Source organism: Fundulus heteroclitus, unplaced genomic scaffold (genome assembly GCF_011125445.2).
Source record: "Fundulus heteroclitus isolate FHET01 unplaced genomic scaffold, MU-UCD_Fhet_4.1 scaffold_55, whole genome shotgun sequence".
In the NCBI taxonomy this organism is placed as follows: Eukaryota; Metazoa; Chordata; class Actinopteri; order Cyprinodontiformes; family Fundulidae; genus Fundulus; species Fundulus heteroclitus.
Genome location: NW_023396978.1, coordinates 942,495 through 1,011,925, shown reverse-complemented (window position 1 = coordinate 1,011,925; position 69,431 = coordinate 942,495). Strand labels below are relative to the sequence as shown.

At 40.8% G+C, this 69,431-nt stretch overlaps 6 protein-coding genes across 10 annotated transcripts in view; 2 read left to right on the top strand and 4 right to left on the bottom strand.

The window, feature by feature from the left end:
- Positions 1-11,435: 11,435 nt before the first annotated feature.
- pcare1 (photoreceptor cilium actin regulator 1) lies at positions 11,436-17,239 on the bottom strand. The gene is made up of 2 exons (XM_012861602.3): positions 13,589-17,239; positions 11,436-12,169 (listed from the first exon to the last, which is right to left on the bottom strand). Exons 1-2 carry the CDS (start codon positions 16,891-16,893, stop codon positions 12,046-12,048), a joined length of 3,429 nt encoding a protein of 1,142 aa, XP_012717056.2. The 5' UTR covers positions 16,894-17,239; the 3' UTR covers positions 11,436-12,045.
- Positions 17,240-18,837: 1,598 nt separating this feature from the next.
- LOC105925578 lies at positions 18,838-20,553 on the bottom strand. Its single transcript, XM_012861506.3, has 4 exons — positions 20,417-20,553; positions 20,304-20,353; positions 18,979-19,819; positions 18,838-18,896 (listed from the first exon to the last, which is right to left on the bottom strand). Exons 1-3 carry the CDS (start codon positions 20,437-20,439, stop codon positions 18,996-18,998), a joined length of 897 nt encoding a protein of 298 aa, XP_012716960.2. The 5' UTR covers positions 20,440-20,553; the 3' UTR covers positions 18,838-18,896; positions 18,979-18,995.
- Positions 20,554-21,292: 739 nt separating this feature from the next.
- On the top strand, positions 21,293-27,503 carry spdya (speedy/RINGO cell cycle regulator family member A). Of its 4 annotated transcripts, none has more exons than XM_012861607.3 (7): positions 21,293-21,461; positions 23,342-23,591; positions 23,689-23,747; positions 23,825-23,910; positions 23,995-24,166; positions 25,849-26,179; positions 27,037-27,503. In XM_012861607.3, exons 2-7 carry the CDS (start codon positions 23,381-23,383, stop codon positions 27,096-27,098), a joined length of 921 nt encoding a protein of 306 aa, XP_012717061.2. In that variant the 5' UTR covers positions 21,293-21,461; positions 23,342-23,380; the 3' UTR covers positions 27,099-27,503. The 4 variants fall into 4 exon arrangements, with proteins under 4 accessions (XP_012717061.2, XP_021171597.2, XP_021171596.2 ...); XM_021315922.2 differs by having other exon boundaries at positions 21,294-21,461; positions 23,338-23,591; XM_021315921.2 differs by lacking the exon at positions 21,293-21,461 and adding an exon at positions 21,484-21,624 and having other exon boundaries at positions 23,338-23,591.
- Positions 27,504-28,324: 821 nt separating this feature from the next.
- On the bottom strand, positions 28,325-33,168 carry trmt61b (tRNA methyltransferase 61B). 2 transcript variants are annotated; one of them, XM_036132842.1, is made up of 7 exons: positions 32,311-33,168; positions 32,112-32,214; positions 31,302-31,492; positions 31,115-31,206; positions 28,684-28,886; positions 28,541-28,612; positions 28,325-28,455 (listed from the first exon to the last, which is right to left on the bottom strand). In XM_036132842.1, the coding sequence occupies exons 1-7, from the start codon at positions 33,067-33,069 to the stop codon at positions 28,421-28,423; spliced, it is 1,455 nt and encodes a 484-aa protein (XP_035988735.1). In that variant the 5' UTR covers positions 33,070-33,168; the 3' UTR covers positions 28,325-28,420. The 2 variants fall into 2 exon arrangements, with proteins under 2 accessions (XP_035988735.1, XP_021171593.2); XM_021315918.2 differs by having other exon boundaries at positions 28,541-28,615; positions 32,311-33,166.
- Positions 33,169-34,678: 1,510 nt separating this feature from the next.
- Positions 34,679-52,261, top strand: wdr43 (WD repeat domain 43). Its single transcript, XM_012861573.3, has 18 exons — positions 34,679-34,920; positions 36,626-36,760; positions 37,114-37,235; positions 40,333-40,453; positions 40,566-40,684; positions 43,199-43,301; positions 43,407-43,471; positions 43,778-43,937; positions 44,342-44,428; positions 44,535-44,663; positions 44,762-44,911; positions 45,052-45,138; positions 45,245-45,276; positions 45,387-45,450; positions 45,534-45,647; positions 47,943-48,012; positions 51,384-51,442; positions 51,530-52,261. The coding sequence occupies exons 1-18, from the start codon at positions 34,714-34,716 to the stop codon at positions 51,662-51,664; spliced, it is 1,959 nt and encodes a 652-aa protein (XP_012717027.2). The 5' UTR covers positions 34,679-34,713; the 3' UTR covers positions 51,665-52,261.
- A 14,708-nt stretch (positions 52,262-66,969) lies between these two features.
- The window catches only part of LOC105925645 (excitatory amino acid transporter 3), a 9,027-nt gene continuing 6,565 nt past the window's right edge, over positions 66,970-69,431 (bottom strand). Inside the window, exons 10-13 of the mRNA XM_012861606.3 lie at positions 69,314-69,431; positions 69,058-69,192; positions 68,646-68,759; positions 66,970-67,101 (exon numbers count right to left, since the gene is read on the bottom strand). The exon at positions 69,314-69,431 is cut by the window's right edge and continues 77 nt beyond it. Coding sequence (XP_012717060.2) covers positions 67,065-67,101; positions 68,646-68,759; positions 69,058-69,192; positions 69,314-69,431 — 404 coding nt within the window. The 3' untranslated portion in view covers positions 66,970-67,064. The remainder of the gene's footprint in view (positions 67,102-68,645; positions 68,760-69,057; positions 69,193-69,313) is intronic.

Genomic DNA, 69,431 nt, shown 5'->3' with positions numbered 1-69,431 from the left:
CTACATTACTTGAGAGAGTTGTGAGATATGTTCACATCCTTTTTGGTATATGTAGATTTTTGCCACTATAAAACAATCTCTATATGCTACATTTTAATGATTTGCAAAGTGACACTGCAATGTTTCACACTTGCTGGTTAAATCCTAATGAGTCTTGCAGATGGAGAAACCATGTAACCAGCTTTAGCTGCAAGCTTTCAATAAATGTTCTGCAGATATTGCAATGACATACAATGACATCCCTATTTTAAAGTAACAAGCTATGGATGCATCATTATTTGTCAACCAGCTACATGTTTACTGTTTATCACTTTTTAGATTTTAACAATGCATCTATGTTAACATGGAGAGGGCCCTAATAGGATTTAATTGGAAGCATCTGGATTCTACAAACCTTTGTATTGCTTGGTTAGCTCCTGTTAGCCACCTTAACAACATTAATGTTCGAAACGAGGGTTGCTTCTACTCCTTGAAGAATGCACATCTCGTGTCAACTGATTTTTTGCATTTTTAAACTATATTTCTATATTGTTTAGCGGGATGCCAATGTCATCTGTTTAATGTCTTTTAACAAAATCCTGCTCAAGGAGCTATAAGGCTGAGCACAAACTTCTTCCAACATAGGCTAATTTCATTTGTTTCTATCCCTAATCTTAATTCATATCTCATTTTCAGTGGTAAGATTTAGGAAGTCTGAATGGGCCAGTAAATTGAGCTTTATTTCTTTTGTTTTAGCTTCTTCTTCACCATTAGAAACCAGTACAGTGCCCTCATTATGGCTGATGAAGCCTTGAATCGTCCTGGTATCACTTCTTAACAAGGAAACCAACATATTCATTCACTGCCCCGTCGAACCTGCAGGAACTATTATAATAAATTCATAATAAACCTATTAAATTTCTTTCAAGCGCCCATAATTATTCCCAGCTTTATAAATAATAAACTTAACCTTGGCTGGGTCCTTCATCAGTAGAGAAATTCATATCACCTGAAAATTAAGAAAGCTTGGAAGCATTGAATTTTTTTTTACGTATGTGCCTTTTGACGTATACCTTTAATCCAGCTGTTAATTATTCCTTAATTGATTAGATGAATTGTGAAGAATGTCCCTGAAACAGATGTCGCTCTTTTTTTTTATCATGAGTAAACTCTTCATTTTCTAGGATTTCAGGGATGAAGGTGGGATTTTTCAGAGGACTGTGTGATCATTACAGAACAAGAGGAACAGGGATGAGCTGGATTTTAATCTTTGCCCTCTTAATAGGCTTTGGGCACCAAAATGTTTAAAAGATGTCTTTAAAGATAGCTTTGTCCAGGGTGCCGAATAGGTAGGTAGTTGGTTGTAGTGACACATAGTAATTTGCTGAGGGTTTCCAAAGATAGTATCGTGGGAGATTTTCTCAACCTGAGTAATTACAGGTGAATAGCAGGATACGGGAAGTGAATGTTAAACAGCTTCCAAAGCTCTTTTTGTTTTTCTTGTTTTTTTTTAACAACAGATTAAATTGTTCAGCTGGAAAAGTGATTGGTTTCCATCAAGATATAAGTTATGGAAACGGTCTGTCAATACATATGAAAAATATGCTAATGTTCCATATTTTTTTTAAATAAAAATCTGTATTTTTCACTATTACGACCAAACCCAAACAATATATCTGTTGTTCATTCTTCTTCCCACTCAGTAATATTTGATGTGTAATTCAATAAAGTCCACACACTGATCCACAGGGGAAAGTTTAGCTGGCAAACAAGCATATCACAGAATGGCCTCATATTTTTACAATTCCATCTTGATGTTTTCTTTCATTTTATTTTTTCCTCCTCCCTCTCTTCTTTACAGATCCCCACAGATCTGCAATCACCACTAAGTGAAGTGGGCTTTTCCCACTGTTTTCCACTTGCATATGGATCCGAGTCGTGGCCTTTATTCCAAGCATGTACGGTGCCTCGTGGGAAATGGCAACGTTGCCAAATTGATGGATGGAAAAATAAAGAGAGATGAAAAACAATTCCACAGAGAGCAGTTTAGCTGCTGTGTGGAAGCGCCAAAGCTACAAGGTACAGTGCAGGAAGTCAATTTTAATTAAAAGTTTCTGTCAAGTCAGGGGACTTGTTTGCAGGGTGGAGAGGGCAGACCACTGGCCATTATACAACAGCTAAATATTCAGGTACATAAAACAGTGAGGTACACGTGATCAATTTTCTCTGACAGACTGATTTGGAATTCGGATAAATGTTGTCTTCTAACTGATTATTAAAATCCTTCACTACATGTTAACATGACTAAAAATCAAATATTGTCATGTTTCCATTTAGGCACGTTTTTCCAAAGCAGCAAAGTAATTTTACATTAAATTCTAAGTTCCTTGTTAAACAGGAAGTAAGAGCTATGTTTTGTACCAAATAGATCCGGAAATGAAGTTAATATATTACCTTAGGTTCTGGAGCAGGGCCACGCCTCCACCACACCTCTAATTATCCAGCAGTCTACTCATACCCAGTTCACCCATCCTTCACAATCCATCACATTCTTTCAACTCCACCATTGCTTAGTCTCATCTGGACTTTACCTCATCTCCCTCCCCCCTCTTCATCCAATCACATTGCTTTCCCTACTTTAGTGTTCATCTCTATCTGTCCCTCATTATTCCAGGTACATCTTGGAGCATGTGTGTGTGTGTGTGTGTGTGTGTGTGTGTGTGTGTGTGTGTGTGTGTGTGTGTGTGTGTGTGTGTGTGTGTGTGTGTGTGTGTGGAGGGGCACATGAACTCAACATGTATTAGCAGCAATTAATGTTTAATGATGCATACAACCTGACTTTGATCAATGTTACATTAAACAAATCAATTGGCATAAACCAACACACCAGAAAATCTATTTTATATAAGCTAAATGCAATCTAATTTTTATACATAAAATTTGAAATAAAGGCTCACTCATATTGTTCATTTATTGAACAGAAAAGATTCACATCAATCATTCAATGAGCCAGCAAGGACAACCAACAATAGATTAATATTTGCTTTTAGTTTCCATTTTCCTATGTTTTATTTGTTTAGATTTTCCTACATTTTATTCCAACAGTTTTTTTTACCTGCTATTATTCTGTTTTTATTTTCCAATGTTTTAATCATGTAAAGCACTTTGCATTGTGCTTGTACTAAAATGTGCTATACAAATAAATTTCTTGTGAACTTCCATTAATAAACCTTTAAACCTTCTGTGGTGAGGTCTTTACTGGAGAGTGTCTGGTTAACCTTTTGTATCTATAAGTTGTTTGTGAGCATAAAGTTTATCTTATAAGAAGATTTTTTTTTTTACAACTGTTTTAATTATGTGCCTTCTGTCAGTAGAAAATGTTGGTGATGTCCTAAGCAGTTGTGGGCACAGTCATGCTAATCCAAAAACAGGTAATTGTGGGGCAGCTCTCTCCGGCCATTGTCTCTAACTGCGTCTTATGTCATTCTTCATCCTGTCAGATTAATTCGCAATATCTATCAATCAAGGTCTCAGTCTTGGCAACTTAGACACAAAAGAGCAAAATGTCTTTCACACGCAATGCAAATGGAAGCGTCAGACTGCAACGGCAACAAGACAGGAGACAATGGCGCAGCACCTTGAAAGAAAATTGGGCAATTAATTCACAAAATAATGATAATATTTTCGCAAGGCTTTCGGTGGAGGAAAAGAAACAGATAAATGAAGTTGGATCAGATTGACCAGACTTTAAAAAGCAGCAGTAAGCAAGTGACCATGGTCGGATTAGTGTTAAAGTAGTTAAATTAGTTTACTGTGTTTTAATTCCCGACCGCTAGTGCCCAAATGTTTTTATCACCAGCCGCCACTGCAGTTGAAAGATGGATGTGTCTAAAGACAATGGGATACAATAATTCTGCGAGTCTGAAGGAGTACATCTTATTTCAGAATAGATGAAAAGTTAAAAGCAATTTACATAATTAAAAAATCTGAGGGCAGCCTGGTTTATCTGGTAATCAATTTGTATATGCCTAACTTTAAATGGGTAGAAAGGTATGACATTATGTCCTCCTAGACCATTGAAATAGGCAGATGCACTATAGAGTGAGTCCAAAAATAGCTGAATAACCCAAAAATCTCTTTATAAGGGCGTTTTCAGACTAAGTAAAAACCCTGGTATGTAATGAAAAAAATCAACGAGAGCATATATCATCTTGCACGAGTACTTGCAAGACTTCAGGTGCATAACACAGAACCATAAAGTGTCACAGTTCCCTAAGGGTGCTGAAAACGCACACTTCTGTAGTGGGGCTGTTGTGGTTATTTATGACAGGAGCTGCATACTGGGCCCCAAGGTGTAGTGTGTGGGAGTGTAGCAGCAGTGTGCCTATGAAGAAGGGCCTATGTCCATCGGTGTGGCTTCGGCTTGGCTGTTAAGAGTTTGAAGCCAAACTAGGCTACAACCCCATCACAGCAGTGGCATCGAGCAAGCATGCCAGGAACATCGGGTAAATTACTGCAACCTCACATGCTCTGATAAACTCTCGCTATGGTGTGAAGGTAGAAACTTTGTGGCAACATGGTACTAATGAAGGGCGTCTTCAGAGAAGATGCAGTACTTCATTTCGGGTTGTGGAAAATAAAGAACATTGACTTAAGGCGCACTAAAAGCATAGAAGCAACTTAATTGCCCACACACTGAACAAGGATTTCCAGAACCAGGCCATGTAGTGTGAAAACACCCTAATGACTGTCAGACAACCCAATCCGCAATAGATTTCCTGTAAATTCTTCTCGTCTTTTTTCCAGACATGAGCACATCTTGTTCTTTGAGGCATGTTTCAAACCCACAAGTCAGTTAATTAGCTCCCAAGCAAGAGCCTTCCTGTGGATGCAAGTGTTAACTTTGGTGCACCTTGCTGCAACTGTGTAATCTGTCAAGTTCTCAAATCTAAGTTCACCGCTGTCATGGGAAAACTCCATCCACAGGCTGGAAGGCTGGAATGGACATCAGTCGCTTACCCACCCACCCTTCAACTGACCATTGATGTTGAACAGTCCTCTACTAGTACTGGTGTTATGCCACCAGATAAGGTCCTCTGTCACTCACATCAACCCCTGAGACTTTGTGACATTTGCTGGGATGAATAGTGCTGCAGCTGCTTACCTGACCTTTCACAAGCTCTACTTCAACAGTGTGTCAGACTGAATGCAGAGTTGCCCTCGACTACATTTCTGCCCTGACCACAATTTAGAACTCAATCAGCACTCCTGAATGAAGGGTGTGATGATGCTGTAGGTCTAAGAAATGTGTCTCAGAGGGTACCATGCACACACCTGTCACCCCAAAGAGGCTGGAGTGAAAGTGTTACAAAGGACTGCACATTTTGTATTACCTCTGCAGCCTTTTAATCTTTATATCATGTCAGATTTAAATTTTCTCGTTAAAGGAGAAAAAGGAGGAAACGATCAAATCTGGGCTCTAGGAGATAATCGCAAACCTATAAAATGTGTAATGACCCAAGGTAAGAATGGCTTTGCCAACACTGCCACCTGGTGCACAGACAATTAGTTGCACCTATTTTTCTTGCAAAATAACTTCTCTATGGCAGAGCTGAAGAACCAAGATATTTCTGTTTCTCCACAGTTGCATATTCAAGAAAAACTGCAGACATTTCATGATAGAAGAAACACGTGTTTACATAAAAAAAATTGTGGAATCAAGCCTCCTCTTAAAGTCCCACTACTTTCCTTCCTGTAGCTGGCAGACCTTGAATGCTAATGTCTTTATTAGAATGCAGTGCACACCAGCACCGTACAGGGATTCCAGCATCCATGCAGCTAGAAAAGTCCACACACACGTCCACACTTTCCGAACTAATTGCCTGGTCTGCATTTCATAAGACACACCATTTGTCTTTAAGGATGCTTGGGCTTTTGTACTCTTAGAGATGCATTCCCCATATGCTGTTTATTTGTTCTCTCCCCTCTGAATACCAATGACAAAGACTTCCTTGTCCTTTCCTTCCAAGTTTTTCCTTTTTATCTCCACCGATGCTTGTTAAGTCCATCGAGCCAGCTGATTGAAACTGTTGCTGTTAATCAACAGATTTCATCTAATCATCACTTTGACACTCGAGCAATCTGAAAATTCATGCAGTCATGCCATTGCACATCTCTGATTGTACTATCTATATGCAAATGATGTGTGAAATAGGACAACGGCTCAGTACTATAGCAGACTTTTGTTGGAGAATCTGTGCGTACTGACACACCCATGTAACAAGGCTTCTAACATAAAAATGCTCAGTGACATTTTTTTATTTACAGCCCTGAGATATGAGGTATCATATGAACAATGTGACTTAAAATAGGGAGAAATCACAAAGCAAAGTTAGAAAATAGCTTTTTTTTTCTTACAAAATTTATCTAAGCACACAGCTTTTAAATGGTTGGCACCAAAAACGTTTTAAAGTCAGTTGCTTTTGCAAAAATATAAATAAAAAATTTTAACAGCATTTTTTTTTTGTTTACAGCAGATCATAATTCTTGCAGCCTGGAAAACAAACACTATTTCAAATAATTTAATTCTCTTTAATTTATTTGGATACTACCAAGTCAGCACAAAATGTCCTCCTATGGGACGTTATATAATTGAAATCTAATCATTCAATCAATTTACCAGGATTTCATTCACTCAAAACAATGCAATTATTCCCTTAACTCAGCTGGATCTAATTCAATTAAGATGCAATTACAAAAAAAAAAAAATAATAATCGTACGTAAATAAATTTGAAAAAAAAAAAGTCACATATTGTTGAAAATACAATGTTTTCTTCAAATATCTCCCATCCTGAGAAAGCGTGAGGTAACAGTAGAAGGGAAAAACTTATTTTGTGTAGGAAGAATCTTTCACAAGCACCAAACTTAAAATGGGTATCACTGTCTTTCAACTGGCTATGCCTGAGCCCCCCGTGCATAATAATAGTAATAACAATAATAATAATAATAAATATTATTATTATTATTTTATTTTTTTAAGTATATTTTTGGCTACAGGTGACGGGAAATTTGCTAACAGTTTGCAGATGTTTAATTCTAAAGGTCTCAGCATCAATAATAATATAGAGACTTGAGGATCCAAGTCTCTACATTGCCCGTTGGATTCTGTCAGTGTCTCGAAGTCCAAGGCCATGGTTCTCTGCCAGAAAAAAGTCTGGAGTCAGTCTTAGCCTCGGGTAGAGGAGTAGTTAGGGGTCTTGTTCGCAAGTGATGGCAAGATGGGTGAGAGATGGATAGCTGGTCTGGGGCCTCATCTGCAGAAAGGCAGGTTCCTCCCTGGTCTGCTGTGTTGAAAGAAGAGCCGAGCCAAAACATGAACTTCTAGATTCAGTATGTTTCAACTCTCAACTGTAATTATGAGACACAGCTCATGAAAGAGATCTGGATGCAACTAGCTGAAACCGGTTTAATCCATACACTGGCTGCTAAGACGAGGAGCTCCATTGCCTGGGGATGGCTGAGAGTAGAGATGTGGCTCCTCCGCTCCAAAAGGAGTTAGTTGTGGTGGTTCAGGCATTTAATCAGGAGGCCTCTTTGGTACTTCCCCTTTGAGGTTTTCTAGAAATCCCCCATGGGGGACACCCTGGTGCAGGCCCAGGACACACAGGAGGTATCGTATATTGTGTCTGACCTGCTGAGCATTTGCTAGGGAGAGGACTGTTTGGGCTTCCTTTCTAGACCGCTTATTTCCGCAACAATGTCAGATCAGATGGATATAAGTGATGTTCATCCATCCATCCATCCATCTATTGGTTATATCTGCTTATCCATGCAGAGTCCCGGGGGAGAGGTGCCTAACATCAGCTGTCATTGCGTGAGAGGTGGAGTACACCCTGGAGATGTCACAAGTCCATCACAGGGCTTATAACTACTATGGTATTAACAGTCTTTTGTTTTTTTGTTTTCACAATTTGATTTACTTCCTAGAGGCCATCTCAATGTCTTCAGATGTAAATGTCTATACTTTTCAATAATCCGTACATCAGCTCACTGTAACGTTTGTTACACCCTCTTTTACTTAAAATAATATTTTTTATTGAAACTGGTAGATACCTAGCTATTTACAGGGTAATCATTAATACTGATGTCATTTACATAGATCTCAGCACATTTGGTAACCAGCTTGAATATTTCAAAGCAAGGAAACTGCTAAAGTCATCATTCAAAGGAATATTACTAAGACATGAAAACCTGTCAGAGCCTGAAGGCCACACAGGACAAAGAACTGATTTACCATTGCAGACGGCAGATATTCGCTGAGTTCGCATAGAAAGTATGCCGTTGTTCCTTGAGTGGCATGATGGAGTGAAAAAAATATTTATTATAAATGAAACAAGAAAACTCACAAATCGGGCAAGTGAAGAAATGAACAGGAATAATACAAGGAAGAGAACGGGTAGCATAACGAAGGACATGAGAAGGAGTGAAAGGAAACTGGTAGAATAAATAGGAGAGGAGACAAAAGGGGAAGGCAGGTGAAGACAATTAGCACAGGTGAATGATATGATGGTAATTAAGCTGCAAGAGAGAGAGAGAGAGAGAGAGATGACATGACAGGAACGCGGGAAAAACAGAACCTAACATGAATACAGAATCATAATGAATGAACACTATAAATGGACAGTCAGGCTTCGCAGGAAAATAAGGCTCTAACTGGAACAAGAGTAACTAGTTCAATTGTAAAGAGCACAATTCTAAATGATGACAGAAAAGCACAGAATCAGACTAATAAACAATACTAAGTGAAAACAGACAGAATGCACGGTCCCGAGGAACCTAAAAAAAATCAAAGATCTGGGTATCGTGACACACTTTAGGAAACACATTTTTTTTAACTTCATCATGTAATAAAGCCAATTAATTTATCTGAGGTTTGAGCCATCATTTTATTTAAATTAGCTCCTGAACTATGCAATGTGTAACAGTAATTCTAGTGCGCAAACATTTAAGATTAAATTTCAATCCGTCTAATTTTTTATATATATATATATGTCTAGCCTGTAAAAGATGTGGGTGTAGAAGATTGGCTCTTCATTAATTAAGGCATTATGTTTACTTTGTCAGCAGCAGTTTATTTTAAGAGGTATCATGTTTAGAAAAGCCTGGAATTTTATCTGAATATTTTACAGGTCTGGATAAAGATGGAAAATAAAATCCAGACTTTATCTCCGTCTCTATTTTCTAAAAGTTGCATCCCTCCATCCACTTTTTTACAATCCCGTATTGGTAGGTTGTGTGTTTAATAAGCCTGATTACTGAAGAACTTTCTGTCATTTCTAGTCAAAGGTTTTATATTTAAGCTTTAAAAAACGTCTAACATTACTCTGGGAATTTGAGATTTGAAAACAAAAAAATCTAGGAAACCTCTCAGAATTCTGTTCAAATGAGCTAAACTTTTCCTAAGCTTGATTCTTAAAGCTAAAGCTATTCCGTTAGAGACCAAACTGCATGTCTCTGATGTTGGTCAGGCAGATCAAATGTGCCAGAAATCCCAACAGGCTCTGGTCACGCTCAAGCATCCCCGTTCAGCTGTTTTCTAAATCTCTGCATCTACGTTAGCCCTGTCCGGCCGGAGATCACCTTTAGGTTATGGCCATGTGACACAAGCAGCTATCAGACAGTAATATCAGGAAGCAACCATGTCCGGACCAACAGCAGGAACACGGAGGGTCTGATAAGAGGCATCTGTGGCAGCTGGCAGGTCATGTTTTTTACCTCTTCCCCACTGAACCAGAGCGTTCAGCCGCTCTGAGCCAGCCAGAGCAGTCCGGCTGTGTAAATGGGATAAAGAGGGGACTCTGTGGGTTTATTGAATTTACTTTGGTCTTGGATTTTGTGTGATGAAAGGAATCTGAGGCTAGCTCAGCAAGATGGATGAAGCTTTAGGAAAGGGTTAGTTCAGCTCACTTTTACAACAATAGTTACCATCTTTAGGGACATAACGAGTGCTGACTGTCTGCACACTGGCTTTATGCAGCTTTACGGTTCTCTGTATAGCTCTAAGGTCACTGAATGTTTATTTCTGTCTCACTTCTAGGAAACAGATTATTCATGCCTTTTTTCCTAATAGTTGGATTTAGAAGAAATTGCATGGAAACACTAAACGTATATTAAGCAGAAAGGATGAAGATTTTACTATAAACTTTAGAATAAATTTTCTGGATATGGTTTGTCCCGAATCTCCTGATTGCGCCTGACTCTGTTTCAGCCTAGTGGCCAGGTGCTACAATACAGGTGAAACACTTTCCCAGTTCTTGCCCATCTACAGTTTACTAAAAAGTATGTGCTGAAACCACACTAAAATACTTTGAGAACACATTAAAAAGATAACTAATTATGGGTATAACAATACACACAATGCATGACATTGGGAGTAAAACATCCAAATTAGAAATTTAAGGGCCGCTTTACATCCAGCTACTCATCCTCAGCATTTTTGACCTATTAGAATGTGGCACAATTGTGGCAACCTTAGAAAAACACCTTTAGTATGAAGCCAACCTGCCATGCCCTTAGTGCAATAATGCCAACTGCATTGGATACAATTTCAAGAATGGGATTTTCCCTGCTATTTTCCACATCCCTGAGATGCTCTCAACATTCTCTCTGGGAAGCACAATAAAAGCTGTTGTCTGATTGCTTCGTTTTAAGGTGAGAACTGTTTCCATTTCAAGAAGCGCGGAACATGATCAATATGATACCCACAAGGGGACAGAACTGGAGTTCTCCAATTATATGGTTTTCACAGCAGGTTCCCTCTGCTCCCCTCAGGGAAAACAGTCACGCTTTGCACTTTGCCGAAATTAAATCACACATCTATTTTTGTGCCACTTTCAGAAGACTGAGGGTGTCCTCAAGAAAATGTCGCACTTTTACTCTTTGAATGTGCATGTTTTCTGCTGGACAAAAAGGTTATCTTCAAAAGCCCTCAAATGGAAATAAACATTGTCAAGTAAATTGTGATGATCTAATTATGGTAACTACTGTAGACAAGTAGGATAAAAAACCTGAAACATTTTTAGTTAGCACTTAAAAGGTTAACCACTAATGTACAGGTAGTCAAAGTCCAAGAAAATGAGATTACACTGCATTTACCTATATTTCATCCACCCGTTTTAAACTTTCTGCTGTCCCCTGGTGGAGAAACTGCTTCACTGCAGGACGAAATACTGGATTGGGAATTTATGTACATTTATATCATTTAAAACTATCATCAAATCTGTTATTAATTAATAACATTGAAATAAAAATTCTTACCTCATCATTATGAGAGCAATTTGCATGTATGTAAATTGCTAAGTGCTTAGCTGTTCCGGGTCAAATGGGGAGACTAATGATGTTGCAACAGCATTAGTGGATTATGTACTTTTGGTCATAGAAGCAATGATGCATGTAATTGCATTTTTTATGTTTTTATTATTATCATTAATAATAGAGAAATAGTAAAAATGACTGACTGAAAAAAATACAAAAATTAGATCAGCTTCACATTGTTTTACAGCAAATTATAGCATATACAAAAAAAAAAAAAAAAACATCTCAGAAATATACCATGAAAAACTATAGGAGTTTTCAAGATGACTCCTATTTTTCAAATTATTGTAGTTCACTTTAGTCTGTGATACATTTGTGTTCTACAGCATTATATACCACATTTGTCTCAATATTGAGTGTCTAAACTAGCTACTAGAAACTAAGAGTAACTTTGGTGAGACATATGACACATGCTTATCTTTTTAATATTATTCCCTAACTAGTAAACAAGTCTTGTATTCTGTAAACATAAAAAAAAACAGAAGCATGCGGGATGAAGCACAGCAGTGCCAGTTAACAGCAACGCAACTTTGATGAGAAACCAGGCAAGTGTAGACTCTCTGGAGCTGGGTTACGTGGCATAGTGGTTGGAATTAGCTCCTCTTCTCTTACAAGTGAAATAAACAAACCAAGCTTAAATCCACTGTAAAGCCTGCTAATCTATAATCCCACAGCCTTAGTGTTGGCCCTGTTTAGCTCCTGTGTAAGGCCTGTCCAACAACACACAGGTCCGGGTGAGATGCAGACCGTGGTGTTGCTCTGAGGTCGGATTGGCTGTCCCATAATTCACGGTGCCTTGCTGGATCGTCATCTAGCCTGTAAAGGAAAAAAAAGAAAACAAGAAAATGGACTTTAGCAACAACCTTATTTTGCCCAATATGGTTCTCTAAATTTAGAGGAAATCCTGTGAAGCTGCAGAGTGCAGGAGGAAACCAACCCTTATCTAAACTCAGAGGAGAATAGGTCTCAGTTCACCTAATAATACCTTCCCCAATTGCTATAACCAATAGTCAACCCTAAAAGAGCATATTGACTAGAAATAACCATAGTGTGTAATTTAAAATATATAAATTGTAATGTTTGTCAATAGGTCAACCAACTTTTATCTTCTGTATAGTAGTTTGGAAAACTATTTTCCCTTTACATAATCATTCTATTTTTGCTTTTAGTGTCAGACTTAAAGTTTCAATATCAGACAAAGATAAACAGAGTAAATACACAATGTTGTCATCATTAGGGAATTTCATTTATAGAGGGAATAGGTTTATCCAAACCAACCTAGCCCTATGTGGAGAAAAATAAATAAAACAAAATTGCCCCTTTATAAACTTTTTTTTCTTTTGTCCCATTTCTCTTCCCACAAGCAGGCTGGATAACATGTAGTAGACTGTGTAAGATTAGAAAGCAAGACATCATCAAGGAATAGTAAAACAGAGAAGAAAAATAATAATTCTAATCTGTTACTCTAAAAAGCTTCTCAATGCCATTCTTAACACATTGGGACTCCAGCAAACCATACTGAGAGAGATTACTCACAAACGGCAAAAAAAAAAAAAACGTGGACCAGAGGTGAAACTCCCATGATTGGCCAGCCGCCCAAAATTACTCCAAGTGTGTAAAGATAACTTATCCTGGAGATTACAAAGACCCCAGATGGGTTTGATAGGTGTTTCCGCTCATTAACTAAAATCAGTATTTGATAACTGCTTTCTATATTTACTTTGGCTACAGTTTTGGCTGCTTTTCTCGCCATTTTCAATTTAATACCTGACCTTTTTGAAAAGAATGTTCTTTTGTGATTGTTAAGCCACTTAACTCTGACAAATGAATCATACAGGCATAAGAAGGCTCCTAAACTCAAGGGATGAACCACTGTTGTATCAACCAACAGAAAACTTAAAGTTTCATGTGGGTCCCATTTCTTTCTGTCAATATATTAAAAGTATTAGATGGATAGAGAAGAGGACTTTAAGTCCAACGGAGTGATTACAAAAGTCTTGGCTTAAAACCTTACAGAAAAGATGAAATGACTTTTGTGGGGTTTATTTTCCTTTGTCCTACAGACTTCACTTTCAAATACTGTTCATCTGCTCCTGGAAAACTTTTAGACCCAACAGTTTTTCCATGTGTTCTGCATTTGTCCTTTTCCTTTGGTTTTCTTAAGTAAAAAGCTCCATTTTAAAAGACTTTGAGAAAATAATTTAATAAAAGTACTTGGAACAAAATAAATCTTACCCCTTTGAACATATTGTTGGCTCACTTCCACAAGTTTCAGCAACTGAGATCCCTTGGAATCGGGGCGTCACACTTAGACTTGGCCTTCTGTCTGATTGGCTACGTCGTACATAGGGTCGCGGTCCTTGTGCAGACACAGGGAACCGCCCTCGACTTCCCCAACAACTTGAAAGAACAGAAACCCTGGTGGAGGCCCATGCATGAGGAGGTCGAGGAACTGAGCAAGGCTGTGCCTCAAACATAGATGGAGAGACTGGACAGAAGACCGAACGAGCATTGCTGAACATCCGTGCACTTGATGATTCTTCAGTGCTGTTCTCCCTTGACAACTTCTGTACCTTTGGTGAGGCTGGTGGAGATGGTGCTTTGATAGAGTAGGAGGTGCTCGAGTTCTGGTTTCCAACAGGTGGGCTGGGGAGTCTCCGTTGAAGAGATGATGGTATGGAAGCTCTCCTGTTAACAGTCGGGCTCTCTGTTGAGGGTGTCGTAGCTTCCTTTTTTGAACCGAGGGGGCTGGGGAGTCTTCTATGCAAGCTGCTTGGAGTAGAGGGGGTAGATGGCAACATTCGTCCTCTGGAGACAGGTGGAGTGGCAAGTGGTTGACTACAGGCAACTGAGGATGGAGGCACTGTAGTTGCACTACTGTTAGGTTGAGGCACTGAAATGTCGCCCTTATGCTGTGCATCAGGTGCTCCTCCGTGACCTTTGGAGGTTGCTCCCCAACTCAGCGATGATTTCTCTAAGTTCGAGTCTGAAGATCTTCGTAGGGGTAAAACCTTTCTAACTTGCTGGTGTAAAGAATCCGTTTCCATTTCCGAATGTGGTTGAGCATCGGGTTGACTGACCTTTGACAAAGCAGATGTGCCTGTAGAAATATTTGATGACTGTGGTAAGCCTCCTTTGCTTGGTAAAACTGTGACAGTCTGAACTGAGGCCCTCAGTCGTTGGGACACAGCAGCCCTTTTCAGCAAAGGTGATTTCCCAACTTTTGTGGCCCCATCTCCTGTTGCAGTTGATCCACTTTGGGCACGTTCAAAAGAAGTGTCCATAAGTACTTCCAGAGGAGGTGGAGGGAGACTGTCCAGATCTAAATAATCTGTTTTTTCCTCAGGTCTACAGCTTGTCACTCCCGTGCTAAGAACAGCTTCTACATTTCCCAAACCAGGTAAGATGGGAACACCACACCGCCTTACGCCTTTTAAAGGCCCAAGAACTTTAGGACCTTCTCTTACCTCGATACCTTGGCTGAAGGTATCAATCAGTTTTTTGACTGAATTCCTTCCCCTGTGAAAGCCAGAGGACGGTTGTGGTGATAAAGGAGGGCTTGGTGGAGGGGTGGCTTTTATAGGACACTTGGGTGTTATTTTGCCTTCCTGTTTGTCATCTTCAATATTGAGTGGCTTTTCTTTTTTATTGCTGCACCTTGAGAGGGTTGCTTGGTCTTTAGGTGGCTGGCTATTACAGTTCCTGCCTTGTGCAGGCCTTTTCTGATTCTTTGCTGGAGATTGTGCTGGCGAATTCCCTTGAACTTGTTTAAAAGTAACTGACCTTGAATTTCTTCCCACCTTACTTTCACTCATCCTTTGTAACCTTTGGTTTAAAGCCTTCTGAGTCCTTTCCAGTTCAAACAGAGTTGGATCTTCCCCTTTACTCCGCAAGGATTCCGCTGACCGGGAACGTTGCCCTCTGGCAACTGGGTTCTTTTTTATTTCACTCCTCCGAACAGCTGCTGCTGTTTGAGGCCTCCTTGAAGATTGCACCTCCTCATCTGTCCAATCCCGTCTAGAGGTCTTTAGAGTACCGGCTGCTTTTGCTGTGGCACAAGTGTTCTGCTTTTGAACAAACTGTATCCTACCACTTATAGCATTTTTCATTTTTAGAGTCATTTCTACATTTTGAGGATTTTCTATGCGTTTTGTTGGTATGCGGAGCGGAGGGGCTTCAAAACTCAAGGGTGAAGAATTAGATCGCAATCTGAATGCTACTTTTCCAACCCCAACACCTTTCTCTCCTTCCTCTTCATCATTATTGTCATCCTCACCGTCATCTAAGGAGACTGATCCTAACAATGAATCTCTTTGGTCATTAGGCATTATGGTACATGTAGAATCAAGTGAGTTAAGTGAGGTGAGGGAAACACTTGGACTTATTTGAGTCCTATATTTTTCTCTTGATGCTCCACTGATGTTCATGGAGGTGTATTCTGTAGGGCTAAGTGGAGTTCTGTTTGTGCCAGTGGACCCACAACTCTCTGGTCTATGACGTTTGTCACATCCATTAAGGGACTCATTCTCAGCTCCAATACCACTGTCCTCACTAAAAAGAGCTGAATCCTCAGCTCCAGGCATGCGCAAGGAAGCCATTTCAATTCTGGTTAAGAGCCGCATCAATCTAGCTTCTACTGCACGTTTGGTCTTCAGTTTCTCTTCTAAAAGCTCCGACACTGACGCAAAGTAGTCCACCGCCTCCTCCAAGGCAGAGTCTCCAATTCCACCAACAGTCTGGCTCACATTCCTCATCCTTTGGGTGGTGTACTGAAGCAGCTGCTGCAACAAATCTGGTTGAGATTCGGTGCTAGCAGGGCCAGACTTCCGAGTTGAAGATGAGAGATTTTTCATTTGACTTGGCCAAGCAAGATGTTCCCCATTTTCTTTCAAAACCCTCTCCCCCTCGACCACCATCTCTTCCAGTCCCTGAATTACTTCCTCATAGCGTAAAGCCATGAAGGCTACCATTGGCTGCACAGAAATCTGAGTCTGTGTGGCTTGTTCCATAAGCGCAAGAACAGAGTCATATTTGTTTATGCTGGGATTTAAAAAGGCATATGCAGCTTGATGAGCCTTTACTAAAGGTTCTGGAAAGTCCACCTTTTGATCTGTAGACATCTTGTTCTTTTCCTTGTCTTTCCTTTTGGTACCTTTAACACCTTTGGCTGCTTTCTTTTGTTTTCTGCCAAGATTCTTATCAGCCGACTCCTGCTTGTCAATATTTTTCTCCTTTCTCAGTGGCAGTGAGACATTTTCCTTTGCCATACTCTCCACTTTATCTATGTTCATTGCCTCCGTGCTCACTTCTTCAGTGACATATTTCTTTTTTTGTGGTGTCATTTGGGCCTCTTTTTGTGGTACCTGGACATGTGGAGATTCCTTGTCTTCCTTTGAGTCCCCCTTTGCAGATCCAGTGACATTACTCTTCCCTCCGTCTTCATCTAGTTTGGTTTCTTGAGGTACAGGAGGCAACATTCTCCCCTTCCTCATGGCAGCCAAGCTGCCCAAATTGGTACCTTTGGAGGGTGAGCAGCCCATTTTTAAGTCTTGAAAATACAAGATAACTTATGTTTTCCCACAGAGCAACAGCAAGAGCGTAGGATATCCAGCCACGGTCCTTATCCACATGCTGTATCTGTCATTTTCAAATGGCCGAGACTAACACAATCCCTTTCAACGGGGCAGTTGCAAAAACAAAATGCAGATGAATCCATATAAAAAAAATTGCTTCCACCTTCACAAATGGGGAAAAATAAATCCACAGAATGCCTGTCATTAAAATTTAGCTGTAGCCAACTCCGAAATGCAACCCTCTGTACCTTTCAGAGGACGAGCAGCTGAAAGGATTAGTGGGGCTTTCAGTGAACTCCTCCGCATGAACATATGCCACGTTAAACCAAATAAAACTCACCTACTTGTAAGAACATAAGCTCATTTGTGTAATAGGGGCTGGCCGAAGATGGCTTTTTATAGCCTGCTAAACAATAACGTTTTTAGCCTCTACGGTGAAACAAAACGATGGAAAATAGCTCATTGAACTAACAGCAAAAGCCATTTTCAGCTGGCATTGGAAAACATAGCTTTAGTTGTATTCTCAAAATAATTTTTGCACCTTAAACTTTGCTGTTTTGTTTTTTATAAAACATTCAACAGAATGAGAAAGTCAAGAAAGTAAATGTAGTAGAATAGTAACATGATATTTTATCTTTACATTTATATTGCGTAAAATCTAAATGTTCCAGTCAGGCTGGGATTAAAAGAAGATACTCAGATTCAGAAACAAATGAAAATGTACTAGCCATTTAATTGTGTGATTTATCCACTTTTAGTCTTAAATTAGCTTAACCTTGAAAAAGGTTTTCCATTGTACCTTGTATTGAGCTTTAAACATCCACCCACCGTTGCACACTAAATATTTAACCCTACTTTGAAGTTCGTAATCTAAAATCTTTTGCAATCAGTAATTGGAAATCTGACTAGAACTGAACGCTGCAAAAGGAATTATGGTTCTGGGGTTTTTATTGGGGGCTACTCGCCTCATAACACCTGGCCCATTGCTGGTCATACTCCAGCAACTAACCCACATACCACAAATGTAGCATAATCAGTATTGCATCACAAGTCAAGTAAGACCAACACAAAAAACATTTGCATTCAATACCTGTCTGGAGGAGAAAAGCTAGTTCAGAGCCTGCAGCTGCTTCAGCTCTCCACCTTGGAAACACAAGGCCAATGTTAAACCTCATCTAACAACTTCTTTGCTAAAGACCTTTTGTGGTAATAATGGGTCCCGACTGTCTGCAGGTGAACGCCATGGAGGCATTTTATGTGGAGGAAGACGGTTGTTCACATGCACGCATAGCCAGCATTGTAAACAACAGACTGGAGAACACAGCGATGGTGTGTGACGTCATACCATATTCCAGCTAAAAGAAACTTGGTAAAATTATATTTTTTGCTTGATGTTCCTTTAAATAACTGCACATGACCATCCGTCCTGCTCTTTCATTCCTTGGGAATTGTGTAAGATTCTCCCAAATACCCTTGTCTCATTTCCTTCTGGAAGTTAACTGGATACATAAAAGCTAGAAGTGCACATGTGCAGCCAGCAAGAGGAAACAAGCACACGCATTGGCATTATGTGAGTGAGTCAATGATTAACAGGTAGGACAACCAATAGGTATGATGATCCCTGGAATTCAAATAATTAAAAAAAAAAAAAATCCACTCCCTTTAATCTAAAAAGTATAGTCTTAATATTACACGTCAAGTTATCCTTCAAAATTTTGCCCTCACCAGTTTCACAAATCCTTTGGTTTTGAGCCAAGTGAGAGTCTATCATGCACAGATTATAAATTCCTTAAAACCAGCAGATTAAAATCTTGTAATAGCTTTAGTCATTTAACATTAAGTTCACTTTTGCAACAAAGTAGGTGCTGTAATGCATTAAAAATTGTATCAAAGATAGGATTCAAGACAAAGTTTGAAAATTTCCATTAGTTTTATTGAGAACTTCCCCACAGGCTGATGAAAAGTTCCCCCTGAAAGACAAGACAGCAAAATTAACAGGTGCCTCCTTGTCTACCAGCAGTATTAAAAAAAACACTCAAAAGGTCACCTTACCAAAGGCAGTTTGCCATCTAAAAGCCAGTTTCCGGAACAACCTGCTGCTGTGTCTCCAGTATAGGAGTGGGCTTCAAATCTTCTTTAGAGTACTGGCTGTTAGAAAGGAGGTCTTTTGTTCGATGATAGCCTGCATTTGACTGCATGAGGCGAGATATAGGGTACACAGGCGGTTTCTCACTCACTGGCACCTCAGGAGTCATCCAGGCCTTAGCAAGCGGCATTTCCCGAACCTTCATTATTATGTTTCCAATCAGAAACAATTCAGGATCCAATATTGAAGTCTGACGGGGCAAGTATCCATAAGCAGGAGGACGGCCCATACCATATGGAGGAGCTATAGGCATCCTGCGATCGTATGGACCATAAACATAGCTAAGGGGAGGAGAAGCCCCAGTAGCATAACTATAATAATGAGGAGACCCAGCAGTAACGTAGCCATAGGGAGGAGCTTCTGCATGCACACCATCATAACTGTAATAAGGAAATCCCATGGGCCCAGGTCCATAGGTGTACGGATGAGAGCCAGTGCCAGTATATACAGCTTCATCGAATAAAGGCGGCCTAAACCAGGGATTGGATGATTGAGGAAAACCTCCAGGAGTTGAACCTAGAGGTTGCAGGTTTGACAAGCCAGCTGACTTCTCCCCAGAGGACAAGGGAGGGCCAGCATAGGACGCCCTTGGTGAAATAACATCCTTGGCATTGGTGGAGTTGGAATCGGAAGGCTCTTCAGAAGGTTCAAGGTCTGAGGCCGACTCATTTGCAGCAGAAGAGGCTGCCAACTCGGGGTCTGGAATATCTAGTGATCCAAGACTTAATGAAGTTGTGTTACCATGGTCTGGGGAAAAAAGAAATTTGCAGGTTGTGTCAAGTCCAACAATATGCAAGCAACGACTAAATGAGTAATAGGGATTAGGTACCATGATGCCATGCCACTCAGTAGGAAGACCAACCACAGCTCCTGGCAAGTCTTCCAGGGGAGAGTAAAGTTAAATTTAAACCTTGGGACAAATCCATTGCTTTTGCAGAGGTAGACTTTGGCGCAAGATGGAAGGGTCATTTAAATTTTTTGGCTAGCGTCTTTACATAACTGGTAGGCATGCTGTGTAGTATGGCATCACAGTACACCTAGCCCGTTTCAAGTAGGAACAAAAAAAAAAAAAAAAAAAAAAAAAAAAAAAAAAAAAAAAAACTGACAGCAGAGTGAAATTAAGAGCATCCATCCAAAGCTGCATTTTTAGACATATGACCAATACTTATCACTGGTGTCATACAAAAAGATATAACGTACATGCTTTTAGTGTTTAGAGATAGTCACTCACCTGTAGGGAAACAATTCCCAAGGCAAATAAGCAGGAAGAACCATGACACCCTGTAAAACAGCTTGTTAGAACCAACCCTGAGACTCTTACTTTAAGGAATCAATGTAACAAACCTCAAGCAGACTCCCAGGACCATGTTTGCCTCTAAAGAGCAGTTCAGCTTTCAGCAACTAGCCCTCAGAAAAGACAAGAGATGGTTCTTAAACAGACGGTTCTGAACTCATTGTACTTATTGGAGACACCTGCAGCTCACTGAGCAGCTGCAGAGACAGAACTTCTTTAAGGGGCTTGGGGGAGTTAATACAAGTTAAATAACTGAAAGACAATTAAGTTTTCACTCAGTACATTTAAATGTTTCGTTTTAATACTAGTGAATGATTAAAAAAAAAGGTTTTATACATCCTTAAAGGAAATCTACTCAAGTAAAATTAAATATCAAGAATGACATTCAATATGAATATTCATCTTCACTATATGTATTCAATAAATTTTAACAATATTGACTATATTATTAATATTGTAACTCAACTCACCAAGGGAAACACATAATACAAATTAACACAGACTGGTGATATTTTAAAGCCTTTCCCCCCCTGTTCGTTAGACTTGTATTAACATGATGCCCATAAAATGATGTCCCAATAAACGATCTAAAAACCCTGTTTCATTTGAGACTTATCATGTCATTATTGCTATGCAAAAATTATCAGATCTCTCTCCCCACCCCTTTTCATCATGGTTCAAAAATGTCTTCAGAAAAATTGTCTTGTTTATGAGCTTTGACATTACGTCAGTGCAGTAGAATCTGTAGTCTTTGTAGTAGCATTTCTTCCATTTCTACTCGTAAAGACGTCGCACTAATGGCACCTGTTCATAATATCAAAGTTTGTGTCTGAATATTTCCTAGATTTCCAATTGATGAAACGGATATTTATTGGACTGCTACGATGCCACTATCGACCAGCCCACCGGCCTGATTACAACGTCATCAATTGTCTTGGTTTACCAACATGGCGGATGCGTTGACGTACTAACGTACTGAAGCGCGGCACCGCGTCAGGCAAGAAGGAGAAGAAAAACCGCGCGAGGGGGGCGTCTCGCGCCAGGGAGCAGCGCATACGGCGGACCATCGAGCTCTGCGAGAAAACATCTAATCGGGTCAGTGTCGAGTTGCTTTTTTAACCTTCGTTTTTACCGAGCTCACAGGGCGAGGATACGGGCTCCGTTTGTTACAATCATTTTTATTTTCGTTTTAACGCCGTCCTCTTGTTAGTTTGTCACCGATGCGGAAATATTTCCTGAAGATAAACCGAAAAATCGTGTAAGTGCTCGGCGATCGTTTTAGCTAGCTACGCAGTTCTTAGCCCAGCTAGAAACGCGTAGAAATGACGACTAATTTCGTAAAACCTCGACTGAGAAAATGTATTTAACTCAAGGATGTAAGTGGCCCCTGTGTCATTAAATAAAACTTGAAAAATACAGAGATAATTGAATGTAAAAAAAAAAAAAAAAAGGATTTGCTACTATAATCGTTGAGGTTGAACAGATTTTTTTAATTCTCTTAATTTAAGTATGTGGGTAAGCCTTTTCAGTTATAAGCTAGAATTCATATTAGTCAGCCATTAAAAACAGATACTTTGCTTATCGTTTAATTGTTACAGGCTAGAAAAAATTGTGTAAAGAATAGTGTCCTAAACTAAAATTTGCGAACATTACTGGATTAGCACCAGTCAATTAACTACAGCTCAGAATTGGTTATTTATTTGATTTATTTTTAATTATTTGAAGTTTATTACAAACCCGATTATGGCTAGGGACGTGCGCTTATTAAAACAAAAAGGAGGATGATCTTCATTTTCTGTTTTACAACCCCCTGGCCCTATCAAATAACTTGCTGTACCCTTTTCCTTTATTATTTGAGTATCTTTAGAAAGGAAGATTGGAATTGGTAGGTCAGACCTCATAGGAACCAAGAAAAGGTCAGATCAGTGCCTCTCTACCTTTTGTGTTTCCCTCCATACGTTTCCGAGAGGCTGAGCTCTGGTTCTCTTTACAAGTGGTCTGAAAATATGTGTCTCATTTCTGAGCACCGATTTTTCTGACCTGCTGATTTTAGTCGGTTCCGATCTCTCATTTGAAAATCTAATTAAACTGTCCACAATAAAATGTTGTGGAATAAAACCATGATTTTGCAACAACAACAACAACAAAAAAAGATAAGAAATAAATCAAAAACACCCTATAGTTGCAGCTCTGTCTCTGTATTATGGAACAGTTACAGTTAAATTAAAAACTTCTGAGTTATAAACCAGCTAAAATAAATTACAGCAAATCTCAATTACTAGCCAACAAGACAGACTATTGAGATTTCCGTGACGGAATTGGACTCTTAAAAAGAAAAAAAAAAGCAGAATCCTTTTGCTGTTGTACTTTTCCGCTTCATTTCTTCTTAAAGTCTCACTAAACGGTGGCGGTAAGGAGAAATCCTGAAACTTGTGACGTCTTTTGTTTTTTTGTTTTTTGGGAAACAAAAAAAATGCTTTTCCTTTCCTCAAATGTCCAGAAAGTAATTTTAAAACTTGAAGGAATTTGGGTTTGTTCAGTCCAACAGAAAATGAAGGAATTACTGGAGGTTTCCCTATTTAAGCATCAAAGCACATCTCCTCAACATCAGCGGATTAAAAAAAGTTTGTCGTCTCTTTTTTTATATGCGTTTAATGGAAGAAAAAATTAGTTTTGATCTCTAATCAGAATTGGATGTTTGTGTCGTGCCTCAGCTTTCTCTTAGGTGTCAGGATAAAATGCTAGTGTTTAGATTTCTTCAGCAGAAATGAATTTTAATCATCGTTGGCTGTGCTAAGGTTTCTCTTTGTTAATGACACGAAACAAAGATATTTGATGGGATTAAACTGAATCAGATGTGGCTGGTTTGCTGAGTAGGGTTGTTCCACAGATCGTAACCTATTGAGCGCTTTAAAACAATGGAGTTAAGGACCTTGTTTTTTTGTTTTCTTCACTTTTCTTCCCTCCCCAGACAGAGAGCAGTAGCCTCCCACACGTATGACACGAGCTTTGGCATGATGAAAACCCCTCCCTCTGCGTCCCTGCGGGTCAAGCGCAAAAACGTTCGGCAGCTGAGAAAAAACTTCTGCCTGAGCAGAGCCAGCGGCCTGGACCCCGAGGGCTCGCCGTCGAAGATCCGGCCCGGCCAGCGTGACGCACGCCTCACCAGGATGCCCGCCACGGTCATCCAGCGGCAGGAAATGGCTTCGTACCTACGGCTTTTTGGTGAATAAAGAAACCAAACGTCGGTCCGGTGATTTTATTTTTTTTATATACCTTTAGCTTTCGCAGTAAAGGACTCACATGATGATTTCGGTTTCAGATGACGACCTGATACAAAACTTTCTCATGATGGACTGTTGCTACAAAATGACAGACAAGGTACATCCCTTTATATTTTATAAAAAACCTTTGCTTAATTACAACCCTGCTTCATGTTTTTCCCCTTGTCTGACCAGTACCTTTTAGCCATGACCTTTGTTTACTTCAAACGGGCCCACTTCGCCATTGCTGAATACACCAGAAAGAATTTTTTCATGGCACTGTAAGTCAACTAAACTTTCTGGTCTTTGAACTGTAACATGATCTCATGATCCTGATCTCGTCGTTTGGTCTGTGTCTGCTGCAGCTATCTCGCCAACACCATGGAGGAGGATGAGGAGGAAAGCAAGTACGAAATTTTCCCCTGGGCCCTGGGCAAAAACTGGAGGAGACAGTTCCCGCGTTTCCTCAAGCAGCGAGACGAGCTGTGGGCTCGCATCTGTTACAGGGCCGCTGTCAGTAGGCGGTGCTGTGAGGAGGTGCGAACATTTATATGACAAATGAGGCTGAAAAATGGGACCAGCAATTGTGAGGGACTTTTTTAAAACAAGCAATAACTTTGAAAACAAGAATTTGGTGATCCATATCAGTGTTTCCCGCAGTAATTTGCTTATGCGAGGCGGACCGACTTGCGGAGGGAGGGGGGGTGGACGACACGTTTTCCGCGTACCGGCTCGCGGAGCGGGGGGGGTGGACGACACGTTTTCCGTGGACCGGCTTGCGGAGCGGGGGGGGGTATCCCTGGGTTTTTTCCCTGCCATTCACGCACGCGCGAAAGCAACAAAAAACCGCGTGTTAGCGTCACTTTTTTTTTTTTTTTTTTTTTTTTTTTTGGGAATGTTGGCGAGGCGGTAGCGTGAGTTTGGCGAGGCGGCCGCCTCGCCAAGATAGCGCTGCGGGAAACCCTGCATATGTGTGTCAGCTGTATAATGTTCTCCATCTTTACATTAGGAAAATCAACAATAAAGTCAGGTGTTTGTGACTTAGGGAAACAATTTGGACACCACCCCCTGTAGCTGAAACTGTAGTAAGATGCCTCTTTTTGCCATCTACCAGTCTCTAACTTCTGGGGAAACTTGGTCCTGCTTTCAGAGGTGTGATGTTAGAAATGTTTCCTCCATGTTTAGCCCCTTTCGTGTCCCTCCCCCCCCCCAAAAGCAACTCGATTCCATCGAGACCTGAACTTTGGCTCTGCCAGTCGTTGAAGAATTTACTGGTAGGTTTTGGGTCGCTGTCATGTTGCAGGAGCCATTTTTTCTTTTCTTTCTTTTTTTTTTTTTAGACAAATAGTCTCACATTTTTACCATCATATTGATACACATACAATTTATTGTGAGCTGACCAGGCGTCTCATTTGGATCGTACTGGTGTGCTCCGATGGCGCAGGGATAGGAGCATGACCCATGTGTGGAGGCCCCAGGGTCCTTTGCTGCCTGCCCCCCCCCCCTCTCAAAAAAAACTTTTCCTGTCAGCCTACTTTGTAAAATGAGTCACTAGTGCCACAAAAACCCAGAAAAAGAACATTGAAATAAATAAATAAAACCATATGGACTCACACCAACACTCAGTTTCCCTTTATAGATCACAGCTGTACCTGAACGTTTGCCTCGTGTTCTGCCCTCTACACGCCCAGATTCATAAACGAATAAATGAATGAAGTTCAAGTTGGGCCCATTCTGAAATTCTAATGTTATCCTGCCTTAAAGCATTAAGTCCAGTTGGGGAGTGTGTTCTGGTTCATTGTCCTGTTGGAACACCAACTGTGGGCAAGTTTCAACTACAACGCAGTTTAGATGAAGTTGAAGAGTTTGGAGGAAGCATTATTCCATCCACTAGCAGCGATGCAGATCCTCAGCATGATGCTGCCACCACCATACTGCAGTTATTCAGCGTGTTTCCACGTTGGAAAGCTTCAACTTAAATCAAACGCGCATCTTGTCGTCATGTAAATGCTGGTCTGATCAGGTAAATTCTGACATTAATTGGGTGTCCGGTGATTCTAGAGGCTTATTTTGACCCTGTGTAAATTTCAGAAAATCAACAATAAATTGAAGCTAGTGCACCATCTTTTTCTTTCTTTATTTTTTATTATTATTCATTGTTGCAGTCTGACATTCCGTCATGTGCGTGGCTGACTCGTCTCCCTGCCTCCGTCCCCCAGGTAATGGCCATCGTGCCCTCCCACTTCGCGTGGCAGCGGCAGCGGTCCGACCACCACAGCGGCGCCCTGCGGCAGTATAACGCGCAAGGCGCCGCCCGCTTTCCGCGCGGGCCCTCCGCCTCCCCCGTCTCCTGCGCCGTCTGCGACTGCGGCGGCAGGTTGCGTCACGTCCCCTCCGGCCGCCCGCCCGCGCAGACCACCAGCTTCCTGAACCCGTTCGCTCCTGCCTTCATGCTGGAGCTGACGCCGCCCAAAGCCTCCAGCAGGGCGGCAGAGGAGTATCAGAGCGGGGCGCAGAACTCGTGCTGCTTCTGTCCCGAAGAGCTTCCAAGTAAGGGAAGCTCGCCCTTTTCTAGTTGCATATTTCTTCTATACTATTAGGATGGTCTATGTTTACTATGTTTAAAACATACATCAGACAAATCTAAGGGAGTATGGGGCGGCCTGATCGAATATTTAAATACAGCAGATATAGACAGTCAATTGACTGTCTATATCTGCTGATGGAGAAACTACGAATAATATACCACTCTCTTAGATTACCATCTTTAGAATCTCGATGTACTACGAACTGTTACTTTATATGGGCCTGAGGTCCTGCCTTACTGTACCTTACTCTATTTATCTACCTATTGTTGAGGCCTTAGTTGTCCTACTATTGAGTGACTGGCTGTTTTTTTTTTTTTTAAGATGACTCCAGCTCCCCATTAGTTTATCTATTGGTGTTCCTTCCTTTTTATTTTATTTTATTTTTCACAGTGTGCATAAGTAGGCACAAATGTCCAAGGATGGAAGTATATAAGCATATGTATATAGGTATAAAGAAACATGTCTATCCTTTACAAATATGTGAATCAATAAAAAGGTTGGTGGGGATGGAAGGTTGGGGACAGGGTGACACTTAACACGTTTAATGTATAACTAGCCATGTTATGTGTTACTATAAGAAAATTCAATAAAACTAATGTTAAAAAAAAAAAAACTATTAGGCTGCAGTGAAGCGGGAGGCAGATGGTGATCTTAGATCAAAGGTTATTCAGACTTCAGCGCTTAGCTAAAGACAGGAGCGTGGGAGACTGCACGCTGCTGCCATCCTATATTTTTTCAAGTCATTCTTTGAAGACCAACAGTATTACGTTTTTTTCCTTGTTCTAATCTAACTTTTTTTTTTTGTCTTCTCTGTGATAGGGGAGGCGTCTTCCTGTGACTCCTCCTTTGACCCCTTCATAGACTGGATCAGCGAGATGTAAAGCACGAAAGCAAACTCAGCCGCTTCGCCTGGTCCCTCTTCGTCCCAGCCGAGCCGTTCTGTGCAATAATCCTTCGTTTATCTCGAACGTCGCCGTAAAAAGTCTGAATCTTCCAGTTGGTGTCGACCTAACGCGAGCGCTCTGAACCGCTCCTGCTCAATACAAGTAAACATGAAATCAGTTGTTGGTTTAGATGAGCGACCAGACGAATTCTGTATTAATTGTTCCTGCTACAGCTCTATTTATTTACTGCATTCATTTATTTATTTAACTTATTCATATGTGGAATGTTGATGCAAAGTTTTTGTGGGGCTTGTTAGATTGAGAGAGGGGGGGAATCTTTCCAGTTGTGACTTTTTGATGAGTCAAGGATGTCTGAGTTTGAGAATACAAAGCTGAACCTAAGTTTGTGTCGTTGTTTTTAACTTGGATCATGTGTCGGTGATGTCATGGCCTTTTTATAATGATCTGAGAAGGCGGTGTTGAGGAGGTTCCTACACGGACCAGAAACAGTGGAATTTGAGTTTAGCGTGTTAGCAGGTCTGGCTAAGTATGGAAAAAGAAAATCGGTGAAAGAACTGCACAGGTTTGGTTCCCTGTCCCATTATCAACCGGATATATATCTGGATTTATGAAAATAAGTTAACACAACTTGTTAGTTTGTTAGCTTTTAAAGCAATTTTGCACACAAATCAATATTTCCCATCAGTCCTTCCACTCCTCTGTCTGGCTGCATTTTCAATATGGCCAACCATCCCTGCATCCCTGTCTATGCCGTCACCCAGCCATCCACGTTTAAACCAGCTATACATGCTTTAGTCTAGCCACCATTTATCCATCCATTTTTTTTTTTTTTGACCGTTGATTCATTCATTTGGTCGTCCATCATCTGTTCCTGTCGTTAATTTTTCCCTCCATTATGTTTCCATCAATTTGTCCAGCTGCACAAAAAGATTAATCAGGTCATCTATTCATCATTTAAATCATCTGCCTTTCCATCCTTCCTATCTAGTTTTTGCAGGTTCTGTATATGAAGCCTGACCTCTCTGGACATTTCTAGTTAGCGTTTCTATTTTTATCTAAAACAAGGGTTTTAAAAATTAGTTGCAATCCTGCCGTTTTGTATCTGCAAAAAGTGTCATTTTGACTTGGAAAATCTGTAGGAAGCCTGTTTTTACTATATGCATTCTGAATTGAAATATTTTTGTGAACACAACAAACCCAGATGATTTGTATCAGTTTATTTTATTTCTCAGGCTCTGTGAGGTAAAAATTCAGCTCTTAAATAATCATCGGTATCCAGGGGTTTTCAGTGACCGTCGCTACTGGACAAACTTCCTCAGTTTCACCAGGAATGCTGAAAAAACAGGAGCTGATGAGTGTTCAGATCAAACACCAAAACAGAATTTGAGATGTAACCTGCGGGGGTGGGGGGGTCTAACCTGTGTGACTCATCTGTTCAGCATGAGGTCTGGCGATGTAGGGAACATCACCGAACGCTGGCCTGAAGTTGCCTTCTGAAAAAAAAAAAGAAAATTTTACATGGATAAAAGCGTTCATGTAGATGGATTTCACTTGCTCTTACCTCCATCAGCCCCATCCGACATCTCTTCTTCGCTCCTCGGATCTTCAGCCAGGTTGGGGGCTTTTCTGGTGCAGTACTGTCCGTCTTTCTGCAGGGCGGGGGCCACCACCCAGTCCCGGACTGGAACCTCGACGATGCGTTCACACAGAGCAGGGACCCCAGAACACCGGAGGCCCTCCAGCAGATCAATGACCTGTGTAATACTGTGGGTGGAGAAACTTTTAATTTAGCTCTTACTCGTATTTAAAACAACTTCAAGCTTGAGATGTTTAAGCAGAGCCTCCTGTTGGTTAATTGGTCTTAAATATGCATCTGGCATTTATTTGTCAAGCCTTCAAACTCTATAGCAACAAAATCCCTTTATTTATAAAAATAAAAAGCCAAAATTAAAATGCTAATTTAAAAAAAAAACATAAATAATTGCTTTGTAGAACCACCAGCAAGCGTTGACGTCCATTTTTCTTTCTACCATTCCTGCAGCTCATTAAGGTCATCTCAAGGTCACACCTGCAGACTTCTTGCCCGTTATGATGCCACAATTCTTCATGGTTTATTTTTATTTCTTTTTTTAGCCAGTAGGTTGTAGATTTGTTGTGGTCGGGCTCATTCTTCTGACGATCCAGTCAGAACCTGGTTTTCCTCTATAGTCCTTCGGTAAGAGGAGCTCATGATTGACTGAACCTCGAATGACTGCAAGGTGTCCAGGTCGTGTGGCTTGAAACCGACCGAATCATCATTCCTCCGCCATCGTGCTTCACAGCAGGAAGAAAGAGCTGACGCTGTTTTTTATGACTGAAGTGTCTCTGCTTTGGGATCGTATTAAAACTGTTGTTCAAGAAGTCCTTTGCTTTCATGGAGATGCAACATTGGGAACAGGGGTTGCACCGCCATGCTCTGCCCCATGGCAGCAAACTCTGGCTCTTAGAGAGGCGATCACATGATGACCATCAGTTCATCAATAGCTTTAAAGCTAGGGTCGCCGATTTTTCCGGAAGTTTGAATAACGCAGCAGCTGGCTGCTTCTATACCGAGGAGACCCTGTAGCAGCAGCAACAGCACGCCAAGTTTCTCTACAAGTTTTTTTTCCCATTTTTGGCTTCATCTTTGTTTACTGACTGTGTGCAATCTGTTGGGGACCTTTTTTGTTTTTTTTTGGTTCACTTAGGGTTATATTTAAATACTTAGAACCTCGTGAAGACCTTGTACATTTTCATCTCATCCTGATAAGTAAAAATCCTGGAACTGAGAGCATTTCCATATTAATATTACATTTTGTTTTTCGCCGTAGCGAAGCGGCCTGTTTTATAATGGATGCTTGTTTGAGAGCCGTTTCCGTCACAGCTAGTGGCACCACTTTTGTTGTTGACGCTCTCGGCACCTACTGGCTCTGTGTTCATGCTTCATTCCTGACTAGATGCAGTGGAAAAAGTACTCATACAATGTACTTAAGTAAAAGTACAAATACACAGACAAAAATTTACTCAAGTAAAAGTCAAAGTACCACATTATTATTTTACTTAAGTAAAAGTAAGAAAGTACAAGCTTTTAAAACTACTTAAGTATTAAAAGTAAAAGTACTTGCCAACCATAATACCTAACGGCTTATATAATGTCATTAAGTGTACCTATCGTATTTAGTTTTAATAAATCAGTAATGTACCATTTTAATGAGCAATGCTGCAGATAAAGCATGTTTTTATTGTGTTTACCCCCTGTGACAGTTTAGATTTAGATATTTTATTCTATGCATCAGAATTCCAGGGATCGATATCGATAGCGTTTAGCAACTTAACTTACCTCAATATGTTTTTTCAAATTTGATGGTGAATTTTTGAAAGATAGAATTTCATGCTTTCGGGGAAGGCAAAGGCGGCATTGGAATCTCCAGGAAGCGTTTTTTGACCCAAAGAAATCTTTTAAATAAGGCCATGGGTGGGGCAGGTCTTCTGGAGGATGACTATCCTTGGACTCCATTCTGGGAGTTGATTCTGCAGGTCCTGCGTACTGTGCTGCTCTTCTTGAGGGAGGGCCTAATGGTTATTTCCCGCTTTGGATAGGTTCAGCGGACTGATTCTGCTCTCGCCATTGGATACTTTCAAACTAACGAACAAATCAAAAACCGAAATGCGTCTTGGATGTAACGAGTAACGAAACGCTGTATAGAAATGTAGTGAAGTAGAAAGTACAGATACTTACTGTTAAATGTAGTGGAGTAAAAGTAGAAAGTATCCATTATTAAATCTACTTAAGTAAAGTACAGATACACGGAAATTGTACTTAAGTACAGTAACGAAGTACTTGTACTTCGATACTTCCCACCACTGACTAGATGAGTGTGTGTGGGGTGGGGGGGGATGGATCAGAACACAATGAAAAGTACCAAACCCTTTGTCTGGTGTGAAATACGACGGCTAAAAAGCGGCTCCCTCACTTTGCGAGGTAGACGGCGCACACGGCTCCAGGGTGCAGGTGTGGCAGCACGGTGGGTAAAGCCAGGTGAGGGTGGATCATGTCGAGAGCGACCTGCAACAGGAAGGAGCCCTCAGGTGAATGAGTTCGTCCATTTGTGGCAAAGGGCTGTTTAAAAAAAAAGCGCCCCGTCTAGCGCCGATACTGACCGAGTGAAATCCTCGTCCGGCGAGGAGCGACGAGGCTGTGCAGAGGTCGGCGTTGTGGAACTCCACGTTGTCGGGCCACTCCCGGCCTCGTCGCAGAGCCCACGACGTCCTCCAGCGCTCGTAGTTTCGTACAGATCTTCTGTGGTGGTCCTCCCTGACCTCCAAACTCAGCACGCAACCTTTGGAACCAACTGGGGGGGGAAACCCGGACCCTTACATGGCTGAAGGTTGAACGAGGTCCCACATTTATCGTGATCTTGATTCACATTATTCATTTAGAACAAACTTTACGTTTCTTCCAAGCATCTGCAACACGCTCACAGCTCTAAAGCTATTGCATGTTTTGTTGCATCACAACCACATATTTTAATGTATTTTAAAGAGTGATTATGACAGACCGACAAAAGTATGTTAATGGGAGAAAAAGATATCAGTTCAGTGTGCATTTGCATTCACCCTCCTAATATCACATTTTCCTGTAGAGTTGCAACAGTTTAGGGTTATGTCTCTACGTATTCTGGACAAGTAGATGTTTTAATTCTTTTAATGATGCTTTTCTTCTCTGAGAAATTTGTGGAACACCCTGCAGGTTGTGTCAATAGATTCTCCCACCTGAGAATGACGCCACCCTGTCAGTTTAGTCATTCGGCCACGTCTATAAAACTCAATAAAATACAATAAAGTTTGTGGTTGTAATGTGAAATATTCAATTTTAGTTTATTTGGAGAGAAGTGAGCACTTTTTTCTAGAAGGTTAGAAGGTTATTTTGCAACGTAAAGATTCAGGAAAGGCAAAGTGAGAGAGACAGACCTGCTCTGGACAGTAACAGGGACATTGCTCCGGACCCGGAGCCCGACTCCAGCACACAGTCCCCCTCCATGACATCCATCATCAGCAGCATGGTGGCCGCATCCTGACAACACACGGAGGCGCAGATTGAGAGGGGGTTGTCAATCAGAGGCCCTTCGACTTCCCTTGCATTTCACATCTTCGCTCACACAGAATCTACCTTAGGATAGGAAATTGCAGGCCCCCTCTTCATATACAGCACGTAGTCCTCCAGGCTTGCACGCCGGAAGAAGATGGGAACGCCCCTGCTGGTCTTCAGGAATCGGCCTGCCGGCTGCCCTACGAGGTCATCGTGCACGATGATCCCCCAGCTGCTCAGCAGCCGGGCCCCCGGCTGAAGCTGAAACATCTTCCTGAACTCCACCCGCCTTTTCTTTCTGTACTCTGCGATGAGCAGCTCTCCAAAGGTGAGTAAGCTCTCTCCATGAAGAGTGGGGCACGCCTGCCTCTCCACATGGTGAGATGCTGCAGCTTTTGGCTCCTCTGCTGCATCAGGACCAGCGTGGGTCTCCAGTTCTTCCGCTGCAGTGACTACCTCAGGTTCACGTCTCTCTGGATCCTCTTCACGCTGTTCTTGCTGCGTTTGCTCCCTCAACTGCATCACCTCTGGGCTCAGTGCGTCCTGAGGCAGCAAACTGCTGATCCTCTCCAGAGGGGACAGGGGTCGCTTCCTCCTCAACAGCAGAGCCTGCCTTTGCGTCTGCGTGGGGCTCAGTTTTAAGGAGTCTGAGCTCTGTCCATCGTTCTCATTAGATCTCACAGAAGCAGTGGAAAAAGTCCTGCTGCTGCTGCTGCTGCTGCAACTCATTTTAACGAGTCTCACAAACGCCTCTCTGTGCCTGCTGTGAGTCCGAATGGACGTGCAAGCTGTCAGCAGTCTGTGCAAATACGTACATCTGTGGGCTGCATGCACAGCCATTGCCGTCAACTCGCAGAAACTGAAGATCTGTGCCAGAAAAACAAAGATCCTCTGTGTAGTGAGACACCAGAGCACACGGAGACCTGCAGAATATTAAAGTAAACTTACACTGAAGAAGTTAGCGCCTGCTTATGACAGACAGGAGGTCACCGTTTCGAAAACACGTGTGAAACGCGTCATAAATAAGCGTCTGCAGAAGTTCTGCAATGTGGCCAGCAGATGGCGATGTTTATTAAAATCCTATTTACATTTTTAAAACGGTTACTCGTTTAAAAGATTAATTATTTAATATTCTAGATTTCTAAAACACGAAATGAATCGTACCAAAACAGAACAAAGCAAAATGTTATTTTAATCAAGAGATCAACCAAAGCGCCATATTTTAGGTGGCATTTTTGCACAGATGTTTCAAAGTGTTTTAGCATCATCAGCTAAGTCTCTTCTGTTTCACATGATTAGACGGTAAAAAGATAGATAATGTAATAAAGTGTGTGCACCAAACTTAAAGCTTCAGTCGAAGCACTGTTAACCCGACTCTCACCCGACATTCAGGTTTATCATCCTTTTGTAAATAATAATACGAAAATTATATATACAGTTGGGCCGAAACCTTTTTCTTATTATCTGTTTGTGTGCCAACTGTCAGAATGACAAGGGAAATAATGGAGATTATTTAGCTCTCTTAAAGTTCAGAAGTCTGTATGCAGTTTCTTTGTGTTACCCCTTTTAAACTACACGACCTGAGTAAAAGGTTTTGGGAATTGTCACAGAAGATTCACACAACTGTTTACTGGAAAATTAGCCCATTCCTCCTGGCAAAGCAGGGTGTACCGAGTCAGTTTTTTTGGCTGTCTTGCTCACACAAACCTTTACGAAGCGTCCAATCAATTTTCTATCGGACTGAGAGCTTTGTCAAGGCCATTCTAAAACAATGATTCTGTTGTCCATAGTCATTGTGGACTTAAAAACTAATTTGACAAAATGGTTAGGATCATTGTCCATTTGGACACCTCCCACTCTGATATCTTGAATCCATTAGCTATATATGCTTATTTGTGCAGGGTTGCAGGTGTCTGGTGGCTTCTCTCTTTTTTTAACCTGTATATCTAACAATATTCATTTTGGCCGAACGTTATCAGACCACATGTCTTCAAAAAGAAAAATATTTTCTTTCTTTTCTCAGTTCTGTCATTAGATGCCGCTTTCCATGGTCGACTCCTCATTATTTACGTATTTCATAACAACATGAAAAGGGCATAAGGATGTGTATTTGTCTTTGCATTTTGGATAATAATATAATAATAACTATACTAATAAAAACACTAACATATATTGGTTTTCAGTTTACTTCCATGTCGGAAAAATCCAAAGACTTTGTAATTTGTAAGCAAATCTTGAGCCTGTGTTGGCTGGAAACTACCATTTCCAAGCATACTGTTATGAAGATGAACGTGCCACTAACAATATGGCGGACGTGCTTACGTGCCACTTTTTTTTTTTCTGTGGGCGGAACCCTTAGGGCTACTCGTTGTCCAGAAGCAGCCAATGAGATATCAGCTCCACTGACGCGTTAATGCGCATGTCCTGTGACGCCCGCACGTGGTTTGTGTAAGCACGTAGCAGACGCAAAGCAGCCCTGCAGAAATGGCGGCGGACGGGGTTAGCCTCTCGCTGCAGCTCCCATGCGTTTTTTCACCCAAATCGCGACAGTATTTAGCCGTGTGTGCCCAGGATGGCAGACTTCGCGTCTGGAACACGGACAGTAAAACCCTTCACCAAGAATTCGTGCCTTCAGCCCATTTAAGCGCCACCTGTACGTGCATAGCTTGGGGACCATGCCGGACGGTGAAGGTAGGAGAGCCCGCTGCTAGCTGCTGCAGCTAGTCAGGCCTGAGCGACTTAAACGGGTGTTTTCCATCGCGTGAAACCATTAAAGAAGTCACTTTGTTGGAGAAAAGTGAATACAAAGAAGGAGGGTTGACCTCACTGTTATTCCGGACTGTTTATATAACGTAGTTGGAGCAGGGGAGCTTCACGCTGACTAGCTGCGCAAACGCACATGTCACCCCACATGGTGGATTGAAAAACATGGAAAGCGTCCTGCGGTGCTATTTTTATGGTTAATCTGCCTTTTAAAACCCCTCAGACTAAAACTACCATCCTTTTTTTTATTACGTAATTTGGTTTCATGTTGTTAATTTGTGTAAAAGCCTTTTTGAGTTAGCACGACACGCTTATAAAGCGTGTGTGGGGGGGCATTATAGCTCAAATCTGCATCTGGACGCTTTCAAATGTCACACTGAAGTTTTGAAGCTCCGATGAATGTCAACACATTAACATAAAGTTGTTCCTGTTAATGATAAATGCTTGGAATCTAACTAAAGCTGTAAAAAAAAAAAAGGCTCCCAATCCAGAAAAGACTAAAGTGGTTATAGTCGTGTAAACCTTGCACGTGTATATAGGCTTTCAACACTACAGGTTAAATTATTTGAAATGTTTATGCTAAACACTTGTTTTATATAAAAACAAGTTTTAATTCAAATGTAAAAGAAATGTCAGTTACCTGCGTAACTAAACTAGTATTATGTCTAATTAGAATTTGGATTTATAACATCACTGGATATATAGAGATATATTAAATATAGGGAAGGTTCATGGATGTATTAAGAAGGCTCTGGGACGCAGTAGAGAGGCTGAGAAGGAGGCAGGGGATCCTGTGAGGCGATGCCTGACCATAAGCAGCACTTTCCAGAAACTCCTTTATGACTGTAAATTCAGGGTCTTTAATTTGATCTTTCTTAACAAAGCTAGAGAGCTAGAGTTTGACTGTGGAACAGATTGGCCTATTTGCCAAGATCTTTTTGTAACCACTTGTTGCCACACGTACAGACACATATTTTTTATTTTTTTTTAGATCCTGGAGAAATATGGTTTAAGTTTGTACCTCTTAGCAGTTTAGTACTAAGTAAAAAAGCTAAATTTCACAGAAAAGTTGATTTTAAATTACACCCAATTTCCATTGATTTTGGTTCTGATCCCAGTTTGCACCAGATGACTCTCATGAAATATGGCTGATTCTAGACCCCCTGATGAAATCACAACCTCCCAGCATTAAATACTATCTAATAGTTACATAGATGGATGAAAGAGGCAAAATGGCCAGATCACAGATTTATTTTTTCCCCCATGCATGTAAGGTTTGTTGTGCAATAAGAAAAAGAAAAAAACAGATTGCTAAAACTACCTAAATGGGATTAAATGGGTAGATTTCACAACATAAAAAAAAACTTTGAAATGTGCGATGAACCAGAGAGATGACATGACATCCAGTAACATTATCCAAACCAACTGTGATAACGATGAGTGTTGGTTGACAGAATATTTGACGTTTATCTTGGTCAGGTGTCTTTGGTACCGCAGCCTTTAAATAATCATTTAGGATTTCTTTTTTGGTGTAAGATTAGAACCAAGGGAGCAGTATTGAGTATCTGATAATTTAAAAACAAGTTGCTGTCAGTAAGAAGGAATCTATTAATTTTTGCAAATGTGCTTTCAGGAGGGTCCACAGAGGAAGAAGAGGAAATCCGAGGTGGGTCATGTGGAGGAGAAGGCAGATCTGTTGGCTATGGGCACAGCCGCTGGAACTGTCCTCATCTACAGCACAGCCAAGGGGGCGCTCCACTGTACTCTGGTAAGTTCAGAAAACTAAACCGTTGGGTTAAAATCTTATGGGCTAGAATATCAACATAAAGTTTAACCCAAGGGGTTTTAATGTCGGACTTTGCATAATGCTCCCTGAAATGCTCCACCAGCTGACTTTTTTTTCTTATCCATGTCGTCAAAACACAATCTATAAAAAGATAAATGGAAAGAAGCTCTGCTTGGTGAATAAAAGGAATTTTTAGACATGGAAGTAAACTGAAAAAAATGGCTCCCAAAGTGAATCAATCCCCGATTTCTCTAAATTGACTTAATGAGTTGAAGCTTCCTCTAAAACCCTTCTCTGAGGTTAATTGATTAATGCATAACTTTTGTCCCTGGCAGGATGGAGGTCACAGTGGAGGAGTGAACTGTGTCCACTGGCATCCTGAAGACAGCTTATTATACAGCGGCTCAGACGACACAAACATCGTAGAGTGGGACCTGCAGACAGGGAAGACACGGAGGTCAGTGGCTGCTTTTCCTTTAGAGATGCAGTAGGCAGACAGGGGACAGGAGAGCTGACTAGGCAAAGAAGATGTGCTCAAATCAGATTATGTTATGGAGCAGTAACAATAGGTTTATATGCTGCTACGTCAGCGCAAAGTCTGTCCTTCTAGATTGCATTTTGACTATTTTCAACGTAACAGTTCTTAGTGTGTAAACAATGTTATACACTTTAACTTTTCCTCTCAGCTCAAGTTTCTTCAGATGCTTTTTTTTTATATGCACAACCTTCCACTCTGAATTTACTAGTCTCAATATTCTGATGTTATGGTATAGACCAGAGGCTGACGTTTTTTCAGGTATCCCGTGAGATGGGAGTCAACATTAGTAAAGATCACGTGATTGGGACGGTACAGGATTAAATATCAACAGGAGCAGAAGCAAATCAATAGGAGGTACAATAAACTAGGACCAAAGCCAAAAAGTAAAATAGAAAATAAAAAATGTATGATCACCGCCACCATTTTGTATTTTTTTCCCCGAGAAACCTAAAGTATAATGCAAGTCAAAAGAACTACACGACCCAAAAGCCGACAGTGCTTCCGATCTATGTTTTCCACCCGCACTCAAAAAACAGTATTGGGGTGAACAACAGCTAGTGGTGAACTCGACCTGGAAAAGTTGGATTTGCATCACAAAGACAGAACTAAGGACTTGTCTATTAAATTTACAGAGCGACTGGAAAGTTGCAAGTATTAACAAACTTGATCAGAGTTAAATGTCACGCTGTTAACATTCAGTTCCCTGCTTGTCTTACGTGGACTTATTATCCAAGAATGCTTTTAATATTCGATGAATGTATTGGGTTCTGATGGTAAACCCTAATTAGTTTGTGGATATTTTCTTGCAGATGGACAAATACTAATATGCTTGAATGATATTCAACTTTTTCTTTTACTAAACTGAGTTTTTGAACCATGGAGGTACATTATTTAAATTGTAAAAGTAATGCCTTTATGCACTTTTGTTAATTGAGTATAGAACTCTTGCTAGGTCCATTTTTCTTTAGTTTCAGCTATTTGAAACATAAAAGTAACTTCATTGTTCATAGGAAACAATTACTTAATAAATTAGTAAAAGGCAACATTGTACATTTTGTTTATTCAACTAAGATGGGCATGGTCTGTTTCCTTGTTTTTTACTTTTATTATTATTCCTTTTACTTTAACTAGCCTTTACTACACCTAAGAACAGAAACTTAACTGACCCTTCATAGAAATTCAGGTTTAATGTATTGTCAGAAAACTTAATGAAGACAACAAGAATGGGAGTGGCGCAGGAGCGGGAGTCATTCTGAATGGGAGCCGGAGTAATTTTACCAGGAGTGGGATGGGACAGGACCTAATTTTTTACTCTGGCTCGGGATTGGGACGGGACACAAGTTTTTTTTTCTGTGGGAGTGGGATGGGACAGGAGTGAAAATCCACTCCCGTGTCAACCTGTAGTATAGACTTTGATTTAGGCTGTGATGCCGCTGATGTTTTCATGCGGCATGCTACAGCTTTGCAACTTGCATTCTCTGCAGGTTGAGTCCAGCTGTGGCCAAACAGAGACTAAACAAGAGCCTTAATTCTTTGGATAGATGTGCTGAGCTGTGCAGCCCAACCTTTTCTCCCAAAACTCCTCCAATCAGAACAGCTCAGTTCCTCCTTGTTTTCACCCTGACCTTTAGAAAATGGATATTGAGATCTTTTTGATTAATCTGAAGCTGTGTGTCTGGGCAGTCCCAGTTAACTTCTGAAAATATTTGGCACATTAAATCGGCCTAAAGGCAGAGCTGGGGAAACGTAAAAGTGTAATATTTTGACATTCTTTGGAAAGAAACGATGAGATAACGTCAGGAAAATTAGAGCGAGTTGTTCATGAAGCATGTTCCACATTGAGTAGTAAAGGGGGGTCTAAAGATGCATTTTCACTGCAGGAACTAGGGTAGGAGCCCATTTCCTGGGTAAACCCGAATATCTTGGGTTTTCATTTCCTGCAACCTTTGTAGAAAGAGGAAGTAAATTCTTCAATCAAAGAACCATTTATGTTCTGAGGCACAAATAAAAACACCCCAAATCTCATTGAAAAGTACCAAAAAGAGGCCGCTGCTGCTGTGTGGCAATATTCTACGTCTGCAATGTTTAGTCATAAACTTAAAGGGATTTTTAGTTCAGTTTAAGTGTAACCACGGTGGTACAAATGCAAGTCAACAGTAAAAAGCGCCTTTGCATGGAGTTTTTTTGTGATTTTTATACTAGTGAACCGATCTATTTGCTGTAACAAAACAACTTTTATACTCCTTTTATGAAATGTATTTTTGTGACGGGGGGTGTCTCTGCTGCATTCAGCAGCTAAACAAAAGCATTGATCAAGTATTTTCTTAACTGGACATAATAATAAATAAAAAAAACAGGACTGGTTTGGACCTCAGTGGAAACGGCTAGGGGTACATAAGGTTCCGGGATAATAAGTGGGAGAAATGGGGGAAGTAAGTGGGTTCCTTTTTACATTGGAACCAATACAGTAGCAGTACCTGGAAATCAGTACTGGTACTCAACGGTACCTATTTTGGGTACTTTTGTGTGTTTATGTGGTAATAAATGTTAGTTTAATAATAAAATTAATATCAATAATTTATTTCTTAAAATCTAAACTTATTTGGATCTACAAATTAACCTTATGAAATTATTTAGGAATTTTAATACCAAAACCATAGTTATCAGAGGCAGCGAGTGAATGAGTGACTGAAGCTGTGTGTGAATCTATTTCAGGGAATTATTTTAGTGCAACAGTTGCAGAGAAAAAAAGACTACATTAAAAACATTTTATCCTGGTTTTTAATTCAGGGGAGATACATTTGCAATGTGGAAAAGGAGTGGCTCTCCTCTCTGCTCTCTTTCTAATCGCAATTTTGTCAATTTTGTACACTTGAACCCCAAATGTTTACAAATTTTGTGCAGTCTGACCCTGCTGTGTGTGTTTGAGGAGAGGAGAATATTATGAAGCTTGACTGCTGCTGAGATGTTTGGGGCTCATTAATAAACCCGCTCCCTGTTTTCTCTGTCGTCTCAGTAAGTGGAAAGCGGACCGTGCAGCAGTCACCAGTTTATGTGTGAGCCCCGACGGGAAACTGCTGCTCTCAGCCGGACACGTGATCAAGATGTGGGATTTGGAGACCAAGGAGGTTTACAGGGTGAGTCTCCTCATTCAAAAGGTTTAATGTTATTTGTGAAGCGAGCGTAGCGGGGAGTTTTTTACGTTTCTGTCTTTTTGGTGATCTGTACTGTGGGCTCTCCTCTCTGCAGAGATTCACAGGCCACTCCACGGCTGTGACGACCCTGCGCTTTGCCACCACACGGCCTCCCGACAGCAACGGCCTTTACTTCCTCTCAGGAGCGGCACACGATCGACTCCTCAGTGTTTGGTGAGTTCATGACAGCCAAGACTTGCATTCAGATTATGTTGGTAGATGTTCAGTAAATTTCAGACTAGCCCAACAGACTAGGGTGTAGGGCTGTGCATAAAAATCGATATAAAGATTAATATCGATATTTTTAAAAACGATTTAATATCGATATTCTGGCTTTCAATATCGATATACCTCCCAACCTCTAGGGGGCGTTTTTTTTTTTTTTTTTTTTTTTTTTTTTTTTTTTTTTTTTTTTTTTTTTTTTTTTTTTCCAGTGTCCTGTCTAGCAATATGGCAATAGGAATTGATGTCTCAATGCCAGATAGAGCTCGACAGATTTTGCTTTTACAAGTGGAGCAAACGGCTTTCGCCATAGTGCTCCACTTGATTTATGCTTGTAAATAGCTTTATTATGATTCCTGCAAGGAGAATTTCAAATTATATGGACATGACAATGGGAGAGTAAAGGAAGAACAAAAAGTGAAAGAAAAGAAAAAAAAGAGTAGAGGTGAAAGAAAGAGGAGATAAAAGGGAGAGAATGATAAAACCTTCTCCGTCTGCTCCATCACCTGGAAAGAGACACAAAAAGAACAGCACAACCAACAGACATAAAGCAACAGATACACTCGAATAACACCTAGATGCCATTGCTAAATCATATATATTATTATGTAAGCTGACATGTGTAATGTGATATTTGAAAAAAGAAAGTGAAAGAACATAAATAAATAAATTACAAGATTACTGTATATAAGTGAACACTTAATACCTGGGACCCAGCACCTGTGGGAGATGTGAAAGTGCACTAGTTTAGGTGAACATTATCCAGAAATAGCTTGATAGTGATTGTGGAGAACCGAAGACCCTAGGGGGCGTTATTACAGCGCAACCATTACAGTTCACAGCGAAGGAGAGCGAGTGAGACGAATTTGTGGAACGGCCGACAGGATTTTAGAAGCTCCTTTGTCCCTAAAATCAGATGTTTGGGCACATTTTTGGTTTCTGTGACACGTTAAATGCATTGAAGCAAATGCACTTTATTTTCCTGTTAATATGTCTGTGATCAATAAATAGAACATAAACATAATATTTGGCTGATTTTGGTGATTGAATCACTGAGCATTAATTCAAAGTAATAAATATCGATATTGGAATCAAATCAAGCTGAGCTATGTATCGAGAATCGTATCGTATCGTGAGCTGTGTATCGAGAATCGTATCGAATCGGCTCATCCTAGATGATACCCAGCCCTACTAGGGTGTCTGCACAATACCACCACATTATAATCCATGATGGTTGGAAAATATTAGTTTTTTTTATCGTAAGATGACTTTAGAATAACAAACTGCTTTAATTTAAACATCAATTTTAAGCTGAAGTTCAGGAACTCATCTGACATGCCGGGTCACATTGTAGCCCCATCCATCTCAAAATACTTAAACGTCACTACGGCTCGCTCACTAGATGTGGTAAACCAGTACCTCCTGGGAACTAGAAAGATCTAATCCTCATCACTGGCCGTCTTCACAAGACCTTTAAATGATCAGGAGCAACTCTTATCACTCTCATGGGGCAAGTCTAACATTTACGTATGGTAACATGCTTCAAAACACAGAATCTGATCAGAAAGCAATGACAGCGGGAAGCAATTGTTTCTCCTTGAAGACAAACTTGCTTGGAAGTGCAACTTTTTGTGTTTTGTGTCAAACATCTGTGGCAGGTCAGCATCCAGCAGAGATTGCCTACATGCGTCTCTGTTGCTTTTCTGTAACTGCAGCAGCAGAGTGTATGGAGATAATATCTGCAGCTCTCCACACCAAAGCAATGCGACAATGGGATTGCTCTTGTGTGGAAGAGGTGCATGCACATTCTTTAAATTTAGCAAAAATTATGTCAAATGTTAGTGCTGGTTTATGCGGCATGAATAAAAGTTGAAAGTAAAAATTTGATGGTTGAGCTCCTTTCACATTACCTGATCCAGACCTAAATCAGTGGGTTTTCTGCTGTTTGTATTGCACAAATGTTTGTGCTTAACTTAATTTTAAAGCTATTACAGGACGACAGAAAATATACATCCTGTTGTATGACCTTAATACACTAATACTGTTCATTTATGGCACAGTAAATTTGTCAATATGCAAATTCTGCCTTGCTGTACATGGCCTATTGTTTAGCTTACCTGCAAAGGATTGCTTTTTAGTTTTTAAGAAGTTAATAGAACCCCAATACTTGTATTTGTCTTTTGTTTTTACGCGGATGCAACAATCAGTGATGTTGGTGATTAGGGTCTTCCTTTAAACCTCTGATATTAACTAATGATGACAGAACTGAGCATAAAGCAGGTTTAGCTGCGTATTGAGCCCAGTCCATATGAAATCTGATCCAACCTGGGAGCTTTTAAAGGTCAAAGAGTAAAACGTTCATAGAAAGGTTTTACCACCTGCTGTTTAATGGGATAAAGCTACAGGTTGGTATGTTTTTAAAACTACTTAAATTGGTAAATTGCTTCTGGCTTGTGTGTCGTCCAGGCAAGTACGGGAAGACGGAAAAGACAAAAACTCGGTGGTGTCCTTCACTTTGACAGATGAACCCCAACACATCGACCTCATCACATCCGGCAGCAAGGAAGAGGTCAGAGCGGCGCCTTAATGTCACCCTAGTGATGCGTCTGCAACAAACTGTGGTGTTGTGTTTTCTGTCCGTGCCCGACTGGCATGTTTTCTTTGTTCCCTGCAGGCAGTGAGGCTGGCAGTGGTTTGTAAGGACGGGCAGCTGCATCTGTTTGAGCACTTTTTAAATGGGTAAGCCCTGCTTCCTTCAGGGAAGCTCCTTCAGAGAGGCCCGCTGGATGTGTTTGAAGCCACACGTGGCACAGAGCTGGTGTAATTTAAATTATGAACGGCGCCTTCAAACTCAGCACATCTCAATCTGGCCAGGTGTCGTTATAAAATATATGACCAGTCTGCTTCAGGGAAAAGTTGTGCAGCAGCATCGGTCGGGTGGATATAAAAAAAATTCAAGGGCGATCTAAAGTATCGTATTTTAGCAGATTTGGGTTGCAGGTAGTTCTAGTGTTTGCATAAAACTGACATAAAATGTCCACACAGGCCTTGTAAGAAGCCGCTGTCACCGTCGTGTTCGGTGCAGATGTCCGACGCGAAGGATTCCCCGATGCCGATCCCGCTGCTGGCGGCGGCACTCGGAGCTGATCCGCGGGGCGTGATGCTCGCGTACGGCAACCATCTTCAGCCCGTGATGGAGAAAGTGGTGAGTGGATGTTTGCGTCTTAAACCTTTCCAAATCATATTACTACTCCATGTTGGTAAAGGAACTCCAGATAGTATGTCTTGGGAACTGTGGCCTTCATTTAGAAATCATTTTAGAGTTCCTCCATGGCATAAATTCCACTTTTGTGTGGATACGTTTTTTTTCATTGATTCTAAACTTTCACAGTTTGAACCTTTCTTTACTTACCTGTAGAAAATCCTCCTACATGTTCATCCGGATAATGGTTTACATGGGGATAACCTTGCAGGGTTAATAGAAATTAAAGTCACTGTTTTAGGAAGATAAAACAGTGACTGATGAGAAATTAGAGTCCTGCCGTTGTCACAATTACTCGAGTTTAACTTTTTGCTAAAACTGCTGCTGTCTTTCCTCCACCTTCGCAGGAGGTCAACACGGCAGAGAGGCATGTATGTTTGACCCGAGACGTTCGGACCAACCTGTCCCTCTCCATGGAGACCACGGTCTCTAAGGTAACCAGGCTTCATTGATGCATTCAGGTTTTTAACTGCAGGAAGCAAAACCTCTGCAGCAGATCTTCCGTTACGTTGCATAATCTGTTAAATCCAACGCTTCCAGGTGAAAACTCCAATTGTCAACGCCAAGAGTAAAGTTTTGGTTCCAGGACTGCCGGGTCACACGGCTCCACTAAAGGCGGCGGCGCCGCAGGGAACAGAAAAGAGGAAAAAAGATGCAGACACCAAGGAGGTAGGATGTTCACCACAGACGTGATTGTAGCCATCTCCTTCTACCTCAGAACATCGTTGGTGGTACACTTACCTGCATCAATGCATGTTCGTTACCAGATGTCCATAGCTGAGCGGCTCGGTGAAATAGACCTTGAAGCAGTTTCCGACCAGAAAGGAGCTCCTAAAGTGGCGGCCTCGCTGCAGACGGACAACTTTGCAGTTCTGCTGATGCAGGGTCTGGAGAGCAACGACACCGACATCCTAAATGTAAGTTCCCCTTCAAAGCTCTGGGCTCAAATGAACTAAAAATAAAGAGGGCTTAAACAGTCATTAGTATTTTAACCTTAATTATGGGGCACTAAGAGTGGAGCATGCTCATTTAAACAACTTTTTTTTTTTTCTTGCAGAAAGTTTTCCAGACTCGCAAAGAGGCGTTAATAAAAAAGACAGTAGCTCGATTGCCTCTCCCTGCTGTTATACCTTTGGTTGAAGAGGTGAGAGGAACGATAAAGCTTTTTTTTTTTTTAAACTATAGAGACATAAGCCTGCCCAGATTTCTCCTCAGTGGTAGCAGTTACTCATCCTCTGTGTCTTTCACAGCTAACAAAGAGGCTGCAGGGGCACCCTTTAACGTAAGTTCAGGAAGTTTTGATTTTACTGCACTTCTTTACTGCCTTGTCCCGTTCATAACAAAGTCAAGGTCCCGTTGTTAGACATGACGTGCGTTTGTTCTTTCCTGCAGGGCGTGTCTGATGGTACGGTGGCTCAAGGTCGTCCTCATGCACCACACATCATACCTGGCATCGGTGAGTCCACCTCATCCTCCTCAGGTTCTTTTATCGTACCCATCTAAAGCCTGCAGCCATTAACTCCCTCTCCTCTGATGCAGCTGCCAGACCTGGTCACCCAGCTGGGAGTCCTTTATCACATGATCGAGAGCAGAGTGAAGATGTTCCACAAGCTCACAAAGCTGCACGGGAAGCTTCATCTTCTAACGACCCAAGTAGGTGGCATCTCTAGGCCCTCTTTGTTTTCGTTTAATCTAAAAGAAAAGCATTGGTTAAGTCAAGGGGTTCGGGTTGCCACCATGCTAAAATTTCTAACGCGATAAAGATGCAAAGAAAAACTTTCAATATCAATTTTGATACCGCACCAAACGGTTTTGAAGGCAGCGGATTATTTTCTGGTTAAGAGCAAAAGATGATTACCTTATTTTTTGGACTACAAGTCACACATTTTTTCATAGTTTGGCCAATCCTGCGACTTAAATTCAGGTGTGACCTGTATATTAAATTTAAAAGGTAATTCATTTTGACCGGGATGAACCAAGGAGTAAACATTACCCTCTATAGCCACAAGAGGGCTCTCTAGGCTTGCTTCTGTACCACTTAGGAATTAGTTGAAACATTAACTCATAGAGAACAGAGACAGAACACATGTTTGTATGTTGTTTCACTGTTTCAGTAAGCATTCACGCAAGGTAGCGTGGTGCAGCTCAAAGGGTCCAGACCACAGCAGAACCCTGTTACTGGGCTCTCCGTGAAGCTAATAACAGCTAGCGTTAGCTTACAGGTCTGTTGTCCAGGCGGTTTACAGCTTCGCTGATGCATGTGAGCTTTATGTTGCTCTGAAAAATCTGTGTCGTACTGTTAGCTTAGCACTTAGCACTGTTAGGCTCACGGTTTAATCTAGGCTTAATTTCCTCTAAACACTTTTGTGTTTATCTTGCCATAAGAGGGTCAGTGCTTTTGTTTTTGCCTGGTTGTTCTCCACATGTTAGCAGAGTTTAGAACATCCAGCATCAGATAATCATAGCGAAGCTTCAGGGAGCAGAGTGGTGAGCCTCTGTTATTGCAGCGCTGCTGACGCAGGGATTTGGGCAAATGTGAATGGGAGAGAAGCAAATTAATATTTTTGAGTAATACATTTTTTTTTTAGTATTGATTCTACTGAGACATTGATTATTTCAACAACCTTACTATTTGAAACGTGCTAGGTATGTTCTAATATGCATGTTTAATCTAAATTATGATTATTTTGCTCTTTCTTTGCACATCTGCAGTTTGACAAAGTTTTTATATCTTTATAGCTAAACCTTACAAGAACACCGACTGCAGAATATAAACCTTATTTCTCTGAATGATTTGGTAAAATTTCAGTATTTTGTTAGGTAGTCATGCCTCTGATGGTTACATCACTAAGTAACTTTAATTAGAGTTTTTTTTATCATGAATTGCTCCTTCCCCTGCCATTTTGTTTGAATAAGGTCAAGACGTTGAGAAATCGTGTCCTGGTCAATTTATGATGATTTATGACGATATTCCAGCAATCATTCTGCCGACATGGTTAAACTTGGAACAGCTTGCGTTTCTGGGTTAGTTATCTAATGGTTGGTTAATACCACCTGTATTTATCTGCAGGTCTAAAGAAAGGTCGGAAGCACCCATTGGCTTTTTCTAGCAGATTCAGATTTCCGGTTGTCGTTCAGGTCTAACCTTGTTCTTATTATGACCAATTACAATTTCTTTTTATTTTGCTTGTTTTTTAAGGACTAAGACATAAAAAAATAATGCAGATTATTTGATGGAAGTAACAGTTTAATATGCAACAGAATATAAAGAATTACAGGATTATCCCCGTTTATGTATCGGTCTATTTTGTCTTAACTTTATCTGATTTTCACTAAACTCAAGCGAATCGATGTACGTGCTGTTTGAAGATGTTTATAGATAGAAAAGGATGAAAGTTTCTTACCTATGGCCATCACTGATGGAGACTAGGTGATCCCCCAAAATGTAGTGTTTTTATTATCACCCACACCCTTTTTGTAAAAAAAACAAAAACAAAAAACAAATAGCTAAAAATCGAAAATGTCAAAATCCTGAGCTCTAAATTTCAGATATAATCAGTTAATTGAAGCATCAAGCTGTTTTCCATGTGGTCGCAGCTCAAATTAGAGAGAATAATCCAATTAGCATTTCTATTAGTGTTTCTGCAAACTTTATTTGCTTGGTTGTAATTAACAAATTTAGGCAAAATATGAGGTGGGTGAAATCATGTAAAACTCAACATGCAGAACATCCCATTGTTCTGTTTCTGGAATCAACAAAAAAGTTTCTACTTGGTTTTTGTGCATCAGAATGACTTTAGATCCTCAGATGGTTAACCCCCCCCCCCCCCCCCCCCTCTGAGTAGTAATGTCTGGCTGGTTTGCAGCTGGCATTCATTAAATAAATGCTTTCAAAGCTGAAATGACTCAACTGTTGCTCTGTACCGTCATCTCTCATTTCTCCACTAGGTGGCAGCAAACGACAGCAGCGCCTTGGTGTCAGAAGTTGACCATACAGCTAAGCTGGTGTATGAAGAGGGTGAGTGTTTGCTTCCAGCTGTTTACCTTTAAAACCTTTTGTTCCTGCACAGCTCTCTCTCATCCAGACCCTCGGTTCAGCACCTCAGAGGATTCCAATTAAAACAATTTTTATCGTCTGTTGCAAGTCTCTGAACTTTCATTATCTTGTAGCTGACTTAAAGACCACAGTGTCGCCCGTCAAGCAGTCGCTCTCGGCACGCAAACGTGACTCCTGTTGCCTGGCAACCTGACCGTCCGCGTTCAGATTGTCCCCTTTGAACAAGTCCGCGCTCTGTTGCCTCTCATTCCAGTACTGTATGAAGCGCTTTATTGAACCAGGTTTAGGGATGGAAAAATTAGCTGTGCTGAAATGATTAACCTGCACCTTGAGTTCCCCCACCCCCCCCCCCTGCCGGTGGTCCGGGATTTCAACAAAAAAGCTAATGAAAGAAGCTGATGAGCAGGAAGAGGAAGTTTCTGTCTCCTTTGTATCAGTACTGTGTGGATGCTGCTGCTGCTGCACTGAGTTATTATGAGTTCTGACAGGAAGCCTCCAGCTTCCCTGACTGCTCAATCAAAGTTTGCTCCGTGAACTCGGTCGCTATGGTTTTTCAAATCCCCTTCAAAACTGAACTGGATATAAAAATCTTAATTATCATGTAGATAAAATTGCTTCAATTAAAAATAACCTGATTGTGTGCAATTCAACAAATAAGTAAAAGCAGTTTCCTCCAGGGATCCAGAAAAGCTCAAATGTCTGCCCCCGCTCCCCAGACACACTTATGCCACCACCAGCCTTTAGCACGACGCGTCTCTTAAAAGTCCTGTAGAAAGATCTTAGAAAGATGATGTTTTCCGCACAGGAATCATGCAAAGCAGGAACACTTAAAGAAAAAGTAAGGGGGCAAAAAGCTAACCCAACTTCAATAGAAAGACCCCAAGTGCAATGTGCAGACCTCTTCCAGCAGCGTTTGTCACAAACTGTTTTAAAGTTCAGAAAATGTTCCTTAAAAAAAGGAAATGTCAAATCAATTTTCATGCAAGCAATTTTTCCCGGCGTAGAAACTGTCACCTTCTGATCTATCAACCACCGTAGCCAGCTCTGTTATTGGGTTTTAGGCGTACTGATCTCTGAAGGTTTTACAGGAAAGTGATGGGTTCTTCATTCCACTACCAGCATACGTGGCTAAAAAAGCAAAGCAAATTTAGATGGAATCTTTAATTTCTGTGAATAGGCCGTTTCTTGACATTATGAAATCCGAGTCAAAAAGATTTAGGGAGTCCTACTTAGCCTCATTTTGCTTGTAAATTTAAATCAATCCCATAAATGGTGATTACTATAAATGTGCAAAATGTCTGCTGTAAGATAAGAGTTTAAGACTAAAATCTGAAGGGTAGCCTGCAACAGGACTGTTCTGTTTGGATCAGTGGCCTCAGCCCAGCATCTCATCCAAGAAGGACGTCTGTATTGGATACAGTACTGGATCAGATTGGCCTCCCTACTTGATTCATAAGACATTTGGCTCCCAAGTGCTCCGTGAATCTGACTTTAAAATTTCCCCACTTTTTCTTTAAGTTTGTAGGAACTCTGGACGGAGCTATTTACTGATTCTTTAGATTAAGGCTACTTCAGGGTTGAATTTGAGGCGAAACACTGGACTGTACCAAACCAGAACATGGAAAAATATTTATTTGTAGATTTTATTCCCTGTCCTGTCAGCTATGTAATTGATGAATGTAGGTTTAGAAACAAGCTGCTCCCCCCAGTGACCTGGTTTTATGAAGGAGACCCTTGTTACCATCATATCAACTTCATCAGGATATACTTTTAGCCAGAGCGGTTTCTGTGTTATTACACAGGTACTAGCTAGGATGTTGCCTTTTATTCTGTGGCTTTTTACTAACAAGAATTCTCTTTTCGTGTCCCTCCAACTGTTTTGTCCATCTTTCAGACGGTTGAAATAGTGCGTTTAGCCTCCAGACTGATTGTGTAGCCAGCCATTTTTTTTTTAAGCTCTGCGATAAAGCCGTCCATCTCATGGTTTGGCCAACCGTCTGTCCACTCATTCAACCGCCCGTTAGTGTTGGTTGTCCAACTGGCCGTCGCTTCGTCCCATTGGCCGTTAATCTGGGACATCTGTGCATCGGGTCAGCCAGCCAGCCATCCATCCATCAGCACAGGACATCGGCCGGTTCTGCAGTCTTCTGGGGCCGCCGTCCACCCATTTGCTAATTAGTCCGATCAGCTTTTCATTTGGGTATGTGTCCATTTTCTTAGTTGTCCCTTCAACCGTACACCGCTTTTCTATTTTTATGCAGGTCCTGTATTTATTTAGTAATTGCTGATTCAGCCGTCTGTCCGTTCTTCTGGGACATCCGTCTGATGGTTTCTTTAGACGCTCTGCTGGGACGTCTGTCCCTTTAGCCAGCCAGGCGTTGGTCAATCCTCTATCAATAGACAGTTGTTTCGTTTTTAAATATCAGAAGTATCTTCTGGTAGTACGTTTTATTTATTGGAACCAATTGGACAAAAATGAAAGGACAACTCTTTATATTTTAGTCTGGAAAAGTATTGTTTTTTTATCACGGGAAATGTTAAAGGAACCATGAGAATTGTAACTTTTTTATTTTTTATTTTTAATAAACCGAATTTCTGAAAGTGAGTTGCCGAAAGAATCAGAACGCTTGTCATGTTTTCTGTCATGTTGGGTCACTTCATTAAGAACAGTTTGCATCATCGTGTTTTCCAGGGCGCCCATTTTTCCAGAATAAGGAAGCTGAAACGTGTTACTGGACTGAAACTCACGATGATGAAAACCGCCTCCTTGCCGTCTTGTAACTGTAAATGTTTGTTGGGCTCTAAAGAAGCAGAATACTCAGCATCATTGTGCCATCAGTGCAGATTACATCCCAATATATCGCAAATATATTGTCATTGCGATATCATTGTGGTCATTATTCCGTCACTAAGGACCGGTTGGATTGCATAAATGTTGGGCTTAAATAATCCAGGCGTTATGCATGTTTCATGTTGACCTGCTAGCCTGACATTTAGCCAGTTGGACAGAGTCTCACCAGGTACAAATGGCCATAAAAGTCTGATTGGAGGAAACGCAGATGAGAGAGAAAGGAAATAAGACAATAGGCTGAAATCACAGCTGATGGTCATCACACGGTTATACCCAGCGCAAAGTTTTCTAATATTGTGCAGCCCCATCTCTCCATAGTCTGTACCTTCATAACCAAATGGCCTCGGCTGTATTGAAATCGAAACGCAAACAGCCTGAATAAACCTCCACTACCCCTTTCTGCTGAGATCCAGCTGGTTTCTGGGCACACGGGATTAAAGCCATTCAGCTCATTCACTTTCCCCTGTTTGCCCTTTTGCAGAGTCATCTGACGAAGACGACGTCTCTGTTGACGAAGCTCTTCCCGGTGAAGACTCTGATGTAAGTTGGACCGAGTGATCAACGTTCTTGTCCCTTTAATAGATCTTTGGATCATCACTGACTTTTTCTTTTTTTGTTCTTTCTCAGCACTGGGAAGAAGAGGAGGCAATGCAGGAGGAGGAAGACGACGACGAACAAGACGAGGATCCCGACAGAAGAACAGAACCCAAAGCAAACGGAGACGAGGACATGGAGCACGAAAACGAGAGCGAAGAAGAATGAGAATGTGACGATTTCAAGGACCTGAAAGAGTTATATATATAAACTGTTGTTTTATTTTCAAGCTTTTTGATTTTATTGTCAGAAAAAAAAAGTGGTTTTACAAAAATCAAGGGACGCATCTCAGTGGCAGCCCTCCCCTGCTTCTCCACGACTGCATCTCCAGCTCGTGGTTCTTTTCACTGACTGAGAAACATTCAGCGAAACTACAGCTGATGCAAATCCTCGACTCTTCCGGGCCCGCCTGCATCCCGGCTCCACATCCGACCATCACAGGAGAGCTCGGCTTGTCTCTGCATTCCACAATGTGTCCTTTAATTAGTCAAATATTAGCATCTATCTTTGTTCATAGTAATAATAGTCACTCTGATTGGTTTAATTTAACTCTAGAGCTAACATTTCAAACTCAGCACCGGCGTGGAGCCAGGATGGAGACTAGCCTCCGCCTAGGTGTTGTACAGGATTCAGGAGGTGGGACTGCAGGCCGAGAGCGTTCGCCGTGGTCCTTCACAGTGTAAATCTATATGTACAGTGAAGTGTTTGTACGAGCTCTTCCCTCTACACAAATCTTTGGGATTAAAGAAACTTCTGTAAAGTCTCCTGAATGCAGTTCCTTCACTTATTGAAAAGGCTCTTACTGCTATATCCCGTCTAAAAGATGTTTGTTTAGTATCTGGATCTCTCCGCTGTCTTCGGCCCCATCGGCGCTTGGCAGGAGCCAGACCTACTGAAGCCCGCTGGGACCGTTGCCCCCAGGTGAATGAATAAGTTTTCAGAATGACTTCGAGGTCGTGCACATCTTTCAGAGGTGTGGCCGAGCAGCTGGTGAAACAGCTTGATGTCAGCTTGGCCATTGCAGCAACTTTATTATTATTTATTCTTTTTCATCATCCATTTTGTATAGTTGCTGTTTTTATTTTAGAATATTGTCTTTTTAGGTCGTTCTCCAACTGTTGGACAGATGCTGTGACATTTGACTGGTAGATTTCTGGACTTCATGGCTTGCTGCAGGGAGCAGGGTCCTGCTTATTAAGCCCAGATCAGCCCTCCACCACCGTGCTTGACATTTCATGTGGAGTTTGTGTAGATTTGTTGTACATTGTGGTCAAACATCTGCACATTGGTCTTGTCTTGCTAAAGGATGGATGTAATTTTACAAGGGTAAGATGTTCTGCTAGCGTGGATGCTTTGTCCTGACGCCTCTCCCAAACCGGCTTCCACCTACACCTGTCATTAAGTTTGAACATTTTAACACGTCTGTAGAGTCTAAGGTGAAGCTTTTGAATTTTGTGATTTCTCTGAGCATTGCTCGACGTAATTGTTGGGTGAGTTAATTATTGTTGTGAATACTTGGATTGCTTTATCTTGTTCCTTGACATGAGAAGATCTGTGGACCTAGCTTCCAAACCCCCTCATTGCAATTCAACCTCAGAGAGATTTAAGCAATCTGATTTTTAACCAACCAGTTGGCTTGACTCAGGCTTTTATCTTGGCTAACACTGAGCTGACGTAAAAACAGCATGTTGAAGTCTGATGTTTCGACAATGTTATGAAAACAGTAGATGGTTTGATTGAGTTACACAGACTTAATATAAAGCTCTTTTTAAATCGTTTCTTAGCTGGAATAGAATGCATGTCAGTTTTGGGTCCTTTAAATACATAAGTCATAAAGGGAAAAACAATTAACCTTAGAAACACTTCAGCTGAGGAATAAATCCTTCCCTTTCTAGCCTTAAGATCAAGATAAGTTCACTATCACCTCTGTTTGCAACTGAGACTCCCACAGTGACCACAAGACTTAGACATTGGCTGGTTTCAGTACCTTTTTTGTGTGTGTTTTTTTTTTTGTTTTTGTTTTTTTTATAGAAAACTTTAAAAGTGCATTTAAACAGTTTTAAAATTGACTTAGATATTTCAGTATGCTACCACTTTGGGTCTTTCTGTGCTGCTTCAGAAAAATTAATTACCAAAGTGGAGCAAGGTGGTAGTTTGGTCAACCTCGGAGACAAAAAAAAAGAAAAAGGCAAACATTTGCTACCTGTACAGCTTCCTAAAGGTATGGACACCCCTCAGAACCATGTATACAACTGCCTGTCCATCTATCCACAAACCAACCAGCCCTCCAAACCGTAAATGTTTGTACATCAATCGAAGCACCGTTCATGCATTTATCCATCCATTCGTGCATCAGTCCATCAATCTATGCTTCTATCCATTCATGTTTTAGTCAGCCAAACTGCATAGCACCAAGATTCCTGTGCATGTGTCCATGTAATATGTGCAACTTTTGTTTACCCATCAGTGTATGAAGGTGCCATAAAGTTACAAAAGGTATTTTACTCATGCAAGGGATCTGGCATTTGAAATTCCTTCCTTTTTAGCTAAAACAGGCCAAATGCCTAATTGTGGATGGAACTGACAGGATAATGCAAAGTAGTCATTCATGATTTTTATTTTTTTATTTTTTCAACGTCCATTTTAATACATGAAAAACTAAAACAAATCTATGGTGCCCTCTGACCTCTGTGATGCTTTCTGATCCTTCAGCAACACTAGGAATGAATGTGGAGCACCCTTAATGCCACATTGCATTTTGGGCAATTACAGCATTGTTTGTTTAAACAGCATTATTGTGTGCATTCCACTTGTAGAAGGGTTGACCCTAAAGACCTTGAACAGTAAACTTACTAAAGTCTATGGAAAAACTTTAAACCACCATCAGAAAGCCTGGAAAACTACTAATTAACTACTTTTGAAAGACTAGAATAAAGTATATGAAAGAATCGAGGGATTAATCAAAATCTTTGCATAATGTTGTATAATGAAAGATGATTTTGATTTCCTTAGCTACTGAAAAACTGTGATAAGCATATTGAATGGAAATTAAATTTTGAGTTGTTCATCTCTTGTCACATCCAGGAATTGAATTTAATATATTTTTTGTCTCACATCTCCCAAAATACGGATATGAATATGGTTTTGTTCAAGTTCAGGGACTGTTGGTGAAAAACTGTTGTTTTGTCTCAATTTCAGAGGTGACTAGGTTTGAAAATTCCACAAATTCTCACACTGACATGTTTATGGTAAACAAGTGCTAATGTGGATTTAATATGGTTTTCAAACAATCATTTTTTTAAGGAATCAAAACTATCCAAACCAATGTGCCCCTGCAAACAAATAATCACCCTTCTTGTTAAACTGTGAAAACTTCTGTTAATTTTTTTTTCTTTGTCACATCCAAGTCAAAGCACTACTAGACCTGTAGATTTAAGAAATGATTTAATAGGACCTTTCTGATTGCATAAAGTAGGCTTTAAAAACCCCAACACATAAAGCCCTGATGTAAAAAATACATAAATTTAAGAACAGATGAGAAAAAATGTTTGAGAACATCCAGAACAGTTTCTAAGGTCTTGGGACTCCAAAGAAACACAGTTTGAGCTGTTATCTACAAGCCTTCCCAGGAGTGGCGGGCCTACTTAAATTACTCCAAGAGCGCATTGGTGACTCATCTGACAGCTATCGTCTCATCCTATACCTTTCCAGTTTATTTGAAAATACAGAATTTTATAGTACATTACTTGTTAAAGAATAAAACAAATCACATGGATTTCTTCCTGTCCAAAGACTTTGTAGTTTCTTCAAAGAGAGCAATTAATGCAAATGTTATAGACTGGCCATTTCTAAATCCATACTGAGTGTCAGAGAGCTGTCTATTATTCATCATAGCTTTATGCGATACCTTCCACATCTGGATTATTCTAACATGTTGCATTTTTCAGTTCACACTGTCCTGTGAGACATGCCCAGAGGACACAAGGTAGAGAGAGAACAAACCCGGCAAAACCCGTCCAAAGACGATGCATTTCTGCCACAGAGTTAAGACCGATAGCTAGTAGGACTGGCGAGGTTGCGGATAACAATCCAATAATACAAGTGTCTAAAGCCGGTTAATAAACATAGAAAATAGAGGGAGAGATAATTTTTCTTTCCCTCTAACTGCATGACAGATATTTAAGTGACATTTCCCTCTGGTGAGTTGTTTGAACTGAGGATTTCACTGAATTAAAAGGTAGCATAATGCTTGCAGGAGGAGGTTGGGCTAATAGATCAGAATTGGAGTAGAAATATATATATATATAATTTATGCTGAGTTCCTTGTTACAACCTAAAAGCTTGTCAGCCTCATATCCTGCTAACTGAACCACTGGATCATCAGTATGAATACTTATAAAAGCAGAGGTTTTGGCCATTCGCTGGTTGGAAGCATCCAGATGTATTCAAACACAAAGCCGGGGTGAAAAGACACCAGCAACAAACTTGGAGAAGCGAACGGTTGCCGCCCATCAACCTGGGAAGAGTTGAAACGCCATTTTTCAACAGATGGAAGACGGTCATTGTCCAGCGAGAAAGATTATTCACAAGTTGAAAACATCAAAAGCAGCCAGTTTATCCTAATTTGCTTGTCCTCCCAGTAAATCTCACCCCAAGGCCAGAGGTTCTCAGAGAAATTGCAAAATAAACCAAGCGCTTCCTCTCAGACTCCACCTCGGTTTACGTGTTAAATATTTATGAGAGGAGACTTGGACAACTCCTCCAATAAGCTATTGCTTGTTTGGGAAGGCTGAAGAAAAGATAAAAAAGGCTCTTGACAAAAGAATACAGCTACACAACTTCGGTTTGCAAAATTGCTTCCTGATGAGCCTCAGTAATTCTGGACCAATATCCTCTAAAAGAATGAGGCCAATTATCAAGCATGGTGGGGGAGCGCTGATGATCTGGGCACCTTGCAGCAACGTGGTCAGCCATTAACTCTGTTCTGGAGTCAGAGGAGGCCTACTATCCGACGGCTGAAGCATGGCCCAAAATGGTTCATGTAAGCAACGACATGATGTGGTAAAGAATAATGGGCCAAAGAGTCCCCAATAACAATGTGAGAAACTAATGAGATGGAAAAACGACTGATTCAAGTCGTTGCTGTTAAATAATTTAGTTCCACAAACTTCTGCAGCTGGATCTGTTTGCTGCTTCTCTCAGAACTTTCACTTTATATGCTCATTTTTCTTAGCTGAAGTAAACTAAAAATAAGATTTTTAATCTGCTGCATTTCATCTGCTGCTGGTACACTGAATACACCCACACACGGGTCGAAACCCCGTGGGTGGAGTGACCCGAACCATTGCATTTGTGTAGTTTGGAAGATTCCCTGGACTTCGAGGGGCTGCATTCTTCTTCCTGAGATCTTATTTTGGAATCCTGATGGGGATCCTATCTGGACTGAAGCATGGCCTTGGTGCAGTTATTTTTTTTTATAGCAGTGCAGAAAATATCCCTTACTATTGTGTAGCTGGTTGCTGTTTGGAAGGTGTGTCCTAAGACTAAAGAGATATGCATTAATTCAGTATACTTTTATTTTATTGTCTCTGTAAAAATCTGTAAAGTGCGGCTTGCATTTATTTTTTGAGTGAACACTTTGTTTCTACAAGCTTTCCTCATCTAGAGAGATTTTTTCAATTCTTTAGAAAATCACTGAAACTCGGTCAGGATGGATGGAGAATCTGTGAAAATCTTTAATCTGTGCAATTCTTACCACAAATACTAAATTGAATTTAGGTCTGAACTTTAACAGATCCATTCTAGCTTATTGATATGCTTTGATCTAAAACATTGTGTTGCAGCTCTGGCTGTGAGTTTAGGCTTGCTGCTGTGCTGGCAGGTGAACTTCAATTCAATTTTATTCATAAAGCAGATTCACAACACGTCGTCTCAAGGCACTTTACAAAGTCAAATTCAATCAAATCATCCAAGCAGATTGGTCAAAACGTTTCCTGTCTAAGGAAACCCAGCAGATTGCATTAAGTCTTGACAAGCATCATTCACTCCTCCTGAAAGAGCGTAGAGCCACAGGGAGAGTCGTCTGCATTGTCGCTGGCTTTGCAGCAATCCCTCATACTGAGCATGCATGGAGCGACAGTGAAGAGGAAAACTCCCCTTTAACAGGGAGGAAAACCTCCAGCAGAACCAGGTTCAGTGTGAACAGTCATCTGCCTCGACCGACTGGAGGTTAGAGAAGACAGAGCAGAGACACAGAAAGCACAGAAGCACACATTGATCCAGGAATCCTTTCTATATTGTATGGTACTGGGAGATGATCTGCCCCCCTGGATGATGTCACAGCTAACAGAACGCCAGACCAGGTGTACCTACTATGAAGAAATGAGACATCATAAAGTTAAAAGTTAAAATAACAACTAGCTAAAATTGGAGAAATAGGATCTCTCTTGTTGATTTTCATCAGAACTCTTGCTGCAGCATGTTGGACCATCTGGAGGCTTTTAACTGCATTTTGTGGACTTCCTGATAGTAAAGAATTACAATAGTCCAGCCTTTAAGTAAAAAAAATGCATAGACTAGTTTTTCAGCATCACCCTCTCAGGCGCATTTCAGAACAGGGGTAAAGGGGGACATTTAAACCAAAGCATTGTAGTTCCACTTTATATAGACCACAACTGAATGATTTCAGTATGAAAAGGAAGAATTGCAAAGCAATGATATGTCCCCTTTAAGCTCATTAAAGCAAGAGTCCACCTGCCGTCCCCTCACTGAACCTGCTGACACTGTGCAAAGGCAACAATTTTACCAGAGCACAAATGAAAATAGGATTAATTTGGCTTCACTTTTACAGGGTAGTAGCTGTGCTCTCTTTGTCCTTTGGCCTGATGGTCTCTTAAAGATAAGCGGGAGCTGTCCGGTCTGTTCATTAAAGCTCCCCAGAGAGTTGTCTTCCAGTCATGCAATTGACACCGCTTCAAAAGAGGCTGGATCATTTGGAGAGGAGGTGTTGGCTCATTTGGTTGAACTGCAGTTAGATGAGTTCAGCTCAGGGCAGAGAAGAGAAAACAGTCTGTCCTTTCCCCAGTGATTAGTGATGGTTGGTTAGCCGGAGCCTCCGGTACTGGTGGTTAACCATTCATGGATTAAAATGTCATTGTTCCGCTGAAGCTTTAATTGTATGAATGAACACGGGGCTCCCTGCAACACTGAATAATGCATTTATGGGTGTGCTTTAAAAATGAATGGGATGCATAATTCACAGCTACATTAGTTCAAACTTTTTAACGGTGCAGAAACACTTTAAGGCGCACTGCTCCGACGGTGCAGGCTGCAGGAAAGGTGCAGGAACAAACATGCTTTTGGAGGCACCGTGGGCATTTAGGCTATATAAATGTTCAGAGAGCATCCACCAGCGTCATGATGGTGGATAGCAACTCAGTATGACAACCCAGCTCTTGACGGGTTTCATCCTATAAAAAAAAACAACAACACTTACTTCCATCAAAGCTGCTGAGTTTCCAAACAAAAACATCAAACTATAACCCTAAATATAAACATTTCAGAGGAAGCAGCTATTTCAGGAAGGATAGGAAAGACAGCCGAATGAGCAGCATGATTAAAGCGCCAGTAGATCCCATCACTGTGTGTCTCTTTATTAAATAGGAGTGTTGCACGTGGATTTTTAGGACAGAAAGTTTAGGCACATGTCGCACGCTGAGCTGCTCTTTTTAAATCCCCTCTCCCGCTCAGAAAAAAATACCACTGGGTGGTTCATTTCTTTGTTCCTTTCCTGTCAACCAGGCGCTTGAGTGTAACAATTTTAATCGTCAGATTATTTATGATGTTTTAGAATAGATGCAGATGTAAACGTGTGCACACAATTTAACGTGATTTGGTCATAACCGTACTTATATGGCAAGGAACCGTTTTAAAGTTTGATGTTTATAAGAAATCAAATTATTTTTAAATATTCAAAATGGACTGCAAACAAGATTTATGTATACAAGTAATTAGATTTTTTTATGTTGGCATTCCCCTATAACAGCAACATTTGTAATTTAAGTCATTCTTCCCTGGTCTGCATCTTCAGTACTGTATGTTGTTCTATTAAAGATAAAATCTATCGATGTTTGTGTCTGTAACGGGACAAAATGTGAGAAAGATCACTTTAAGGGCCATTATACGATTGACAAGTTTGGCCCATCTGAAATGCCAATATAGGAAAAGCAAAGCATAAACTGGACTTCCAGAGACAATGTTGATGCAGATTTGTTAAGAAAAAAAAAATGCAATGAAAATTAATGTGTAATAAATGTATCCATGGTCGTGTGGCTATGGCTGTTTGCTGCAGTTAACACAGCCACATTTCCTTTTTGTAATGTGGCGACAAAGCCCCAGCAGCCAAGTAAAAGGCTCATCTTTGCGGCCATATTACAGAACCATTTTGTGAAAAGCTCTGTAAAAAAAAAAAAAAAAAGAAAAAAAAAGAAAGATAAACACGGAGGTAATGTCAACGCAAACTGTTTGGACAACCATTGTTCTATTTTTTGTCTGTCTGGAATATCTGAGTGCAGGAATACCTTTTTATGACTAATACTTGGAGTTCATCTCAGGACCTCTCAAATGATGCCTCATGAAGCACAGCAGAGACTCAGAAACCTCTAGTCAACAGATGAGGATCTGCAAATAAAAATCTTGGTTTTGTTTGTACTTCATCTACCAAAGACACTGCTTCCTGTAATGAACCAGACGCTGGAGACCCATTAATTCAACCACTTAAACTTAAAAAGGTTTATTGTAGAATAGGATAAGTGGATATGACAGCTTGAACGGGTGAATGATGACGGAACAGATGATGACGGTTGAACTGGATGGAGGTTGGTAGAACAGACTGGAGGTGGTAGATTGGTTGGAGCTGGAATAATCCAAAAAGGACAAGGCAAAATCCACAAAGCAGTCCAGATCTTGACCACATTAGGCAGCCGATGAGTCCCCATAACCGGTACGGCAACCCCTTATCCTCACAGGAGCACTATGAAGCACACAAGCACTAGACCATGAGCTAGCGAGGGCAGGGCAGTCATAGTAACACAGGAGAGGCGGGCAGTAAGCACAAAAGCTGGGGGCAAGCATGCAGAGATGAGATGATCTGGCAGGGAGTGGTTGTGAGAGGTAGGAATATATGAGTGGAGTCCCAGGTGGAATGACTTGGAGATAATGAGCAGCAGCAGTTGTAACTGATTTGGTGATTAGGTGGTGACAGAGAGGGGCAGATAGGGGAGGATAAATCAGCCCCAAAACCATATACAAAAACCCAAATCACGAGTTTCCCTTCCCTTATATCTCAATACAGTGGAAAAGAGAGTTCCTGATCCTTCTGCTGCTTTGCTGTAGGAGGATTTACATGAACTCATTTTTTTTGGATTGTAGAGGATCTTTGTGTTGCTTTTTCTTCCTGTTCTTCTGGCAGATGTTCACGATTCCCAGCTCTTAAGACAACTGAGATGCTACAACTGTAAGTCCAAAAGGTTTTAAGATGAGGGAGAAAAGCTAGAAATATAAGATACTAAGATCTTACAGTTCACCGCCAAAACACTCAAGCGTTTTTCTAATTTTCTCCATCTTACAGCAACAACATTGCAAAAAAAGGAACTAAAAGTGAGTAAAATATATCTTATTTTAGGGGTAAAAATACTCATTCTATTAGCAGATCATCTTATTTACCTCCTCAAATCAAGGACAAATACACTAATTTCAAGAATATTTTACTCACTTTTAGTTTCTTTTTTGCAGTGAAACTTGAAAGTGTCTCATGAGGATTTTAAATGACAGAGCTAATGTAATAAAGTGCACACTGGCTTTTTTAAAGACACAAGTTGCAAAATAGCTCAAACCCAGATTGGATGGAGAACACCTGGGAACCTCAATTTCCAAGTTTCCAATTTCTCATCTAGCCTTAGGTCTGGACTTTAACTGTGCCAGTCTAAAACACAATTTTTTTTAAAGGTTTGCGGCTTCTTTCAGGTGTACTTCAAGTATTCCCTGACATCAAGTTCTAAACATCTTCCCATCAACTCTGTCCAACTTCCCTGTGCCAACAAGACACCCCAGTCTTCCCACAGCATGACGGTGCCACCACTGTGTGGAAACATTGCGAATGACGTGCTCAGGGTGAGGTGCAGTGTTAGTTTCCCAGCACACAGACTTTTGCATTAAGGCCAGAAGGTTCAGTGTTGGTCTCATCTCACCCAAGCACCTTATTATAAATATCTTCTGCATGGCCTGTGGTAAAACTGCAAATGCATCTTTTAGCAATGCCTATCTTTCCTAACGCCCCTCGATAAAGGCCAAAGCTACCATGGACTTTATGGCTGCTTCTGTAATTAATGCTGTCCCCTGGTCTGTCAGTTTTGGTGGACAGCCGTGACTTATCAGAATACGAATCCTCTTTTTTTTGGCCATGATTGTGTGCACAGTCAAGGAATTTGACTTTGGTTACAGCCCTCACAGAACCCAGAGATTATGTATACATAATAATGTATAGATTTTTTATGTGGCAATAAGTATGTTGTGAAAGTGTAATATACTTATTTTGTTTCACAGCAGTGCAGCTGACTTATCAGACTGTAAGGTGTCCATTTTGCTCATCTGATTGATTACCCGGGGAAAGAAACCGTCTCTCTTTTCTTTTTTTGCAAATAGTGCTCTGTAGAGCTGACCTGAGGTAAAAAGTTTGAAAAAAAAAAAACAGTTTGCGCGCAGAATGTGTAGGGTCTGCAGAGACATTGTTAGCTTTGTTCCTGACCGTAGACCCTTCCAAGTCCTGGGTGGAGGCAAGGTCAGCCCCAATGATCCTCTCCGCAGACCTGATTATTTGTTGCAGTTTGGACCTGTCCTGTTTTACGGACGAGCCAAAACACACAGTGATGGACCAACACATGAACACGAACACATGAAGACATGACTTCAGTCTTCTGAAGTTTTAAATGAAGTAACATGTGTATATATAGGGGACAAAAATAATTCTCCAACTCATCCTGTTGGAGAATGTTTGCACTTAACCCCTAAAAAATGTCATTCTCAAGAATCTCAGGTGATCATCACCTTCTCTCCGTGTTTTAAATGCACAAGCGATAAACCTTATAACTTCAGAGATTAGCTTTATGCGTCCTGCTCATGTATGAACGTAAGCAACAAGAACACCGTTGAGTTGAAGTCCCACAGCCCCTCTGTCAGGCAGGCCCTGGATGCCGTCTTGCAGGAGATCCCAGGTGAATTTCTATAAGCCCTTCTGAGCCATGTCCTGATTCAACAGAGCAGTCCACGGGAGACGAAGGGAGCAAGGGGGTGCCGCTGGGCCACGGGAGAACTTCAGTCCAAGAATACCAAACAGCCTCTTGGGTGTGCTGACGAGTGGCTGAGGCCAACTCGTGTCGTTCCTCACGCCCACATAGAATTATCCACAATGCGAGAAAGAGCCGTCCACCAGAGAAGTGTTTCTCAGTCTAATGCTTGGGGCCATTTTGTACTAGCTTACATATTTCATTACAAAGTCCAGTAGTCCAGTCAGAGACACCACCAGGAGTCATGAAAGAGACAGAAAGATTGACATTGTTTACTTTCTGTTTGACCCGAGGACATCTCCCTAGTGTTTACAACACAGTGTACCAGCAGAGAGGGGATAGAATCCTTATCCAAGATCCAAGATCATCGATTTCCCCCCTTTTAATGGCTTAACATAAAATCTACTTTGAATATTATTTTTGTTAATGCACTTTTGGTGGTTTTAAAAATGAGAGGGATCAGTTAATAACACCTTGATCTCTTCTGAACTCCGGCCTTCTTTCTCAGAATGCTGCTGATTCAAGTAAAATGGCCTCATGAAGCAGAAATTACATTTCTGCTTGCCCTCCAACTCCAGGGTGTCTCTGCAACTCTCATTCACAGAAACGTTTGCAGATTCCAGGACCGCAGCTCCGGAAACAGCTTTCACTGCAGTCTTGATCCATGGTTCCGGAACATTTTCCTTTGGACTTGGGCTGCTTTTGTTCAACTTTTTAGTCCGCTACCTGCCCATCTTCAGAGCTTGTTTTCCTCATTTGTTTTTTCTGTACTCTGACCTGTGTATCATTCAGGTGTAAAAAAGGGAAGAGGTTGCTTCCCTGAAGGATGTTCCCGATCTGTCCCATTCTTACTTCGTTGGCCACCTTTCGCTCTCGGTTTGACAGTTTTGTTCTTGACTTCAGAGCGCATCAGAGCAAAGAGCATCTTCTTTCAGGCAGAATGGAAGGCAGCTGCACATGGCGTGCACTTCATGCTGTGATCATGAAAGACCAAGAAGACAAACATCATTTCAAATAGCTTTGAACTATCTCTACTTCAGCTCTCGCAGTCTCATACAGCATGCATCAAAAACAAATAAAAATGACAGAGACTTTCTCTTTGGAGGCAAGCGAGGAGCTATGATGCTGTTAATCATACGCTGAAGATGATTTATGGGGCAATCACTGACATAGAGATGTACTTTATTTGTGTAGGATTAGTTGTTGTTTTTTTTATCCTGCTTGTCATACACCTTTACAGTAACTGAAAAAAAGGCGTCTTTGAATGGTTTGTTCAAATGTTAAGCAAACAGACAGCAGACAGAGCTGGTTAAGTGAAATTAATCTACTTCCATTTTAATCATTTTTTCCCTACTTGTGCCAAATCAGTTGAGGGATTTAAAATTCCAACATCTAGTGTTTTTTTACCATGACTTTTCCTCTTTGACGATATAAAACATAAAAAAGATCCAATATTCATACCAAACCGATGGGACTCAGCCTTAGCTATGACCTGAGCTCTGACCTGTGGATGAAGCATGAAAGCACAGAGACATGCGTGTCCTCCCATGGAAGCCTCGGATATTTCTGTGTAACTTCCAGGTATGCTGATCGCAGAGAGAGCTTGTCTGTTTTTAACCTGAGCTTTCTGAAAGGGATTTGTGGGCAGCCATCATCTCGGTGGATTTGTATGCTACACCTAATCCTGTAGGTGGAGCTGTTTAACTGCAACAAAAAGGACTAAATCAGGGGCGTCATTAAGTGAGGCACTGGGGCCATTTTCAGCTGTGGGAATGATTCTGTGTGGCCCGAAACAACAATTTGTGGGCAGGTCCGCCAGCGCAGGAGGTTGACGCAGATGATCACTAAAACAATGCAAATTAAAATCATCTTACAACCCCAATGTCAGTGAAGTTGGGTAAAATGTAAAGAAAAACAGATTGCTGTCACGGTTTCCAGGTGTTTGTTTCTGGACAAGGTTCTTATACATAATTCTTTTCATTCCTGAGTCGTGCCTTTCATCCTTTAGTGTTTGTTTATTCTCTGCTATGTGGATTTAGTTGGTGGTTTCTGTTAGCTCTTTCTGTAGTGTTTTGGTATCTTGTATCTGTTAGATTTCTGTTTCCTTCCTGTCTGCCTGTCACCAATCTCCTTCAGCTATACAGCAACATTGCTTTCACCTGTCACAGATTATTATTTGATTGCTCTCACCTGCCTTCCTGCTTTCCCCTGTGCTCCTACCCTCCTACCCCCCATTTAAACCGCCTGTCCCCTCTCTCTAGTTTCTGGATCCTCCATTATGTCACCCTGTTTGCTCCCTGGTTTGTGTTTGGAGCTGATCTTCTTTTGCACCTTTGTTTCTTTCATTCATTAAAAATCAATAACTCTCATCACGCAGCTCCCAAGCTCTTATCTGCACTTTCGTCCAGCACATGCCTTTGAAAATATGACAAATACAGTGATTTGCAAATCCTTTTCAACCTATATTGAAGTAAAAAAATAACTACAAAGACAAGATATTTAATGTTCAAACTGACAAATTTTATTCATCTATCTTAGCAAATATTCACCTATTTCAAACGTGGTGCCTGCAACCCATTGCAAAAAAGCTGCGACTTGATTGGAATTGGGTTGAAAAATGCAAAATATTAGGCATATCCTTAAGTTTTCTTTTATTAATCCAGGTTTTTGCTTAATTTTAATATCAGTGAATTGCAACACAAACAACCAGTGACATTTAATAAAAAGCAGACTTGGGCACAGGTAATGCAGCGAGCATTTTCAAAGGAATGCCCCATACCCCTTTCAAAAAAATTACCTCGGCCAAGAAAAGTGTAATTAAATGTTTCTTTTAATAAGGCAAATGTGCAAGATATTTGATATTCCAGTTGTTCAATGATTTCTGTTTCTTATGAAAATGACTACTTTGTTTTAATATTGCTGGCTTATTTTCACAAAGAAAGTGTGGACCTGTGATGGACTGGCGACCTGTCCATGGTGTACCTTTTGCATCTTTCCCAATGACTGCTGGATGATCCCTACCACCCTGAAAGGACCAGTTGATATGAACAATGGAGGGATGGATGACATTTTGGAGTTTTTTGAATAAAAAGACATTTGCCGCTAGCGAGTATTTTACATTTGATGATTTTGGCCCTTACGGAAAAGTTTGGACATCCATAGATTAAACAAACAAATAAAGGTGAACCCAGTCCAAATTAGACATTAAAAGATGTGCAATGACGACTGTTTCTTAACTTTATGCTTCTGACCCACATGCAGGAAAACTCCCAGGAGACAAGAATAAAACCTCTACAGTGTGTTGTAATACAGGGATTTGTAGATGGCTTGTTCGGGAAGGGTCACTTTAATGCAGGAGGATGGATCACTGTGAGAAAGTGGGGAAGATAGATTGTCAGATCAAACGCTTGAACAGACGTTATGAAATGAAAGCAGAGAGTTGATTAAGCAGAGTCAAAGGGTGGAAGTCTGTGTGCTGTCCACAGTTCTGATGGTGGAACGCTTAAGGGCAAACAGGTTGTGTAGGGGGAACGAGGGAAAGGGGAAAGAGGAGCCTTGAGGTTGCCGCTCATGCAAGTTATAGCACGAGGAGGGTTGAGCCGTGAATCCAAAGAGTCACAGAGAACGAAATCTAAGGGAGGATAGCCTTGGAGGAAGGCAGAGAGATCTGGTTTTAGCATGAGCTAGGGAACACAAGGAAATACCTTGCAGCAATGCACAAGAGGCTTGAGGTTCCAGATGGGCGATGTATTATCCTGTTGAGAGAGAGAGAGAGAGAGAGAGAGAGAGAGAGAGAGAGAGAGAGCATGCAGGCACAACACACCCACATACCTGCCAGTTATCACACTGAAATGTGATGAAATAATAATAATAATCCTTTTTATCACACATTGTTATTATTAATTGTTTTTGCTTATTTTCTCATTTATGTAATAACAATAATACTGATAATAATAAGAATAACAATAATTATATTAATATTAATAATAATGTAGACCACGTTGTATCGCATTTAATTCACATTTTTGATAATGCAGTGATTGAAAAGTTTCTGGCACCACTTTACCCCATGCAAGTTATGTGATTTATGAAGGCAATGATATAAACATTACAAAGAAGACAAAAATGTCCTTAGGTCAACCATCAGTTTATTGAAAGTCCAAATCTTCTAATACTTCAGTCTGACCCATAAACTGAACGAAGAAAAAAATCCAGTTTGACACGTCTCAGACGGACACATCTGTGGCTTCATCGTCTTCAGTCCTAAACATGACACAAGACACCATGAGGGGGGGACAAAACAGTTTCTAATTCAAAATATGGTTCATTGTTAGACAGTATTAAACCAAATCAGCGGTGAACTTCATAGAACTGGAGTGTATGTACATTCTTTCAAACTGTGGTTGTGACGCGTGTCGTTAACTGATGCAACCCATCTGGTATGAGTTGAAATTCTTATACATTTTTTTCCTGAGCCTGCCTCTGAAGGCTGTAACCTCACCAGTTCATGAAGTGCCACAAAAATGTTCTTGACATTTTAAAATGCATTTTAAAATACATTTGTTCTGTTTTAACTTTATTGCCACACTGAAATCTTCAGGTACTCAAATGTATCTTAATATAGAACAATGATAACCAGTGTAAATAAAGTTTAGTTTGTATGATTATTTGTTTTACTGAAGGGAAAAAACACCAACCTGGCCCTATGTAAAATATTGGCCCCTAAACATAAAAAATAGTTAGGCCCTCATTGTTGAAAGAGCTGCAATGAGCCTTACACCATTGTAGAAGCATTTTGGTACACTTTTTGTTGCAGAATTATTCTAATTTAGCCACATTGGAAGGTTTTTGAGCAGAAACAGCCTCTTTAATGTCATGCCAGTCCATTTCAATAAAAAATTTTATCTGGAAACCTACATTTCACGTTGAGCCATTCAGTCGACTTGCAGGTGTGCTTTGGATTGTTGTACTCCTGCATAACACGACTATGCTCGAGTTTAAGGCCACAAATTGATTGCTAGATATTCAGGATAATCAGCTATAAAACCGAGTTAATGGTTAAATCAATTACGGCAATTCGTCCAGATTCTTCCACCACTATGTTTGACTGTTGAATTTGATGCTGTTTTTAAGAAATGCTGTGCTGGTTTTATACCAGCTATAACTGGGCACACAACTTTCACAAAGTTCCATTTTTGTCTTGTTGGTCAGTGGTTTTCCCAAAGTCTTAACAATCATCGAGATGTGTTTTGTTAAATGTCAGATGCCTCTGCCTTACAATGTTCATCTGGTTTCTTTTGTGACCTCCTGGATGTATCGTTGATGTGTTTGTGGGGTAATTTAGGTTGACCAACCTCTCTACCTATGTTCTAAGCTCGTTTTGTGTGTGGATAATGACCCTCAGTGTAGTTCACTGGAGTTTCACAGAGGAACAAATTAATCTGCCATCCTCTCCAGAATGATAATTGTCACTGACTTTGTTTCACATCTGTTCTTTGTTGTCTTTTGGAGATCTTCGAGATCTTTTTTGCCTACCTTATGTTGTCAACAAGTTATGTAAGTAAAGTATCTCCTTGGTCTTGCAGTACTCACGACGTGTAATGACTAGTGAAATAGAACGGCCCTTCCAGAAATATATCTGTTTAATTGCATTTAATTCACGATTTAACTCAGATTATCTAAGTTAGAAATTTTGGATAACCCATGTAAAATGTGTTTTTTGATCTGAAACAAGTGTGACAGAAAAGCAAAAGAGAACAAATCTTAGAGGGCAAATACTTGGTGACTGCACTATTCATGAAAAACACCTTGGACTGTCCTGATCAGCGTCTTCTGTTCTCAGTTCGTCTTGATACAGTTTGTTCACAAGAGCGACACCGATGCAGTCTCCCAACACGTTGACGAGTGTGGTGAAGTGATCTCTGGAAGCAAAACAACGTTTAAATAGAATAGCCTGAATCTTGGTTAAACAACTCTTGGGTGCTTTTACATTTAATCATGCTGATGAAGATTACTGTGTAAAACGTTCTAATCCAGCTCTAATTTTCATTTAATTAATAGCAAGGAGCCTGAGTTTTTTTTGTTCTTCTATGGTGGGTTTTCATCAGTAGTTACAGGAGACAAATACTATAGCTTTGTCTAAATAACAACTGCAACTTTCGATATTTCCACCAGAAGCCTTCCCTATAAACAATGTCTTAGATATGTGTTGAAATTTACAGCTTCCACTCTACTGCCACCAGGATCCAGGCATTGGTCATGGGCAGACCCACAGCATAGAGGATGAGGAATGACATCAAGGCTCCAGAAGTTGGGATTCCCTTGGCTATGAAGCTGCTCACTGCTGCCGTCGCCCTGCACAGGACAAAATACACTCTCTTAAGGGAGATACTTTGTTATTTATTCAATCCATAGCCACCTAAATACTCTATTTTTTGCCAAGGTAACAGATCAGTTGATGAAGACCGCTACTGACCCAATGGTGAACAACAGGTTGAAATCCAGATCGATGTTGTTCAGCTGAGCAATGAAAACTGCAGCCAGAGCCTGATAGAGGGCGGTTCCGTTGAGGTTGAGTTCGGTGGCAATGGGCA

Bases quoted from the DNA above. Each gene is read 5' to 3' on its own strand.
- pcare1 (XM_012861602.3), bottom strand. From the start codon at position 16,893: ATGGGCTGCTCACCCTCCAAAGGTACCAATTTGGGCAGCTTGGCTGCC. The intron at 12,170-13,588 runs GTAAGATTTATT...TTTCCTTTACAG, and splicing joins CCAACAATATGTTCAAAGGG to GCTAGATGACGATCCAGCAA.
- LOC105925578 (XM_012861506.3), bottom strand. From the start codon at position 20,439: ATGGTCCTGGGAGTCTGCTTGAG. The intron at 20,354-20,416 runs GTTTGTTACATT...GCTGTTTTACAG, and splicing joins GTCCTGGGAGTCTGCTTGAG to GGTGTCATGGTTCTTCCTGC. The intron at 19,820-20,303 runs GTGAGTGACTAT...TTTTTTCCCCAG, and splicing joins TGGGAATTGTTTCCCTACAG to ACCATGGTAACACAACTTCA.
- spdya (XM_021315921.2), top strand. From the start codon at position 21,587: ATGCGGAAATATTTCCTGAAGATAAACCGAAAAATCGT. The intron at 21,625-23,337 runs GTAAGTGCTCGG...TTCCCTCCCCAG, and splicing joins AAGATAAACCGAAAAATCGT to ACAGAGAGCAGTAGCCTCCC. The intron at 23,911-23,994 runs GTAAGTCAACTA...TGTCTGCTGCAG, and splicing joins AAGAATTTTTTCATGGCACT to CTATCTCGCCAACACCATGG.
- trmt61b (XM_021315918.2), bottom strand. From the start codon at position 33,069: ATGGCTGTGCATGCAGCCCACAGATGTACGTATTTGCACAGACTGCTG. The intron at 31,493-32,111 runs GTCTGTCTCTCT...TTCCCCCCCCAG, and splicing joins CCTGTTACTGTCCAGAGCAG to TTGGTTCCAAAGGTTGCGTG. The intron at 28,616-28,683 runs GTAAGAGCAAGT...TTTTTTTTTCAG, and splicing joins GTCGGATGGGGCTGATGGAG to AAGGCAACTTCAGGCCAGCG.
- wdr43 (XM_012861573.3), top strand. From the start codon at position 34,714: ATGGCGGCGGACGGGGTTAGCCTCTCGCTGCAGCTCCCATGCGTTTTT. The intron at 40,685-43,198 runs GTGAGTTCATGA...TGTGTCGTCCAG, and splicing joins GATCGACTCCTCAGTGTTTG to GCAAGTACGGGAAGACGGAA. The intron at 44,664-44,761 runs GTAGGATGTTCA...GTTCGTTACCAG, and splicing joins AAGATGCAGACACCAAGGAG to ATGTCCATAGCTGAGCGGCT.